At 33.7% G+C, this 72,089-nt stretch overlaps 2 protein-coding genes across 5 annotated transcripts; both read right to left on the bottom strand.

Annotated features, from left to right (window-relative positions):
* Positions 1–30,739: 30,739 nt before the first annotated feature.
* LOC141683330 (methylcrotonoyl-CoA carboxylase subunit alpha, mitochondrial) lies at positions 30,740–47,644 on the bottom strand. Of its 4 annotated transcripts, none has more exons than XR_012560236.1 (17): positions 47,104–47,637; positions 45,252–45,373; positions 44,557–44,704; positions 43,918–44,055; positions 43,571–43,666; positions 43,421–43,480; positions 42,511–42,603; positions 42,296–42,407; positions 38,173–38,277; positions 37,882–38,018; positions 37,207–37,441; positions 36,963–37,120; positions 32,826–32,942; positions 32,331–32,573; positions 32,115–32,210; positions 31,162–31,258; positions 30,740–31,053 (listed from the first exon to the last, which is right to left on the bottom strand). XR_012560236.1 is itself a non-coding variant. In XM_074488026.1 (17 exons), exons 3-17 carry the CDS (start codon positions 45,299–45,301, stop codon positions 31,250–31,252), a joined length of 1,797 nt encoding a protein of 598 aa, XP_074344127.1. In that variant the 5' UTR covers positions 45,302–45,373; positions 45,954–46,039; positions 47,104–47,241; the 3' UTR covers positions 30,740–31,249. The 4 variants fall into 4 exon arrangements, 3 of the variants coding, with proteins under 3 accessions (XP_074344127.1, XP_074344125.1, XP_074344126.1); XM_074488026.1 differs by adding an exon at positions 45,954–46,039 and having other exon boundaries at positions 30,740–31,258; positions 47,104–47,241; XM_074488024.1 differs by having other exon boundaries at positions 30,740–31,258.
* Positions 47,645–52,826: 5,182 nt separating this feature from the next.
* On the bottom strand, positions 52,827–58,169 carry LOC141683069 (sulfate transporter 3.1-like). Its single transcript, XM_074487769.1, has 12 exons — positions 57,734–58,169; positions 57,385–57,592; positions 57,028–57,199; positions 56,746–56,811; positions 55,908–56,021; positions 55,248–55,364; positions 54,480–54,606; positions 54,107–54,393; positions 53,820–54,010; positions 53,632–53,717; positions 53,442–53,518; positions 52,827–53,317 (listed from the first exon to the last, which is right to left on the bottom strand). Exons 1-12 carry the CDS (start codon positions 58,068–58,070, stop codon positions 53,120–53,122), a joined length of 1,980 nt encoding a protein of 659 aa, XP_074343870.1. The 5' UTR covers positions 58,071–58,169; the 3' UTR covers positions 52,827–53,119.
* Between the last annotated feature and the right edge of the window lie 13,920 nt (positions 58,170–72,089).

The raw sequence follows: 72,089 nt of genomic DNA, 5'->3' as shown, positions 1-72,089 counted from the left end.
TTCATGTACACGTCATTGTTTGGATTAGAAATTTCCAGCCTGTCGAGAAGATGTGGAAACTCCCTATCGTTGTTTGTACTCAGCTGAGGTATATCAATAACTCTTCTTGCTTCATCCCATTTTACACCAATCTTTAGATTAACATCTCTTCTTCTTGCTTCAGCTTTAATGTCATGAAGACGTTGCTTTTCAAGAGTTTCTATTCTTTGGATTTCTTTCTTCATATCAATGATCTGAGATATCTTTTTAAGTTCAGCTTCTTTTTTCTTCAACTCTGACTGCTGCTGGAACTCTTTCTCAAAAATAGGATCCACTTGAGCTTCCTCTTCCCATTCTTCAAAATTACTTTCCTCCTCAGCTTCAAAGATACCAGCTTTATCTTCCAAGACTGGTTCAGTGGGAACATCAAGAATATCAAAGTCATCTTGTTCTCCACTATAGTAGACATCATCAGCCTTCCTTGTCTCTCCAGCAGAAGAATCTTTTTCTTTTCCTTTTACACTTCTCCCCTGCTTCTCCCCCTTAGTTGAGGAATCCTCTACAGATTTCCCTGTAGACCCTTTATGACCTCCATTACCTCCAGAGCCCGAGCCTCCACCAGACGGCCCTTCAAAGAAGGTCATTTGCTCTTCATTAGGGCAGTGAGAATTTTTAATCATAAAATACAAGTGCTTCATCCCTTCATTGAGATGTTCCATGCCCTTTTTCTATCTTTAGGAATCTGGAAGAGTCCAGTGAATGGTTCATTTCAACCAGGTCTTCAAGAGAATTCATTCTAGTATGGAGAGATCATAAGTTTGCAATATCTTCGGCTGATAAAGTTGGAGATTCCTGAATGGAGTTAAGCTTTGGTATCACAGTGGTCTTCAAATCTGAGATATCATTCCTGATGAATGCCATCTGATTGTTGACAGAGGTGGAAGAAGAAGACCGTTCAACCACTTGTGCTTTGAATGTTTGAGCCTCAGCCTGGCTTTTAGCAAGTTGTTCTTTCAGAATAGCAATCTGAGCTAACAGGTTTCCAGTGTTTGTGTATGTGTGTGCGCTCACCTGAATATCTCTCGTTCCTAGTTCACTCATCTCACGTGCTTGTGTTTCTCTCAATATAATTGCTCGTGAGGAGCCATCATGTTGCTGGTCTTCTGTATCTGTAATTGAAATCACCCTAGCCTCTTCAAGAGAGGTCAGTGGTGGTGCAATGGGAATTCGCGAGTCCTGATCCTCATCCAAGTGTATCTTTTCATGGGAAATAGATGTCCGAATTGCTTCAGGCATAGACTGACTGAGTTGCCCTCCACCTTCTCCAGATAAATCTGCGAGTGGAGAATCCCGTGAGGGAGCCAGAGTTGTTGGATCCGGGAGGGGAGAAAATGACTCTATTAGAGGTGGCTGAGAGTCAGATTTTCCCTCTGAAGCATGTGACTGCTCTTCTGCCGTAACTATGACAGGCACTGTAACCGACTCAATGTGCACTCCTCTCTCTGTGTCCTGAGTGTTATCTATTGGTATGTATGCTTCTATTGTGAGTAATGGAAGTGTGCTTGACTCAGTACAAGATGCCATGGCCCTATGGCGAATTTCAATATATTCATCATGTTGAGAGAATGTCTCTAGTAACTGTTCAGTGGCCATTTCAAAGTCCATGTCCTGTTGGGAGGACAAGGATAGGCTTTCAGATGCCTCAGTAAATGTTCTTCTCTTCTTCGGAGGAGGCAGAGCTGAGGGTTCATTCACTTCTAAAAACACACTACTTCCTACTAACCTTCTCAGTAACATTTTTGACAGTGGGGGAGAGTTTGAGATAGGTTGTGACTTTGTGTTTGGCTCTATGACCTGGGATTGAAGCTGTGGTTCTACAACTTCATGGTCAGCCCTATCAACCACTGGGAGTCTTACATCAGAAGTAGGAATAGGTTGATAGTGAGGAATTATTACCTGCAGTGGAAGAGCATCTGATGTTTGTGCCTGGGTGGCTTAAACCACTGGAGGTTGAGTTTGCTGTTCATGACCGGGAAGATTAAAAATTGGTAAAGGAATGAAGGTGGCCATGAAAGCAGATACAAGTACTGGAACTTGCATAAATTTAAAGGTTGTGTCTTGGCGTGTGTAGATCTTTTTGCTTACCGGAGGGGGTTCAGCTACTGATGAGTTAGCAAAAAGAGCCTTATGCTCAGGTGTAAGAAGATGTTCTGCTATAAGCATGAAAAATCGAGCGTAGTAGCAAGAAACCCTATGATTCATAGAATGATCACGCATAGCTGCAGTGAGACGTCTTAGAAGAATGGGTAAAAGTAATTTGCCAAAATTGACCCTTTGATTGAAAACAACCGCAAGACCAATATACTACAGAGTGGAAGTGATGTTGTGAAAATTGGATTTAGTGCAGTTGGCAAACACTTTGGAAAGTGTATCGAAGAAAATATCCCATTCAGAAACCAAATTTGATTTAGACAGCTTAGTCAAATTAATCACCCCCTGATAGTTAATAGCATGAAAGAAATTTGAAATCTCATTGTCAGAGGGTAAATTACAGAAATTGTCCATTAGAAAATTTAAAGCTCTATTGATGACTGTATCATCAACTACATACTGTGTGTTTGCCATGGTGAATGAAAAAGAGGTAGAATCAGCGGCCACAGTAGAAGTTGTGCAAATCAGTCTAAGCAAGTCGAAATTTAATAGTACATTTGATTTAATAGCAGATCTAACAATCGAATGATCATTTAGAAATCTAATCCACGGCTTAAATTTTTCAACACTACAATCTTTCGGATTAAAATAACCAACATGATTATGCGAGACAATTTGGAAATTGAGAGCCATTAAAAAGTTCAATAAAACACACACTTTCAGAATTTTAAAAATTAAATTAAAAAAATTTGAATTAAAAAATAACTAATAATTCAAATTAATTCAATTATATCCAAAAAATAAAAAAAATCGTGTCTTGTTGATTTTTTTCCCACAAAATCAGATACGCAAACAGAATTCAGCAAACCCACTACACAAAACCAAATTGAAGTACAAAAACACAAGACGTAAAACACAATCAGATTCGTTTTTGAAAAGAAAAAAATGGGCAGCACTCCACTTCTGTATGTATACAAGTGTATGTATATATCAGAAGTAAACGATTAGAGTGCTGAGTAAAAACTCGAGCAATAAGAGAAATGGCGATTGATTGTTTGAACAGAAGAGAGAGAGACAGCGGTTTGAAAAAAATAAAAGAGAGAGAGAGAGAGAGAAATATAAAATAACAAAACAAAACAAAAAAAATGATTAAGTAGTATAACTGGTATGACAATCCGGGATTGTCTTACCGATTGTCATACCGATAGTTATACTAGGCAAAACTAGGAAAAATAATAATAAAAAAAATGAATAAACTGGAAAGACAATCGATAGTCATACCGATTGTCATTCTAGTACCAAATGAAAATAGACAAATATATAATACAAGTTTTATAACTGGCATGACAATTGATTGTCATACCGATTATCATGCCAGTATAAAACTATACTGAATAATTAAAATAAACACAGTTAACCTGGAATGACTTTCAGCAAGACAATTGTAATAGTCTTGCCGATTATCATTGCAGTTACAAAAAAACATAAAAACATAGAATACAGAAAATATTAACAATTACAGAAACTGAAATTAAGACTAATATAAATATGACAGAAAATATTTACAAAATTAAAATATTTCAGAAATAATTATATTTTTTAGTCCAAAAATAGATTTCTTTTGAATTTTAGCAAATAAAATTCATAGAAAAATATTTTTAGAGAAAATAAAATATTATGAGATATTAAAATTAACAAGTTGAATAAATAAAGAAGATAAGATAATAAAAATTACATAGAAATAAGCAAGAAATACGGTAAACATGATAAAATAAATTTGCAAATGAATTTTTCATTAATGAAAAATTCATTTGTAAATTCATTCAAGAACAGATCTCAGATATTAACTAGTTTAATCGCTAAATGTGGATTCATCAAATGGTTTAGTGAAAATATCTGCTATTTGTTCTTCTGTTGGAACAAAAAATAGTTCAACAGTACCATTCATGACGTGCTCTCTAATAAAATGATACCTGATGTCAATGTGCTTGGTCCTTGTGTGCAGCACAGGGTTGTTGGTGACGGCTATTGCACTTGTATTGTCACATAGAATAGGACTTTTGTTCAATACAGAGCCATAGTCCCGTAGCTGGTTCCTAATCCACAAGATCTGAGCACAGCAGCGTCTAGCAGCAATATATTTAGCCTCGACCGTTGAGTTGGAAACTGTTTGCTGTTTCTTGCTATACCATGAGAGTAGCCTGCTACCTAGGAATTGACAACTCCCTGAGGTGCTTTTCCTATCAATAACACTTCATGCGTAATCTGAATCTGTATATCCAACAAGGTTAAAACCCGATTCTTTAGGGTACCAAATACCTATATTTGGTGTTCCCTTAAGATATCTCAAAATTCGTTTAACAGCAACGAGATGAATATCTCTAGGATCCGCTTGGAACCTTTCACATAAGCATGTAGCATACATAATATCTGGTCTACTTGCAGTAAGATAGAGTAATGAGCCAATCATACCTCTGTAGTTTATGACATCTACCTTAATGGAGTTTTCACATGGTCCAAGCTTGACAGCTGTAGATGACGGAGTCCTTGCTGGTGCAGAATCCTCTAGATTGTACTTTTTGAGGAGTTTCTTGAGATACTTGGATTGACAAATAAATATTCCATCTAACCTTTCATTTACTTGTAATCCGAGAAAGAACTTTAGCTCTCCCATCATGCTCATTTCAAATTTGTTGTGCATTAACTTAGCAAATCTCTTACAGAGACTATCATTAGTAGACCCAAATATTATATCATCCACATAGACTTGGACTAATATAGTATCATTCTTATGCTTTTTAGAAAAGAGAGTTTTGTCTATGACATCTCTAGTAAAGCCATTTTCAATAAGAAATTCAGAAAGAGTGTCATACCATTTTCTCGGAGACTGTTTGAGACCATAGATAGCCTTGAAAAGAAAGTAGACAAAATCCAAATGATCTGGATCTTCAAAACCAGGAGGTTGCTCTACATATACCTCTTCATCCAACCTTCCATTCAGAAAGGCACTCTTGACATCCATTTGATAAACTTTAAAGTTCGAGAATGCTGTGAATGCCAGAAATATCCTGATGGCCTCAAGTCTAGCCACTGGAGCATAGGTTTCATCATAATCAATGCCTTCAGCTTGAGAATAACCTTTAGCTACCAGTCTTGCTTTTTTTCTTGTAACTACACCATCTTCATCTAGTTTATTCCTGAATACCCACCGAGTACCAACAACTTTCTTGTGTGTAGGTCTAGGTACCAGTTTCCAGACTTGTTGATGTTCAAACTGATTGAGTTCATCTTGCATAGCAATCACCCAATCTGGATCAGTCAGTGCTTCCTCAATCTTCTTAGGTTCCATCTCAGAAAGAAATCCTGAGAACAGACATTCATTTTGAGTAGCACATCTAGTTCTGACTCCAACATCTGGATCACCAATAACCAACTCAAAAGGATGAGCTTTATTCCAGACAGTCTGTCTTGGAAGATTTGATCTTGATGATCACCTTGAAATACATTGGGATGTCGTGTCCTATTAGTTGATCCTTCAGCATCTCCCCCTGAGTTGTTGCCAGGTTGACTTGATGATTCTCCGTCAGTAGCAGTGGTATCTCCATTGTTGCCAATGTTTCCATCACCATTACCTTGAGTATCATCATGATTAACAGGTTCTTCACCAGAAGCAACCTCAGGTTCTTGATCATTTTCTGATTCTGAATCTGACATATCATCAAACTTCAGTTTCTCAGAAGGATCTTCAGTTTGGATACTAGGGAGTTTAGTGTCATCAAATGTAACATTGACACTTTCAGTTACTTTGTGTTGATCAATGATATACACCATGTATGATCTTCTTCCATAACCAACAAAAATACCCTCTTATGCCTTTGCCTCGAATTTACCACGACGATCATCACCATCCTTGAGCACGAAGCATCTGGCACCAAATACATCAAAGTATTTGATAGAAGGTTTCTGTTCATTCATAATCTCATAAGGAGTCTTCATGAGGTCCTTGTTGATTAGAGTTCGATTCTGAGTATAACATGCAGTATTGACAGCTTCAGCCCAAAAGTACATTGGAAGACCTGATTCACTTAACATAGTTCTTGTAGCTTCAATTAATGTACGATTCTTCCTTTCTACCACTCCATTCTGCTGAGGGGTTCTAGGAGCTGAAAATTTTCTGGTAATCCCTTTGTCTGTACAAAATCCATTGAGAAGTGAATTCTTGAATTCTGTTCCATTATCTGACCTTATTGCTCTAACAGGGACATTATAATCTAACTCGATCAACTTGATATGATCAATCACAACTTGTGGTGTTTCATCCTTAGAGTGAAGGAATAAAACCCACGTATACTTGGAATAGTCATCAACTATCAGAAGACAGTAACACTTCTTTGACAACGAAAGAACATTAACTGGTCCAAATAAATCCATGTGCAATAATTGAAGAATACCAGTTATGGAGGATGTGTCAGTACCTTTGTGACTTGCTTTTTTGACTTTCCTTTCTGGAATGCCTCACACAGTCCTTCTGGGGAGAATTCCAGTTGAGGCAGACCTCTGACCAATTCTCTCTTAACAAGAGAATTCATTGCTTTGAAATTGAGATGGGAAAGTCTCTTGTGCGATAGTCAACTCTCATTTGACGATGCCTTTGCATAGAAACAATTGACTTCAGGATTGCTGCCAGAGTTTATGTTAGCTACGAACAGATTTCCTTTCCGGATTCCTATCAAGGAGGGTTTTTCACTTTTCTTGTGCAGGATCTGACACTTTAGCTTGTCGAATAAAACATAGTAGCCCTTGTCACAGAACTGACTGATACTAAGTAGATTATGTTCAAGTCCTTGAACAATATACACATTTTCAATGATAACATTTCCAACTTGCAAGCAACCATATCCCTCAGTTAAACCTTTGCTGTTATCTCCAAAGGTAACCACTGGGCCAGCTTTCTCAACCACATTTGATAGCAGGGCTCTATCTCCGATCATATGCCTTGACGATCCGCTGTCAAGAATCCACACTACCGGTTCCACCTATTTAATGCCCTGCAATACAAATGGATTAGACCTTCTTCGGAACCCAAACTTGGTTGGGTCCGACATACTTGTAGAATTGGCCTTTATCAGGCAAAACAACATTCTTAACTTTTATGTTCTCAACTTTCTCAATGACTGGACATTTGACCTTGTAAACAGCCTTCACAAATTTCTGTTTAGGCTTAGGCACAAATGTTTCCTTTCTAGCCTTAGGAGGACTAGCAGTCTTAGACCTATTATGCTTCCTATTATTCACATGCTGACAAGGAGTAGTCTTATCACTAGAAACATGCATACCATTAAAATAAGCATACATCAAATTAAAAGCACAAGACATGCAATTAGGAACACCACATACTTTATGAGAGGAATTAACAACAGGCAAATTATGCATGGTAGACATGGCATTTTTGTTATCCAACTCATGTGTGTCTGAGTTAGTCTTAGTTGCTTTCACAACTTTGACTGTAACTTTTGATACACTTGGCTTGGAAACAACCTTCTCATTAGCAAGATCTTCAGCACGTATTTCTTCTTGAATAATAAAGGAGGTCTCATCAAATGGTTCAGCAATTGATTCTTTATAGAGGGGTTTATCAACACCCTTAAGCACATGTGGTACTTCCCTACCTTTAGCACAGACATGAGGAGGGGAGTTTATGCCTAATTCTCTAATAGCAATATTGTAATCATAACCTACTCCAGATGTTTGATTAATAGCTTACTTATTGTAGAACTCTTTAGCCTTCGAGCAAGAATTAAAGTAAGCTTTAACCTTAGTCTCAAGACTGGTGATCTTGTCTTTGAGAATAGTTTCGAGTTATCTATAACAGTCAACTCTATTCTCTAGAAAAGATACCTGTTCTTTTAATTTGTCTTGATTAATGTGCACAAGTCTTAATTCATTGACCTCTTTCTCAAGGTCTTTGATTTGTTGAATTAACATTTCATTATCATGACGAGCACAATCTAAGGAGCCTCCTAGATGATAAACTAATTCAGCATCAGTAAATTTTACCTCTTTTCTTGACGATGAAGTGTTTCCATCAATAGCCATAAGAGCAAGATTCCCAACTTCTTCATCTTCACTATCAGTATCATCCCAGCTTCTTCCCTTTGCTAGGTAAGCCCTTTCAGATTTACTCTTCTGATTAGAATCATAAGAGTTCTTCCTTACTTGCTTTGGCTTCCTGTATTATGTGGCAAAGTATCCCAACTCATTGCAGTTAAAGCATCGAATGGTGCTCCGATCAACCATCCCTGTTTTGTATCCACCACTGCTGGTGTTAGAGGATGAAGATCCACCTTTCTGGAATCTGTTGTAGTTGGACTTGTACTTGAACTTGGGATTCCTCTTGAATCTGACATTGGAGAATCTCTTGACAATCAGGGCCATTGACTCATCTTCCAATTGCTCTAGCTCTTCCAAGGAGTAAATATCATCACCGGATTGATTTGTAGTAGGAGGATCAAATTCTGCTACTATCATATTTTCTTCAGCCTTGGAAGACTGTACCATTCTCTCTGACTGTTGAGATTGTTGTTGTTGTTGTTGTTTTTGTTGTTGTTGTTATTATTATTGTTGTTGTTGTTGTTGTTGTTGTTGTTGTTGTTGTTCAGCTACTAGAGCAGTAGACGTGCTGACCACTCTACCTTTCCCGTAGACTTCCTTCTGCTGAATCTGCTCCAACTCATAGGTTTTTAACACACCATAGAGCCTTTCCAAAGAAATCTCACTCAGATCTCTCGCTTCTCTTATGGCAGTGTTCCTATGTTCAAGATGAGTTGGCAGTATTAAAAGAAACTTTTTGTTGACCTCCCTGATTGAATAGTATTTTCCATTTATGTTCAGGTTGTTGATCAAAGCATTGTACCTCTCGAACACTTCAGTAATTCTTTCTCCTGGATTGGATTTAAAATATTCATATTCAGAGGTTAGGATCTCTAACTTGTTCTCCCTAACTTCCTCTGTGCCTTCATTAATCACCTCAATAGTTTCCCAGATGTGTTTAGAATTTTTACAATTCATCACATGTCTATTCATCAAGGAATCAAGGGAATCAACTAAAATTAATTGAAGGCTGGCATCCAAGGAGGCTTCTTCCTTTTCAGCAGGAGTAAAATCTTCAGGCTCTTTTGCATAGGTTCTAGCTTTGGTAATTACAACATCATTTTCTATAACCTCTGGTTCAATAACCATCGGAATTTTTGGACCCTTTTTTAACACATCCAGATATTTGGGATTTGTAACTTGTAAGAACAAGAGCATCTTCTTCTTCCACATAATATAATTTTCTTTATCGAACAGTGGAATTTTAACGGTTCCAACTTTTTGTGAAGTCGTTATGAATTTTTAAATAAATAAAAATTCAAGGAGTGGGAGAATCACAAAAGTCTAGGATCTTGATTTATTCGTTAATCAGAAGGCTCTGATACCAATTGTTAGGTCCCAATATGTTTGTAGAAGGGGGGGTTGAATACAAACTATACCGTTTAATCGAATTTAATGCGGAATAAAAAGGTGAAACAAAATTCAAGTTAAATAAAACTATTATTAAACTTGAAAGGTGTTACAACAACAGTATCGTTTATAAGGGATTAATCTTAAATAAATTATCCAAATCTAGAATAAATTCGACATAAACTTTTTCTATTTTTGCAATAAAAAGATCAAATGCTAAAAGCAATTTGAGATTAAGTTCTAGGGATTTTGATCCGCTAGATAGTTACACAAGAACAAGAGAATGATTTGTAGTGGTTTAGATTTAACTATAAATGCAAGAAATTAATGTTCTTGAATTTAATAGTTGAAGACGAAAAGTTTCTGCTGCTCTGTTCTGCATGTTCTTGAGTAGTAGAGTGTATTCAATATGTTCCTTGATTGTCTGCTGTTGTTGACATTTATAATTCAATCAATAGAATTTGAATTGTATTGGCAAGACAATTGGTGAGACTATTGAATGAACTGGTATGACTTTCAGCAAGACTATTGAATGAACTGGCAAGACTATCAAATTGAACTAGAAAGACAATTCTCCTTCATGCTAGAACATTCGGTGAGACAATTAGAAATGACCTGGCATGACAATCGGTATGACAATCTGGATTGTCATGCCAGTTCAAGTTTAATTGTCTTATTAAAATAAAACTGATTTTAATTCAAATACACTTCTAAAAATCAATAATATTAATTCAAAATTAATTAATCAATTAATTCAATTGATCAATAAATTAATCTTTGTAGATATAATTTATTTTCTTAATTAAATTATATGACTTAATTAATTAATAGAGAATTAATACTACTCATGAACTGCAACTATTCTTCTGAAAATCTTCTGAAAATTATGAATCAATTCCACCACTTCAATGTTGACACTCGATGTACTGTCTGGTTCATGAGTGACTAACTTCTATGACATTTCTTCATATCTTGACTTTAATAACTTGATTTTCTTTAGATTAAATCCCTGTAATTGTTTGATATCATGACAAGATCTTTGTCACTTGATTAAATCAACAATCTTGATTTATATCACTGAGGCTTGATCAATTTCTTGAACTTCTTCCAGTGAAGTAATTCCTCAAGTCTGTAGATGAACATTATTTCTGAATCCTTTAACAGATATTACTTTGAGAGATCTTTTTGGCGGTAGATCTACTATTTACTTGTTACATTCTTATTGGAGTTGAGTTAAATCCTCGAATAAACAAATAGGCTATGACATATGCCTTTCAAAGTGCATTGCTGGTATTAAGTAACATGCATTAGAAAAGCAAAATAAAATTTTCTTGGTGACTTTTCACATTCTCTTATTACTAAAGAAATACTCTGATAATAGTATAAATTCTGATAAGCAGTTGTGACTCACTTACACTGAGAAGCCACTGTAAAAAGAATTTTCAAAAGATGCATAAAATGAGCACAAAACAGTTGAGGTGGACTCATGCATGAACTCATTCTATAGTAGACTTCAGAGTAATGACAGATTTTAAGCAAAGTTCTTAGTTATGCCTTATTTCTAAGATGTACTGAAGTGAATCAGACTTTACTCTTTGTCTTATATTTCGCTTAATGCACACACATACACTCCATATGAATGATGAAAATTATTGTGCTGATAAATATTGTTTTGGATGAACAGTTTAAGTGTTAGTTGCATAAATTCTGAGGACAAGTACTGATGGAATTAAGTTCTGATGTACCCATATCAGTATTTGTGTGAAGAATAACAGGAATAAACATCACTTTTCGAGTTAAGGAGCCATATTCTGATGACTTTTAAATCCTGATATTAATCAAGTTCTGATGCTGACGTGGCAGTATTTATTTACTTAGTTTATTTTTGGTCATTACTTGAATGGTCATATTTTCTCAGAATATTGATTTATGTGAGATAAAGCAGTAATAATCATTTGTTTAGTGGGAACAGTTTTTTTTTAAAAACTGAACGTGCAATGTAATTATTACTTATTTACCGTGCCCATTAACTTTTGCCTTAACTGCTGCATGCATGGCAGGTGTAAAGGTCTGTTCCACTTCTTATTAACTGCTGTCACGTGGGGTGTCTAAGTAAAAGAGATAAAAGATTTTCAAATCTTTTATTTTCATTTATATTCTACTCTCTCTCTCTTTTCTTATTCTCTCTCACATTTTTTGACGGTTTTCTTTACAGACATTTTCTCAAACACCTTACAGGCACTCTAACTTCTCACTTATTTCTGATGGCGCCCAAGGATTTAATTATTGATGGAGCCAAGTTTATCCCAAATAATTATGCTGCAATCCTGACCAAGGCTGAAGCTCCATCAGATCTGCACTTTGTGCAAGATTTATTAGCTCATAGTGAGATTGGGTATGCTTTGACCCAACCTCAAACTATTTCAAGCCAACAAGTGCTGACATTTTGGAGAACTGGGCTTTTTGATGATGGTGGTGCTACTGGTACTCCAAGCATTATTTTAACATCAGGAGATGTTGAGCATGTGGTTACTCCTGGAGCAGTTCGTAAAGCTCTCCCTTTACCTGAAGGTTGCACATTCTCAACAGTGGAGGATCCTGTCTTACAGCAGCTTATGGCCAGTCTGGGCTATAAGAAAAGTTTGGGAAAGCTGGGTCAACTAAAAAGAGCAAATATCAGAAAGGAATGGAGCTTTTTATTTGATTGTATCACTAAGAAATTCGCTAATAAATGCTCAAACTTTGATGTTATTCCCATCATGAGTCTGCAAATCGGGTATGCCCTTATTCATCAAACTCATTTTGATTTTGCAAGTGTTGTGCTAGGTTTCATAGGGGATAGGATGATAGAGGATAGGAATGTAGTATACTTTGCTAGATTCTGTCAGCTTATATATACTTTTTGTTGTGTTGATAAACCCCAACCTACCAGTAATTTAATTCCACCCTTTAAGCTTGTAAAAAGGACTTTTAATGATTTGTTAAATGCTGACATTAAGAAACAAGTATAGAAACCCTTATAGATTCCTCAATTAGTAAAACAGATCCTGGTAAATGCTGATCCACAAACATACACATCTGTTTACCCTGATGTCCAACCCACCACCACATCACAGCCAACACAACAGCCATCAGAACATACCACACCTACACAAACACCTCAAACTTCTCAACCTCAACCAACTCAACCCTCCATCAAGACATATTTCAAACCATCACAGTCATCTCAACCTCAACCTTCAGCACATCCAGTGAAGCCTTCATCTTCCAAACCCAAGAGGACTAAGATAGTACCTCAGTCTCAACAGAAGAGAAGGAGAATTGTTCTGAGAGATGAGTCAGACAATGAGGAACAGGTTCCAATATCAGAACCTGTTGTTGTAGAAGCTGAGAAGATCTCTTCTCAGAAAGATGCTGAAACTGGGAGTTATAGGCCCCTCAAAAGGCTTAGAAAGCTAAATTCTGATGATGAAGCTCCCAAAGTCTCTAATTCTGCAAAGAGACTTAAAAAGCAAAGAGCCAGGAGGGCTGTAAGTGTATCATCACACTCTGAAACAACTCTGGAAGAAGCAGATAAGGAAGGGGGTCAGGAATCTCTGATCCCAACAGAACCTATAGTCATTGAATTACTTCCTACTGCTGAATCAGCTCACAAGTCTCCTATTCAAGAAAAAAAGGATATTCCAGACCAAGTGCCTATTCCTCCTGTGTCTCCTGTAATTGATCCAGTACATACTGAAGACCCAGGTACAAGTGTTGAAATTGATATTCATAACTTGATTGTGCCTGAGGTTCTGTACTTGGAAGCTCCACCAACTCAACTCACTCCACCACCAACACCAATTCTAGATGCTGATTTCAATGAAGATATTCCAACCACACCAATTTTGAATCTGGATGATGAAAATCAGATTTTAGGTGGGCATCAAGATTTGGCTATTGATCAGAACTTAATTGCAGATCAGAACTTAGAGGATGATGTTGAAGCTTTTATAGCCTCACATACTGTTATTTTATCAGAGGATGCCGATGCTGCAGGCTCTGTAAGTTCTGATGCTGATAATGTTGAACTTACTGATGAAGCTGCTGCAAATCTAGATGCTGATGCAGCTGGTCCATCAGGACATGCACCTCAACAAGCTCCATGCAAAGCTGATTTGATCAAGAAGTTTGTTAGAGAGGATGCACCAGTACCTTGGAGTGAAACTCCTAGAGAAAATGAGTGGACTAAGGAATGGAACTCAGTTAGTTTTGTTCCTACTGAAAAAATTCTTACTGAGCACCTTGCCAAAGCTGATGAAATGCTGATAAATGATGATTTCAAGGCACAACTGAGAGTTACTACAATGAGTACTAGGCACCTTCAAGGTCAACACTCAATAACTCATGACAAGGTGAATAAAATTCAAGAATCTTTGATCCAGCAAGATATGAATATAAAATTGGAAAAGAACAGATTTTTCAAGCCAGCCTTTGACAGAATTGGGTATATTGAAAAAACTCAGGAGAAGCAACAAGCTCAGATTGATGAAATTCTAAAGAATCAAGCTTCTCATCAAACTCAACTCAATGAGATCCAATCCTCAGTGGAATTGCTTGTCTCTCTTCTTTTACCTGCTGATGCCAAAAAGGGGGAGAAAGTAATTAAGTCCAAATGCAAATCTACTATCACTGAAGGGTAAGGATGATGGAAATGATGACCAGGGAAACTCTGGAATGGGTAGAGGTCATGGTCAAGGCAAAGGTTTTTTATCAAGTAAAGCTGGAACTACAAGTTAAAGAATAAGTTCTGATACTGGAGGAAGAATAAGTTCTGATACTGGTAAAAGGATAAGGTCTACTGAACATCTGGAACTTGATGAAGAGATTTCAAAGAGATTATTTCTTAAAGAAAATCCTGGAATGGACTTTAAAAGTCTAAAGGAAGAAGAAGCTATACTTAAAGTAGAAAAAGTCAACTCCAAATTTAAAGCTTCTGTTGTTGAAAAGTAACTTCCAAAACCTAAGGGTATTGTGATTAAGGAAAGAACAGATACTGAGGCATCTAAGGCCAAAGCTAAATCACAAGTGGAGGTAGATCCAAGGTCCAAGGGCAAAGAAAAAATTGATGAACCTGTAAAGGTATATATGCCAGTCATGGATGAAGAAATAATTGATGAAGAAGATGCTAGTCTTACTCTGATGAAAAGGAAGATTTCTCAACCAACCTCTGACATGGCTCAAGTTGTTCAGAGTTAAGATGTAGTAAGTTCTGATATGACAGTGAAGCAAGCAACCTCTGACATAGCTCAAGTTGGCTTAATATCAGAAGATAAGGAAAAGGAAACATCTGACATTGCTCATGTTAAACCTTTAAAGATGCTACTACCAGGATTGACCAAAGCTCAACAGACTCAACCTTTAAAGACTGTATCAAGTGGTTTTGAAGCAAGAGTTGTTACAGGAAAGGAAGCAAGAGACAAATCTAGATTGGGTAGTTCAAAAGAGAAGAGAGTGCACAATACTACCAATGATCCAGCTTCCTTAACTGAACCAAGTGTAGGAGCAACTCCTGAGAGATTGAATTAACTTGAATCTGTACAAATGGTTTACCATTCTGTTTTGAAAGAGCACGTCATGTTATATTTTATGACAGATGGGAGGGTATTCCAGATCAGGAAGAATGCTATTCCACTGAAGTATTTTGAAGAACTGGAACATGTTTTATTTCTACTTCAAGTGAAAAATAGATCAACAGATGGTGCTGCAGATTATTTAAGATCAAATATTCAAAGACAGAAGAAGCTTTACTCTGTAAAGTCTGACAGTCCATACTGTCCTAAGTACAGATCTCACAGTGGTGAGTTAGTTGAAATATAGCCTAATACTGCAAAAATCATCACTACATTTTCTGGTATTAAGGGACTTGAATTCAATCTAGAGTCTGATAAAGCCTACATCATCAGACTAGATCAGGATATAAGGAAAGCTAAAATCAATGATCTCAGGGCTGCTATCTTTCAAACTGGTGAAGATACAGTTGAATTGAAGAATGTTCAAAGGAGGATGGTCAATGAACTTGAATATGTTGAGAGATGTTTGTCGAAGAACTATCTCAGAACAACTCCTGATATCAAAGAAATCAGAAATTGAAGCCAAGTCAAAGATCTACAACTACTTAAATTCTGAAGTGTATACAGACTAAAGCTGTTATCAGACCTTGAGGATGGTAAAGCTACAAGGACTATAAGTTGTAGTTATCTAGTCAAATTCTCATGCATTTGTACTTAATATTTTGACATCATCAAATATTTGTTAAACTTGTATATTATGCTAATTTACAAGTTGGGGGAGATTGTTAGATATATTTGTGATGTCATGTTTTATATGATTTGTGTTTAGTTTTCAGATCTTACTTAGCATGACAAATCAGTACTTAACTAGAAATCAGTACTTATACTGAAGTCAGGACTTAAGATATCAGAACTTAAGTTGTCAGAACTTAAGTTATCAGGAGATTTTTATCAGGAGATAATATCAGGACTTAAGGAGACGTTCAGATAAGGAAGGCGGCTGATTGAAAGGAAAGAAGATCAAGACAAACATAAGAAGAGGTATGCATGGAGAAGAATTCTATGAGGAATAGAATACTTGGAAGAAAAGATAACTGATTGATACATATTAGGAAGCAGAATTATATTCGATATCAATTAGAAGATTTTCTTGTAACTGTGTAGTATATAAACACATGCATAAGGTTTATACTATATGTGTTGTTAGGTCACACACACTGTAGAAGGGGGTTGAATACAGTGTTTACTACAATCAAATCGAATTAAAGAACACAAGTAACAGAACATAGATTTTATTCAACACAATAAACTCTGTTACAATATGGAACTGTCCTCTCTCAGTGATGAACAAATTATTACGAGAGCTGCTAGGGTTACAAAGAATAATAATCTCGATTTTGATAACACACATATAGTGTAAACTCTATGTCTGTGTTTATATACTACACAGTTACAAGATAATCTTCTAATTGATATCGAATATAATTCTGCTTCCTAAAATATATCAATCAGTTATCTTTTCTTCCAATTATTCTATTCATCATAGAATTCCTTCTTCATGCATATCTCTTCTTGCGTATGTCTTGATCTTCTTTCCTTTCTATCAGCCGCCTTCCTTATCTGAAAGTCTCCTTAAGTCCTGATATTATCTCCTGATAAATATCTCCTGATAACTTAAGTTCTGATATCTTAAGTTCTGACTTCAGTATAAGTACTGATTTCCAGTTAAGTACTGATTTGTCATGTTAAGTAAGATCTGAAAACTAAACACAAATCATCATTAGACATGACATCACAAATATATCTAACAATCTCCCCCAACTTGTAAATTAGCATAATATACAAGTTTAACAGATATTTGATGATGTCAAAAACATTAAGTACAAATGCATGAGAATTTGACTAGATAACTACAACTTACAGTCCTTTCAGCTTTACCATCCTTAAGATCTGATATCAGCTTCAGTCTGTATACACTTCAGAATTTTAGCAGTTGTAGATCTTTGACTTGCCTTCAATTTCTGATCTCTATGATGTCAAGAGTTGTTCTGAGATAATTCTTCAAAAGACATCTCTCAGCATATTCAAGTTCATTAACCATCCTCCTTTTAGCATTTTTCAATTCAGTTGAATCTTCACCGGTTTGAAAAATAGCAGCCCTGAGATCATTTATTTTAGCTTTCCTTATGTCCCGATCAAGTCTGATCAGATATGCTTTGTCAGACTCTAGATTGAATTCCATAGCCTTATAACCCAGAAAAGTAATTATGATCTTAGCAGTGTTAGGCTTCATTTCAACAATATCACCTTTGTGATCTCTGTACTTGGGAAAATATGGGCTGTCAAACTTTACATTCTTCTGTCTTTAAATATTTGATTTTAAATAATCTGCAGCACCATTTTTAGATCTATTTTTCACTTGAAGTAAAAATAGAACATGTTCCAGTTCTTCAAAATACTTCAGTGGAATAGCATTCTTCCTGATCTGGAATACCCTACCATCTGTCATAAAATATAACATGATGTGCTCTTTCAAAACAGAATGGTAAACCATTTGTACAGATTCAAGTTGATTCAATCTTTCAGGAGTTGCTCTTACTCCTGGGTCACTTAAGGAAGTTGGATCATTGATAGTGTTGTGTATTCTCCTTTTATCAGAACTACCCAATCCAGATTTATCTTTTGCTTCCTTTCCTGTAACAACTCTTGCTTCAAAACCACTTGTTGCAGTCTTCAAAGGTTGAGTCTGTTTAGCTTTGGTGAATCCTGGTAGGAGTATCTTTGAAGGTTTAACATGAGCAATGTCAGAGGTTTCATTTTCCTTAACTTCTGATATCAAGTCAACTTGAGCTATGTTAGAAGTTGCTTGCTTCACTGTCATATCAGAACTTACTACATCTTGACTCTGAACAACATGAGCCATGTCAGAGGTTGTTTGAGAAATCTTCTTTTTCATCAGAGTAAGACTAGAATCTTCTTCATCAGTTATTTCTTTATCCATGACTGGCATATAAACTCTTACAGGTTCATCAACTTTTTCTTTGCCCTTGGACCTTGGATCCACTTCCACTTGTGATTTAGCTTTGGTTGCCTCAGAATTTGTTCTTTCCTTTATCAAAATACCCTTAAGCTTTGGAAGTTTCTTTTCAACAACAGAAGCTTTAGATTTTGTCTTGACACTTTCTACTTTGAGTCTAGCTTCTTCTTCCTTTAGACTCTCAAAGTCCATTCCTGGATTTTCTTTAAGAAATAATTTCTTTGAAATTTCTTCATCAAGTTCCAGATGTTCACCAGAACTTATCCTTTTACCAGTATCAGAACTTATTCTTCTCCCAGTATCAGAACTTGTTCCTTGACTTGTAATTCTAGCTTTACTTGATGAAAATCCTTTGCCTTGACCATGACCTCTACCCTTATTAGAGTTTCCCTGGTCATCATTTCCATCATCATTTCCCTTCAGTGTCTGAATATATTTGCATTTGGACTTAATCACTTTCTCCCCCTTTTTGACATCAGCAGGTAAAAGAAGAGAGACAAGCAATTCCACTGAGGATTGGATCTCATTGAGTTGAGTTTGATGAGAATCTTGATTCTTTAGAATTTCAGCTATCTGAGTTTGTTGCTTCTCCTGAGTTTTCGCAATGTAGGCAATTCTGTCAAAGGCAGGCTTAAAAAATCTGTTCTTTTCAAGTTTCACATTTATATCTTGCTGGATCAAGGTTTCTTGAATTTTATTCACCTTGGCATGAGTTGTTGAGTGTTGACCTTGAAGGTGCCTAGTACTCAATGCAGTAACTCTCATTTGTGCCTTAAAATCATCATTTATCAGCATTTCATCAGCTTTTGCCAGATGCTCAGCAAGAATCTTTTCAGAAGGAACAAAACTAACTGTGTTCCATTCCTTAGTCCACTCCTTTCCTCTAGGAGTTTCACTCCAAGGTACTGGTGATTCCCCTCTAACAAACTTCTTGACTAAATCAGCTTTATTAACTGTTTGTTGAGGTGCATGTCCTGATGGACCAGCTGCATCAGCATCTAGATTAGTAGCAGCTTCACCAGTAGTTTCAGCATTATCAGCATCAGAACTTATAGATCCAGCAGTATCAGCATCCTCTGATAAAATGACAGTATGTGAGGCTATAGAGGCTTCAACATCATCCTCTAAATTCTGATCTGCATCCAAGTTCTGATCAACAGCCAAATCTTGATGCTCACCTAAAATCTGATCTTCCGCATCTAGATCCAGAATTGGTGTTGATAGAATATTGGCATTGAAATCAACATCCAAAATTGGTGTTGTTGGTGGAGTTAGTTGATTTGGTGGAGCTTCCAAGTATAGAATCTCAAGCACATTCAAGTTGTGAATGTCAATTTCATCACTTGTACCTGGATCTGTAGTGTGTACTTTTTCAATTATAGGTGACACAGGAGGTGTAGACACTCTGTCTTGAGCTGTTTCTGGTTGTGCGGAAGGAAGTGATTCAATAACAATTGGTTTTGTTGTTCTTAGATTCCTGACCCCCTTCCTTAGATGCTTCCTCATCTTCTGAATCTGACTCAACTGTGTCCCTGTGAGCTCTTTGCTTTTTCATTTTCTTCAAAGGTGGAGACACTGTAGGAGCTTTATCATCAGGATTTAGCTTTCTAAGCCTTTTGAGAGGCCTAGAACTCCCAGTTACAGTATCTTTCTGAGAAGAGACCTTCTCAGCTTCTACAATAACATGTTCTGAAATAGGAACCTGTTCCTCCAATGTTTTCTCAAATCATATAAAAGAATAAGAGGTTTGTGTGAACCTCTTGTGGAACTGAGTTCCAGATCTCTTCAGGAATGATAGTTACATGCCACTCCTGTCGCCAATCATCACAACTCAACTCGATATTAAAAGTATCATAGTTCAGGAGCAAGTTGAAATGAACCATGTTTTTTATGAGTTTGAAAAAAAAATGAGTTTTTGAGAAAATGAAAGATGTATTGGCTGGAATGAGTAGTTTGTTTAAATAACCAATAGAATACCAAGAGACGCAAGAAATATTTAATAGTTACAGTTAAAAGTAATGATACCTCGTCTCCCTAAACCAATGTGAAATAATAACTGTCATTAAGCGATCTAAAGCCAGAGTTAATGAGCACGGGAAATAATAACAATTACCGTGCACATGTAGGTTTTCAAGACATACACGCTAATCACTAACCCATAATGATTATGACTGATTTATCTCACATAAACCAATATTCTGTAAAAATATGATCGTTCAAGTAATGACAAAAAATAAACCAAGTAAATAAATACTGCCACGTCAGCATCAGAACTTGATTATTAAAAGAATTTAAAAGTCATCAGAATATGGCTCCTTTACTCGAAAAGTGAATGTTTATTCCTGTAATTCTTCACATAGATACTGATATGGTTTCAACAGAACCTAGTCATCATAACTTCCATCAGAACTTGTCCTCAGAATTTATGCAACTGACACTTAAACTGTTCATCTAAAACAACATTTATCACCACAGTAATTTCCATCACTCATATGAAGTGTATGTGTGTGCAATAAGCTAAATATCAAACATAGAGTAAAGTTTGATTCACTTCAGTACATCTTAGAAATAAGGCATAACTAAGAACTTTGCTCAAAATCTGTCATTATTCTGAAGTCTACTATAGAATGAGTTCATGCATGAGTCCACCTCAACTGTTTTGTGCTCATTGTATGCATCTTTTGAAATTCCTTTTTACAGTGGCTTCTCAGTGTAAGTGAGTCACAACTGCTTATCAGAATTTATGCTATTATTAGAGTATTTCTCCAGTAATCAGAGAATGTGAAAAGTCACCAAGAAAATTTTATTTTTCTTTTCTAATGCATATTACTTAATACCAGCAATGCACTTGGGTCTTCCCTTCCACATTTTTACTCTAGATCTCAAAGGAGTACCTGATATTTATTTCTTTTCTTTTCTTTTTCTTTTGATAAGTGAGGCTTATCAGCACTTAGTATATCCATCAGATGTACTAACATCAGAACTTAACAGATAAGAAGCACTATTCTAGTTTTTGACTTAGTAATAAGATACACAAAATAAACTTTAACTAAGCTCAATATCAGAATTTGCTTGTGTCAAAAGATTTCCACATAAACAATTACTTCAAACATGGGATCTTTAGTATGTTAAAGACTACTAGGTCAGCATCTAGCACAGTTATCCTCATTGGATTGAATAGTCACAGAAACATTCATATCACTATCAGAGTTTAGAAATTCACATCAGACAACAATCAACACTTAGAAAATTTCAATTTAAGCACAGAATACACAAAGATAGTAATATATGTAAATACTGATCATAAATTCTGATGTATCAGAACATAAACTAAGCAGATTTAGAGAAAGAACCTGAAACCATTCCAAGTTCATTTACCAATCTTGTAAAAGTAGCTTCACACAGTGGTTTTGTGAAGATATCTGCTAGTTGTTGATCTGTTGGAATAAAATGCAATTCCACTGTACCTTCATCCACATGTTCCCTTATGAAGTGGTACCTAATGCTGATGTGCTTTGTCATTGAGTGTTGAACTGGATTACCTGTAATAGCAATAGCACTTTGATTATCACAGTAAATAGGGATTTTAGAAAATTCTAACCCATAATCCAGTAATTGATTCTTCATCCAAAGAATCTGTGCACAACAGCTTCCTGCAGCAATGTATTCTACTTCTGCAGTTGATGTGGAAATTGACTTCTGTTTCTTGCTAAACCAAGAAACCAATCTGCCTCCAAGAAATTGGCAGCTTCCACTTGTGCGTTTCCTGTCAATTTTCCATCCTGCAAAATCTGCATCTGAGTAACCTATTAGCTTAAAGTCTGATTCTCTAGGATACCACAATCCCAGATCAGCTGTACCCTTAAGGTACTTAAAAATTCTTTTCACAGCTGTTAAGTGAGGTTCTCTTGGATCTGCTTAAAATCTGGCACAAAGACAGGTAGCATACATGATATTAGGTCTACTTGCAGTTAGATAGAGTAGCGAGCCAATCATACCTCTGTAATCAGTAATATCTACTGATGTACCAGTATCCTTATCCAATTTTGTTGCAGTGGCCATAGGAGTGGATGCACTTGAACAATCTTGCAATCCAAATTTCTTCAACAAATTTCTGATGTACTTAGATTGACAAATAAAAGTTCATTCTTCATTCTGCTTGACTTGAAGGCCCAGAAAATAGCTAAGTTCTCCCATCATACTCATTTGATATCTTGACTGCATTAGCTTGGCAAACTTCTTACAAAATCTGTCATTTATAAAAATGATATCATCAACATATATTTGCACCAAAAGTAAGTCTTTTCCATGGTTGAGATAGAACAATATTTTGTCAATAGTCCCTCTGTTAAATCCACTTTCCAGAAGAAACTGAGATAATGTCTTATACCATGCTCTTGGAGCTTACTTAAGGCCATAAAGTGCTTTATCAAGTCTGTAGATATGATGAGGTAATTTTGAATCTACAAAACCTGAAGGTTGTTCAACATATACTTCTTCTTCCAATTCTCCATTAAGAAAAGCACTTTTCACATCCATTTGAAAGACTTTAAACTTCTTGTGAGCAGCATAAGCCAAAAATATCCTTATGGCTTCCAATCTAGCAACTGGTGCAAATGTTTCATCATAATCAATTCCCTCATGTTGAGAGTATCCTTTTGCAACCAGCCTTGCTTTATTCCTTATAATTATGCCATCACTATCAGTTTTGTTTTTGAACACCCACTTTGTACCAACAACAGATCTGTTATTTGGTCTTGGCACTAGGGTCCAGACTTTATTTCTTTCAAATTCATTTAACTCTTCCTGCATTGCTTGCACCCAATCACCATCTTGAAGAGCTTCTTCCACTTTCTTTGGTTCAGTCTGAGAAAGAAAAGAATGATAGAGACATTCATTTAATGTAGTTGTTCTAGTTCTGACACCTGCATCGGGATTTCCAATAATTAAGTCAGGTGTATGTGCTTTAGTCCACTTTCTTGCAGATGGAAGGTTATCTCTAGAACTGGATGCTCCCCCATGATCCATGCTGTCTCCATCGACATTTTCTGATGCTCCCCCTGAAATTATGCTCTCTGAGTTGGATCCTTCAGAATTTGAGTTTCCAGAAATATCAGAACATGAGTTTCCAGAATTATCAGAACTTGGCCCATCAGAACTTGATGAATCAGAACTTGAAGAGCCTGTTGTAGATTCTGATGCTTCTTGAGATGTGGTTGGATCTTCAATATGCTCCCCCTGCACAGGTGCATCTTGATTTGGTGTAGTCACCACAGTTTCAATAACATCAGAGTTTAATCCATTAGAATTTGCAGTATCAGGATTTAGACTGTCAGGATTTACAGAATCAGAATTTAAAACTTCATTTTCAAATCTCAGATGATCATGATCATTGAAATCTTCAAGTCCAGTAATCTTCTTATCATCAAAAGAGACATTGATAGATTCCATGACAACCCTTGTTCTTAAATTGTAGACTCTGAAGGCTTTTCTGGAAAGTGGATATCCAACAAAAATTCTTTCATCAGCTTTTAGATCAAATTTGGATAGCTCTTCAGGATGAGTCTTAAGAACAAAACACTGGCATCCAAATACATGAAAATACTTCAGATTTGGCTTCTTTTTCTTCACCATTTCATATGGGTCTTTCCATGCTTATTGATAAGTGTTGCATTCTGAGTAAAACAAGCAGTCTGCACAGCTTCAGCCCAAAAATAGGTTGGTAACTTTGCTTCATCAAGCATAGTTCGTGCAGCTTCAATAAGAGTTCTATTCTTTCTTTCAACAACTCTATTTTGTTGTGGAGTTCCAGGAGCAGAGAATTCCTGCTTTATTACATGGTCTTTGCAGAACTCTTCCATAATCAAATTTTTCAACTCAGTACCATTATCTCTTCTTATGATTTTCACAGAGTCTTTGACCAATTTATCCAGTTGTTTGACATGATCAATCAAGATAGATGCAGTTTCACTTTTTGTGTGCAAGAAATACACCCATGTGTATCTGGTAAACTCATCTCTTATGACCATAGCATATTTCTTCTTTGCAATAGACATGACATTCACTGGACCAAATAGATCAACATGTAGTAGGTGATAAGGCTCAAGAATTGATGATTCAGTCTTGCTCTTGAATGAAGATTTTCTTTGTTTTGCCTTCTAACAAGAATCACAAAGGCCATCAGGAGCAAATACTGATTTTAGCAGTCCTCTCACAAGATCTTTCTTGACTATTTCATTTATATTGTTGAAATTTAAATGAGGGAGTTTCTTGTGCCAATTCCAGCTTTCTTCAATTGATGCTCTACTTAACAGATAGATTGCAGAACCATCAGTACTTGTTGAAAGCTTGGCTTCATAAATGTTACCATGCATGTATCCTTTCAGAACAACTTTGCCTTTAGATTTGCTAACAACTTCACAGTGTTCTTCAAAGAAATCCAAATGATAACCTCTGTCACAGATTTGACTAACACTCAGAAAATTGTGTTTAAGTCCTGAGACTAGAGCTACTTTTTCAATGATGACATTCACAAGATTGATATTGCCATATCCCAGAGTTTTTCCCATGTTGCAATCTCCATAAGAAAGACCTGGGCCAGCTTTCTCCACAAAGTCTGATAGCAGGGCTTTATTTCCAGTCATATGTCCTGAACATCCACTAGAAGACCTGGGTCAGCTTTTTGTCCCAGGTCATAAGAAAGACCTGGGCCAGCTTTTTGTCCTAATTTTTTTCCAATTTTTTCCAGTTTTCTTAATTAAGCTTCTTTATTTCACCTAAATAAGCTCTCATTTTTTTTGGGTTTTCTCTAGTTCTACTTATGAGAGTTTGGTTTATTTTGATATTATTCATGTTCAGTAATATATATGGAGAATTCTCATGATTTTAGTTCAGTGATAAAAAAAATTTATAACGTCATATTTACGGTTTATTGCTCAAAACATTTTGGTCACATTAAATACATATATTTATATCATTCTCAAAAAATCGTTTCTTTACCTCTCCAAAAAGGAATGATTCAAAACTGATATATTTAAACGTTTGTTTAATTTTGATGATATTGAGATGTCGTTTCACTTTCCATAATTAAATTGATTTTCATTTTTAAAAGAAAAAAAAACTTTACGACAATTTTTAATCGCACTGGAGAGTTGAACATCGTTAAAATATAATATATGATTTCATTAATGCGTCTCTCTAAATTAATGTTTTAGTTATGTTGATTAATTAATATGGTATCAGAATTTTGACTAGCAAAATACTCAAATTCGACTTACTACCATACTCAATATTTTTACAATTTATAAGAGTATCTCCAACAGTATTGTTAAAACTGTTAGTTAAAATAATTTAAAATAGAAATTATCTAAAAAATTATTGAATCTGTAAGGTTATTTACTTCGATTGAGTTAGTTATAATAATTAGCTATATTTTAAAAGTTGTTTGTTGTTATTATTTCAGGTTATTATAAATAAAATGTATTATTTGAATGTGGTAACATATTGTGTGTAATTTAACTACATATTGTTAGATGTTCGAAAAATAAAGCAAACATAAAAAAATTGACTAAATTTTTAGTTAGGGGAAATGCAGCATTGGAGCGAATAATCTTTTACATAATATCTAAAAAAAATAAATTTATGATATGTTGTTTGAAACATTTTTAGCTAAGAGTTCATCCCAATTAAAGATACACATGGGTGATTATAATTTATTCTTGACTGATAATTGAACATTTAAATAAAGGAAAATATTAGAACGTAAAATACGATATTACTAAGACGATCCTCTAAATCTTGAGATTTCTAAGGTAACTAATTTCTTAGAAACTGTCTCATATCTCGCCTAAATTATGATAAATTTATACTCCGATAAGTTCCTTGACAAACTTCCTCACATTTCATCTGCCTAAAATTTGGAATATGGTAAATTTATGGTCCAACAACTTTAATGGAGTATCGTCTGAAAAACTGGATTTTCTAGCGTGTCACATGCATACATCAGTATTTTTGTGATTAAACTTTTTTATTTATTTCTACTCGTGAATAATGAAGAATTTTCTTGCACGCACATAAATTACAATAATTAAAATAAGTTAATATATATCGAATGATCCTGTTTAATAATTAGCGGCGTTAGCCGTAATAATTTGAATTAGTTATTTTAACAATATAAATGAGTAAACTATTTTCGCTAATTAATTGAATTTAGTTGTTTCAAAATAAAAATGTTTAATAAATAAATATATAATTAACTTTTTATACTATTTACATGAAAAAACTCCTCTAAGCAATTTTTTCAAAATTATTTTTTTGGGAACAAAAGTTATTTCAACCCAGTATTTTCAATAAAGATTATTAAGGGTGGCCAAATCTTTCGTGAAATGGTAACCTTGTTGCCACTTGCCAACCTATTGAAAATTTGTAGTTGTATAATTGCCCAAAAGTTGTCTCCCAATATAAGTTTAAAAAGTTTATACCAATAATTTTTATTTTATTTTATAAATTATTTATAATTAAATTTATATAAACCACATAAGCAACTTTAAATGTTGGTGATTATTAGAATAAAATATTATCAATTTGATATAAGATTGAGTGAAAATAAAATATTAATATATATATATATATGATGATTTGATAATATTGATAATTATTTTAATAACCTTGAAAATGTCATAGATATCGAACACTATTATTAAAAATTTCTTTCAATCAAATCTTTAATTTGATTTAAAAATCTATTTTTTTTTGTCACCGTATTTATAAATCAAGAAACAAGATACCAAATGATGATAATGATAGCGACGAGGAAGCTTTACAGAAATGAACAAATGACATTACCTATAAATTGCTCTTTCATGAGAAGCTACCAACATAATACAATCCGACCCCCCACCTGAGTGAAAGGGCGCCTAGTTTCAATTTTTTATTTTATTCATACGGCTAAATTTGTTAATATATGTATGTTCATAATTTTTATGTAACTTAATACTTATTTAAATAATGCATAATTCATTTATAATCTAATATTAATATTTTTAGATTTGAAAATACCCAAGGTTGATACAATATTTTTCTTTTTAAGATTTTCCCTCGATCACGAAATCTGAAATTTCCATTCTCGCGAGTTTCAAAGAATGTAGCTCTCATTTTGGATGTGAATGGGGCTATTAGTTTAAATCTACTCTCAAAAGCTGAATAATATATTCATTCAATTTAAATAAAGTCTAATTAGATTATCAAGAAGACCATACGACTGATTTAGGTTTCTGTTAAAAGAAAAACTAAGGGGGCGTTTGTCGATGGTTGATATGTTCGGTTAACGGAAATCGGAATCTTAAACTTAAATGATAGTGTTCGGATTACCAATTTAGTGGTGGGGAATGAGAACTTCATTCCCTCCCTCTTGGTGGGTAAATCAAACCCATCATAGCTTTTGGATTTCCATTTCATTCTCAGTTACATTAACCACCATTCACATACCCTTCAATCCCATTCCCGATTTTCATTCTCATGGTGCATTCAAACGCCTCCTAAGTAAACACGTAGAAACGAACACGATACTACTTTCAAGAGTGATATTGATAATGCTTCTTACTTTATTCTACTGAAACTACTCTCTTTTGTTGATATTTTGACGGAGATACGATGTAGCTGTTGGTGAGAAATCTGCAAAACAATACCAACAGGGAATGATGGCCGTCAAGCACCTCCGACGTAAGAGTAAACAACTGGTGGTGGAGAATTATAAAAAACAATAATGAAAAAAATAAATATTTTGTGTCCGAGAATTTTAATGTCAGAGTAATATGAATGCGAAATTGGTGAGAGTAAATGTGAGAATCCGTATTTATGTATGAATTTGAGGCCCTACATTTATGTAACTTACATTCATATTTATATTTTTTCATATTACCTCTCATTACCTTCTAATCCATAGGTTTGCTCTTTTTCTAGTGACTGTCATGACCTGTGACATGTTTCTTTTTACAACTTGCGGTCATATTCACTATTTCCATGAAAACTTTCTCCTATCGTAAGTATTAAAGAATGAAATTATTTTAGTCTAAGAAATAAGAGTTTATTATTGGTATGAGCGGTAAAACGTTACCTCAATATATATTTATGAAGAGTAAAAAGTTGGACTTAGCTCGGGTATTATTACATATCAAACTATTCGATCTTAAATTTAATGTGTAATTATTATTATATTACATTTAGTAAATGAAAATAAGACCATACGATAGAGCAGCATAAAATGGTAAAAGGAAAAACCCAATAAACACGTGGACAATAGCATACAATTGCTTCCACGAACATTAGAGCACAAGGGCAATACTGGTTTGCTTTGTCAACAATACTAGAAGAAGCCAAGAGGAACCAGCGATAGCCTTGGTGTTATCGGATCAGCCAATGAATCACTCTTAGTTTTACCTTTGTATTATTAGTCTCCCGTATGTGATCGGTGAGTAAAGTTCCATGTATCTCACATATGTTATGTCTCCTTTTACTTGTATTTGCCGCCTCACATTGCTAGGATCCTCTTCTCAACAAAGATGTTGCTGTCACTTTTCTACCAGACACCACTAATAAAACACACTCCAAAGTTTCACCATTTCAACTTTTCAAATATAATTAACATTCACATTTTTTAACATAAGATGAAGTTGTACGTAACTCTTTTTTTTGTCTGTCTACAGAGTTTAAGTCAAATACCTAAAATGGCTATCGAAAATCTAGTTGGTCAGGAGTGCTTCCTGAAATTACTTAATTACAATTATTTAATTATTTAATTCTAATTATCGGATTGATCAATTCTAATTTTAATTGATATTTAAGTGAAGTTTCTCTATGGTCCGTGTGGAAAAATAAATTTCATTTGATATTCTGAATTTCATCAAATAAGTTGTTTGAGAATTTGGATTTGAATTTCATTTGAAATTCAAAACATTCAAATATTAGTATAAATATAAGAATTTGAAATTACAACTCAAATTCTGACATTTGAAATGAAATCCAAGTTTCCAAATGTCCTCCTATTACTTTACCAATTTTAATTCTATTTCATATCGAACTCTATATCATTATTATTTATATTAAATTCAACATTTTCTAATAATTTAAATTTTAATTCATATCGAATTTTATATTATTCTAATTTATTAATTCGGGCTAAATTAAATTTAAACAGACTAAATATAATTTTTAAGATTTAATTGATATATAATGTGACTCGGGTTAAGATAAAATAATAATACTATCAATCCCTCTAAAAAAATTATACTAATGAACTTAAATATATATATATATATATATATATATATATATATATTTTTACGTATACAGGATAAAAAAATACATTATACAATTGATTCAGACTAACACAAAACTAAAATAAAAATATAATTCGAACAACAAAAATAAAATCATATATCCTCATTATTCAATCCAAAATAAAATTATCTTATTGATCCAGACTTTAAAAAAATTAAAAATAAACTAAAAATAATTAGTTTGATTTGGTCGGTGTTTTGGGCATTTGGCTAAAATAAAATAATGTAAACCACTGATCCGAGATAAATCAAATTAATATTACACTAAGTATAATTCGTATCCTATTGACTTGAACTAAAAAATCAAATTTTAAACATAAATATTTTTTAAAATACACATAGAATTATAAATAAAACTATATCGTTCAATCAGTAATATTGTCTTTTTCAAATATCTATTACAAAGCTATAGTTAATCGATTAAGTAATCACCGTGCTTTTTTTTAAGGTCTCAACATAATGGAGACATTTTTTTTACCCTCAAAAAAATAATAATTTTGTTATAATAATATTTCCCCCTTACCAATGCTATCACCTTAAATAAGTTTAAATGTTCTAAAAAAATTAAGAACATATGCGTCTACAATGAAGCCATATCATTTAAATTTTTAAATGAACAAAATTGAATTCAATATATTTTTTAAAACAATATATAATATTAAAAAAAATCTGTGCGATCCGTGAGTCGTACGGGTTTTAAGCTAGTAATTTTTAAAACTGAGGAATATGAAAATAGAGTTTCATATGTTTCATGTAAGTCTATATATTGTAAATTATATATACCAAAAAAATTCAATACGTCCAAATTTTTTTACTAATTAAAATTTTAAAATAATAAATAAATCAGAACATTTACTAATTGTTAGACGCCGATTACTTATAGAGATCAGGTTCGTTTCTTGGTTTGATTTTCGGGTTCAATTCTATAATAACAAAAAAAGAACCCGACCCCAAATCTATTAGGAATTTATGAAGAAAACTGTTATTTTCAGGACAGGGACAGTTTTTTTCAAAGAGTTATTTATGTGTGCATAAATGGGGGGATTTTATCTTTTCGCCATTTTTTCTCTGAAAATTAAAAAGTATGGAAATAACATTTCCCTTTATAAATTAAAACTATACTCGAACCATGATTCAGAACTTCAGCTTAGGTAAGACTAGTTCGGGTCAGAACTGATCTGATCGATACAAATGGTCATTCATATATACACAATTAAATCTTTACTAAGATTCAATTTACACAAGATCAGTAAAACTGCAGATGCTAAGCCAAATCCCGATAACAGTACAGTACAACGAAAGATGTTATATACCATTACTTATATTCCAATAGATTAGTAGGAATCATAGGGGCAGGAAGTGGGAGTCTTCCATATCCACAGAAACGTAACACCGGGACAAGGCACTTGGCTATGTTATTGTCATACTTTACCTTCCCTGTAGAAATAATGTAGGGAGCAATGTTGTATCCACTTCTTTGTCGAGAAAAACCATTGAACTGGACAGACAATGAACCCAAAGCCAAAATGAGACTAACTTTCGTCAGAACCAATTCTGGGGAATGCTAAACCTGCTAGCAAAGACATTTAACTGATACTCTTCATACCATTACCACAGCATTTACATAAGGCTGGAGCCCACCGAGGTAAGAATTAAGGTTTGTTGTAAGACAGGATGATGTCAGTGTCACCATCTTAATCGTCCTGCATATGCAGATCAGTTTCATAACCACTTCAACAAAAAATAGTTGATGCAGTCTAGTTGTCAAGTTATAAAATTCAAAGTTGACATAAATCTGATCATGAAAAAGTTGTCTAAAACTAATAGAATCTAGCAACGTGCAAAGTTGTTTTAGATATTAATTAAGTAAATGACACACATGTAACTTAAGTACTAGGATTCACAATCACATGATTTAACAAAATTAATTGGGATTCTCGGTGTGAAATAAACAATGGCATTTAAACCCAAAATATCTAGGGAATTTACCAAAAATACCAATTTTTAGCAAAATATTTGTAAAAATACGGACGCGGGTTGCATGTAAGGTTGCAACGGTTGCATATCAGGTTGATCCGTATTTTTGCAAATATTTTCTGCAACTTGGGTATTTATGAAAAAAATCCCAAATATCTACTTAAAATAACTCTATTAACATATACAACTTTTAAGGCATGCTCCATGGAGATTGCCTCAAATTCTTGATTTGAATTTCTTAACTGCAACAAATTCAACACCAACTAACAATGTAAAAATAGGCTCTCAAATTTCTATCACGAAACTTCTATCTGAAAATGTTCTCAAATTTGAGAGTTGTAAATTGACTACAAATTCTGTTTGTTTATTCCAGCGCGGCACATAGCGAAACGTATATACAAGGACAGGTAGAACGCAGACATCTTACTCATATGGTATTCTCACATTTCCACATGAAATATTCTGTTCAGCCAATCGATGCAATACATGTAATTAAAGTTTAACCATCTAAATGTATAAAAACATATAACTAACAGGTAAATTTTAGTAAAAGTCCCTAGCATCACAACTGAAATGACTAACCTTGACACCGAAGAGAACAAAACCATCAGAAACCTGTTGACCGACGGTGACTTGAAGCCCAGTGACAATCCCAGCAGTCTGGGCCTTCACTATATGCTATTACAAAAATGGAAAAAATATAAATGTTTTCTGTAGTTAGAGCAGAAAGTTTAACCTCTACGATTACAGCATTATATAACAGAAAACAGATGCAGGATCAGTAGATTAGATACATACCTCCATCTTCATTGCTTCTAATACTAATATAGGCTGCCCTTCCTCCACCTTCATCCCATTGTTGACCAGTACTTTAACTACTAAACCAGCCATGGGGGCCACAACAGCTCCTACTTCATTGGATACTGGGCCAGATGTGGGCTTCCATTGGGTTGTGTCATCATCCAATAGCACACGATGAACTTTCCGTCTAAAATGATGATGATGTGAACCATGCCAAATATGAACGTGTTCACTTTGATCCTGCAAGGACAAAATTAAAAATAATAATAATAATAATAAATAAATATATACAGGGAGGGATTTGGGGGGGGGGGGGAATTTAAAGGAATGGATTGATAAATTGACATGGTATGTCTTATCGTCTGATGAGAAATAACATTGGTCGATCATTGCAGCAGTTGAACAAACCATATACCTCGGTCATAAAAATAAGATATGCATCCCTTCTCAGTCATATATAGTAAATACTTGTATGGTTGCATACTTCATTACCTTGAAATAAGTGCCTAAGCTGATGTTAGTGCAAGCGCCACCAATTTCAGTTCTATAATCATCATTACCTAAGTGCACCACTTGGACCTCCTGAGCAGGGCAGCCGCTGTCTCCAGTCTGCACATAAAAGCATTAAGAGAGAAGAGGTTCTTAATTGGCAACTCAAACAAGGCGTGTTAGTTGACGACCCCATATTTACTGTTTCGATGGGTTTTATTCCCCCATAAATGCCTCCAATCTAATCAGTATAACTCACCCGTCTTCCCTCTCCCACCTATTTTAAATAAAAGAATTTACCCTCCATACTTTAAATATATATTGGCTTATACCCCCTTGCAATGCACAGAAGACTTTTAAACACGAATAATTTTTAATAATATGTTTTATCTTAATATTATATATATTTTCTTAATAGTTGGAAAATAAATAATAGAAGATATTAAGTTATTAATAATATATGTTTTTTGGCATTTTGAGTCGTGATCTTGTATAAAATTGTATGTTGAAAATAGATAATACAAACTCTAAAACAATATGTTGTTGACGGGACTCGAACCTGGAACCCAAGAAATAGTTTAGAAAATAAAGAATATAAATGTTTGACTATAAAATGATGATGGAGAGATTCAAACCCTGAACTACTGGAGTAGTTTAGATATTAATATAAAATTTATTTATTAATATTTGCATCCAACGGTTCTCATCTATCTGAACTCGGATCTAACGGTTGTTATTACTAAACCGTACCAAACAACTAACCAACAACCACCAAATAAATGGTATTTTGCTTATAATAGTATAGTCTTCAAATATATATAACCCTGCATAATCATCCCTCCCGAGTTTTAATATATACAATTTCCTCCAAATAGTATAAATAATTTCTCGAAAAGTTTTAATTTAGATAAATATCTATATTTTTAATAGAGTAAATCGGTGGACAAATTAACATGACCTAAGCATTTTGCTTGAAAAACGATAAACGACACATAACCCGAGAAACAAACAAGAAAACGACATCCGCTTGCGTGCTTATTTTGTTATATTAGTAATAAATACATATACCATGATAAACATTTAATATCAACTAGCTTAAAACTTGTGCGGTGCACAGATTTTTTCTAAGATTATATAATTTTTTTAGATAAAAATTGAATTAGAATGTTTGAGATGCGGAATTTGTTCATTCAAAATTTTTAAATAATATGATTTGATAATAATTATACATATACACATATAAATAGTTTTGATATCTTTATTTAGAGGTATTTAAGTTTGAAAAATAACAATATTACTAATAGAAAGATATAGTATTATTGATATATCTATTTGTATTTACTAAAGATAATTATTTCTTAATTTTAAAGAAAAATTTGGGCCCGGGTCAATAGTAAATGAATCATCTTTAATTTGATTTTAATTTTTCATTTATTCCGAGACCTATTATACTCACCAAATCCAACTAGTTATATTAATTTTGATTTTAATTTTGTTTAAAGCCGGATTAATGGTATACTTTTGTTTAACTCAAATAAATAGTAAATATTATATTTGATTTTAATTTTATTTTCCCATGGATCAATTTATAAATTCTTACCCGGATAAATAGTATATATTATTTTGTTTAAGCCCGACGCTACTATACCGATCGACAAATTACAGGTTCAATAATATAATTTTTTTAGCCGAATCAATAACATTTACTATTTTGTTTTAGCCCGAAATTCATTATACCAACAAAATCCAACAAATAATAGTTAGTTTTCTTTAGGTTCACCCAGTGCGTACCCGAAGCGTAGCGGCTGCGGGTTACCTAGGATAATAAAAAAAAATTATTTTAACCTTGGCCAATAGTATAATTTGTTTTAGCCGGGATGAATAGTGTATATTATGTTGTCTTATTTTAAGGCCATTAAACCGACGAACGAACTATCTCTATTGAGATTTTGAAAAAAGTAGCATGAATAACATAGATACAAAAGTAATTCGTGTATTATATAAAACCAAGTACGTACCTGATCGAATGACTACCAAATTTTTAATTTTCGACGTGTAATGCAAGAATTTTTTGTTCAACAAATGTTTATTAATTTGAAATAGTTAAAAAAGAATCAAATTAAAGTTTAAACAAATAAAAAAAATTACCGAGTTTTGTTTAATTTTACTTTGGCTCTATCTTGAATTTTATAAATCAGATTTTCACGATTTTACAGCTCACGCGAAACTCATGAAGTAATGTTTAATTCAGTGATGATTTAAGAATTTTGTCCAACAAATATTATCCAGAAAATGAAGACAAAAATTGTTATGAATTTTGCATTATTATTCTATTCAATTTAGGATATCTACCGCTTTTTGATTTTTTTGTCAGGTCTACATACACGTAGATGAATTGTATTGAGATACAATAAGCGCTTTAGGGAATTCTTTCTTTCAAGAAAGTTTATTATCTAACCGAGAGACATATAAATATATCTTCAGACATTTAGACAATATATCTATTCTCTTTCAATCATTACTACTTTTTGATCATTGAAAATGTATAATATTTTTTGGAGAGAGAGATAAAAGGCATGATATTATATTCAATTTAGAATACATATTTATCGTTGGTTATAGAATATTCATTTGTTTTAGATCCAACGGCTATAATCTATTTGTTTAAAGATCTAACTGTACTTATCACATTGGTCATCATGGACCATGACTACCAAAAATTTGGATGAGATCCTCCTTGTGCATATTATGTGCATATTATATAACAAGGATATAATTTTGTACATGGGAATATGATGAAGAAAGTTTAGTTTCGTTTTTTTGGAAACAATTAATAATTCGATATCGTAACTTCGACGGCTACAATTTTATGTTAGAATTTATTAAATTAATATATTTATTATTGTAGTAATTATAGTATAAATGTAGTTTAGTTTTAATAGGATATTTATTATTATACCGATTTATGTAATAAGAAAAAAATAATCTTTCAAAAGAATTTAACATTTAAATGAGAATTTAACTTGTGAGATAATGGTAAATATATATAAAGTAATCAAGATTAATATAAAAATAATATTACGGAAACCCAAAAATTTTAAAGTTAATTCAATCCAGTTCTGAATCGATATGTAAAGAGCGAAATGCGAAGTGCTATTCTCATGACATGACTTGTAAACTAAAGTTAATTGACTTCTAGTATTTGTTAATAAAAGTTGAAGTGTCATTTAACATGACACAAGTTTAATGTTTAGATCAGATTGATTGATTAATCTCAGCTCTTTTCTTCTCTTTCTTATATACTCATTACTAAAGGTGCAAACCCATTTAGCAAAATAAAAGCAAAAAGCGCAAACCCTTTGTGCACCCCAAAATTTGTTTCACCTACATAATCATAATTTATAAACTAAAACATTAATAAAAACGTGATTTAACTAAATTTTATTAAAGTTTAAATCCATTATGATACATTCACTTAATCTTATTAATATTATATACCTAATCTAACTTTATATTTCAATATTTATCCCTTTTATTCATTAATATTTTCTAGGAGTAAAAAACAAAACTCTTTTTGGTGGTTGATAAAATGAGGTCGTACCAATCTTTGAATAATACACATTTAGTTATAATTTTATTATTTAAAATATACAACTTAACTAATTAGAATTTTAATCCCATTACAACAAAAATCATAATTCCCAAAACCATTGTTAACCTAAACAAATGTAAAATTCTTATGATTAGGTAGAACACCGCATAACAAATTTCAATTATCACCTATATATTTATAATTTAACAAATAATTTTACTATATTAGTAAAATTTCTAAAACCATAAAAACTAAATCACAACCCATATAATCAAGGTAAATCTGATAATTTATAATTTAATATAAAATTATAATACATTCAAAGAATTATTTTATATAAAAATAAAATATGTCTCCACCTTGTTTCGCACATGTTATTTTTCAAGTTTTTTCACGGAAGGATAAGGGAGAAAGCGGGTGGCAGCAAAGGTCCTCGGCCTCGAGCATAATAACTAAATGTTACAACCAAGAAAACATATATACACAAAATGTGAAATGCATATTTATATCAAATTAATAGATATATACTTCCATTTAATACTACATACCTTAATAAGATACTTTCCATTTTGCTGATAATTGATAGAAAGTGTCAAAACCTTTAAATCACTGTCAAATATTTCATTCTCCCACTCAAGTTCAAATGTACGTGTAGCATTATGATGAACTCTGAAAGGAGGATAAGAATACCACATGGAGAGGCCACCTGTGAATGGTTATGAATAAAAATTAACAAAACTGTGCCATGCAGTAGTTACATATCTTGAAAGAGACCGGGTTCCTAGTCTTTACCAGGAGAACTTTTCCTTAAAGATACATGTTCCTTTTCACAAAAGCAAGCAGCTACCAGAATTGCACTGGTTTTTGCAGCATCATATGCCTCTTTGGCTAATTCCAGATGACTTGGATCGACAAACAAGTCATCCCTAAAATGCTCAATAAAATGTGTTTCAACATCCCCGTTTTTGAATGCCTCGTGATTAGCAAGTTTCAATATAAAATCTATGTTGGTGGGCAAGCCAGCAACCTGCAAAATTAATGAAATCTACGTTGGCAAAACCCTGCTTAGATAATATAAGTAAAACCACATGGTCACTAAAGCTTGGAAATGGTCAGCAGTCAGCTGCTACTAATGCATGTTTACCACTACAACCTTAATCCAAGACTTATATCATATACAATAGCAGATTGATATCCGCATAATATCACAAAAAGAAACATAACATGTAATAAATTAGAACCCCAGTAACCTACAACATATTGCACTTTTGATTCTTTGTGGCTATAACCTAAGTTCATGACACAAACCTCTGAAGATCAAAGCACAAGAAAAGATGTGTGCAAAAATATCGATGAAGAGATTTACCAAACAAATGATCATGACACCTTGGGTATAAGTGAAACATTTAGCAAAGACCCAAAGACTGTTGCAATAAATTGTAAATTTATTCTTAGTTCACGTCATACCTGAAACTTAAATAAGCAATCTTTCAGTTTAACTAATGCTGCAGAACGATTTTCTGCCCAAACAACAAGCTTAGCAATCATGGGATCATAATGCATGCTCACATCATCTCCTTGTTCAACCCCAGTCTCAACCCTAACTGCAAAATAGATTGTCAAGAAAGTCTAACGACCTAACACAAACTAATAACACACCGAATTATGAAATTAAGAAACATACTATCCTTGTTATTATCAAATAAAGTATTAACCCCTACATTTACTACAGTAACTGTCAAGTATGAAGTAACACACCTGTTGATGACTCAGGAACAGGACGATAATGGTGGAGAACACCAGTTGCTGGAAGAAATCCTTTTGGAACATTTTCAGCATATATTCGGGCTTCAAAAGCATGACCTGATCAAATTAAAAAAAAAATTATACTCTGTTGACAAGGATTGTAAACTAACAGAGTAATAGTAGAAGCATAATGCTCACCTTAAAAATACATATGCCACTTTTATATGTCAAAAGTTTAAACAATTTAGACATCTGTAAAATTACAAGCGTAGAAGTGCTTCAACAAATGTGTGTGCATCACGTAGAGTACATGGAGCTACGTGGAAATATAATATGAGCTTAAAAAAAAGATCTCGAAACAACAAATTGATTAATTACATGAAATAAGCAACAATAAGGATTGAATACAATTGACCTAAAAAAGACGGAAACAAAAAAATTCATTACATACTAATCTTGCACCTCACAATTTGTAGCCTTATTTTCTGCAAAAATTTCAAACCCAGAGACCGACTCTTAGAATTTATCTAATATTCTCATTAAACTTGACCCAACAAACATAATTGGTTCAAGTGAAGTGCATATTAGGCTTATATTTCTTCCCAAATTTCTACGATATCTTATCCATAACTTTCTAAAAGAGCTAAGTATGTTATGACTTCATGCTACTTTCGTCCTTGGACATGGTTTGAAAAATCAATATTGAAAAAGAACACCGTCTAGGTATAATGGTAAATAATGATTTCAAAAAGTGAAGGTTCTATATCCTGCACATTCTTGTGGTGGACTCCGATCTAAAGACAGCTTAGTATGTGACAATTGAGAAGGGTTCGGTTTTGTTAAACTGGTGATGTGCAGGGTCAAATTTGGAGCTAGATGGGGTGGTTGCTTTATTGTAACTTCTTATTCAGGCCGGGTCCTCTACAAGAAAAAAGGCATTTAGTCCCAAAGGAGCAATTACATAGTTGTGGTATGTAATGAATATTTCATCATGGTAATCTAATGAATACTATACCAGGAAAGGAAAGAGCAGGCAGGTACTTAATTTCAGCACATAAGGGTAAAGAAGGAAGTTCACAGAAAAAGTAAGGGACAAAAATGACAAAGTCTACAAGGAACGAATAAGAAGAGGAAGAGGGAAAAAATTAGGGTTATGGATTTTGATAATTGAGTAGTCTTATCTTAGGTTGGGAGAGAGAGGATCTCTCGAAAGTCCATCACTGTAATTTACATTCACAAACCGTTGTGTTCTTCTTCAATTAGTAGTATTCTGAGTTCAAGTATTTTAATAGACTTGAGTTATTCTATATAGTCTATACCTAGTTGATTACAAGTGGTATCAGAGCATAGATCGGAGATGGGGCCGCAGACGGCGACTCAAAGGGTGGAACAGTTTGAAGGGAAGTTCATAAATCTGGAGAGGGAAATTTCGGAGATGGTGTCTAAGGCGGTAGATATAGCAGTGAAAGCGATGCATCATTCGCTTTCGGAAATGGTTAAGAAGGCTTATAAAGCTAGTGAAGAGGATTCTCAGCCCTCAAATCAGGTAAGTCAATATTCGGATACTCCTACTCATGCTTTAGTTGTTGATAAACTGGGTAGAGTTGAGAAAATAGTTGATGATGATAGAGAGGATTTAGAACAATTACAAGTGTTAACACCTGCAAAATATGCCCCTGAAGTTTTTGATTTAAGTTCCCAAACTGATTTTATTATTTTCACTGTTGAGTCAAGTGAAAAAAGTATCAATAGAGATTTTGTATATCCTTTTACCGGGTATAAATCGATTCCAGTTTAGAGGTTTCATGAGAATGAATATGGTAAGTATCATTTGGAAGGAAGATATAAGGAAATGAGTAACTGGAGTGAAAGTAAGTGGCCTGATAACATTAAAATTTCTGAATCGGAGTTTTTTCAGCTTAAAAGAGGAATGGTGTATGAAGCAACGAAAATTGATGAATTACAGGTTAAGAATAAGGTCGACTCAACTTGGGCTAGTAATTACACTTGGTACTAAGAGAGGATGCGAGCTGTTTGACAACAAGTTTCATAGGAATCTAGTAGGTTGTGATGGTGCAGGTAAAATGATGTATTATAAGCTACCGAAAGAAAAAGGACCAGAGTTGGACTTAGCGACTAGAACTAAGCTTGAGAGGCATGTTAATCTTCAAACAGTTGAACTAATTAAGTGGAAGGGACTACTATTTTTTGAGGCAACGTGGGAGGACGCCATGTCTATTGCAGCACAATTCCCAGACTTTTACCTTAAGGATTTAACCCAATTACAAGTGCCACAACTAATGCCCAACTACCTATATCTTCCTGGTTTATAGTATGAATACACTGGAACAGAGAAAGCCAGTAACCTATGCCCAAAGAAGACAGTTAAAAACAGGGAGAAATACCCAAGTGTGCAGTCTTATGATATGAGGTTTGGCAAATCTGTAAAATATTTTAGTTGGGGTTATGCAGAACCCTTATTCATAGGAAATAGACCGTATGCTCATTCTCATGTGTACACGTCGAGCTCAAGATGAGGAGGTTATGGAGGTATCGTAGAATTAGAAGTTGAGTTTGAAGATTCTGTTTTAAATAATATTCCAGTGAATGTCAGTTACAATTTAAGTTTTTACTCAATGAGTGATTTCAAACTAGGAGCTGGCTATTCATCACCGAATGCATCATTAAATTTGAATGGCAGGTTGGATATCTCTCTTGAAGGAGTTTATGATCCTAAAACAGGATGTCTTTACATGGTTGGCTTTATAAGTATAGGGTTTAATCATTCGCGTGTTTGTGATATTGTACTGAATTTGCATTTCAATGGGACAAAGTGTTCTAATGGAGGTTTTATCAAGGGTAGCATGAAGAGAATAAGGAAACAACGTTCCATATGGAGGATTGATTTAGAGGTCACAATGTTCACGTCAAAGCAAAATATAGAAAAAATAATGTTAAGTAGTTCCGGATGGCTTGAAGTGAATGAGGTGATTCTAAGAGTTATTCCAATGGCAGCCTTTCTTTTGCAATTTCGTCTCCTTCAAATAGTCTGGAATGCACGACAGTCAGGTGAGAGTAATAAGCAAGGCATTTCGGTTGCAGAGAAAAAGACTTTGTTTGTTTCTTTGCCAATATACATAATTGGTGGGTTGATTGCCTTTCTTGTGAACGGGAAGAAGAGTTATTATGGAAATGCATCACCTACATTTGACTACTATCTGGCACAGTATCAACAACTTACACATCTCTCACCTAAGGGATCATTTTCAGTCAGCATGGGAGGAATTCCATGGGTTATAATGTCAGAGATATTTCTAATGAACATTAATAATTTAGCTGGTAGTCTTGTGACTGTAGTCAACTGATTTGGAACCTGGATTAACAATTGTTTTTGTGGCGAAGTTGGTTCTGGATATCAAGGGCCGGACACCGAAAGAAATACAAGGTTTCCGGACTTCCACCTCGAGGACAAGGTGAAACTTGGGGCCAATCTCTTAATAGAAAGATGGCCCCTGGTAATGTAATGAATATTTCATCATGGTAATCTAATGAATACTATACCAGGAAAGGAAAAAGCAGGCAGGTACTTAATTTCAGCACATAAGGGTAAAGAAGGAAGTTCACAGAAAAAGTAAGGGACAAAAATGACAAAGTCTACAAGGAACGGATAAGAAGAGGAAGAGGGAAAAAATTAGGGTTATGGATTATGATGATTGAGTAGTCTTATCCTCGGTTGGGAGAGAGGACCTCTCGAAAGTCCATCAGTGTAATTTACATTCACAAACCGTTGTGTTCTTCAATTAGTAGTATTCTGAGTTCAAGTATTTTAATAGACTTGAGTTATATTATATAGTCTATACCTAGTTCATTACAAAGTCTATACCTACATTACATGGTAGCTTACCAAGTACAGATTCATCAATTTACTTTCAATATGCACTATGCAGCATTCTAGTAGTAAATAGAAAAGCTAACTTACTAATACATGAATCTATTTCGACCATATACCATAAACAATTTCGTCTTTTTACTAACCAACAATCAACAGGAAAATAAATTTGTTCCAATTGAAGCAATGAGAAGAAAATTGTAAAAAGAAGCACACGTGTAAAAAGTCAGCACAGCGAAACTATACCTAACAAGGGCACCTGAGACTGACTCATAGGAAGATGTTCTCCATTTGCAATACGAATCTGCCACTCTACGAGATCTTGACCAACAATCATCTCAGTAACAGGATGCTCAACCTTCGACGGTACAGAAAAAAATAATTATTACATGTGAACTTACTTTCTAAAAGAAAATCGATCACCTGAAATAAATGAGGAGATTTAAGGGTGATTGTTGCACCTGAAGCCTTGTATTCATTTCCATGAAATAAAACTTTCCTGTGACAGTATCAACAATGAACTCAACAGTCCCAGCATTATAATAACCAACTGCCTATTGGAAAACAAGAAGAGCAGTCCCTTTGGTCAAAAATTTGAAACCGTCTTTGAGAAACTATCAATATAAGGTATATATGACAGAAACAAGTTAGAGCGGCATCTAGATATGAAACCACAAATAGTGCATATTCTATACAAATATAATAGCAATATTTATTATGTAATTTAATGATCTGAATTTGGTAACAACACTTCAATATTGTGATTTTGCTCGAGTACATAAAGACACGGAAGCATATATTCTTGGATCGTAACTGTTTTTTTATCGAAGGCATATGTTCAACAATGTTACATATATAATTCTACTACTTGCTATTATTTTACTTTATAACAAAAAGCTCATTGAGGTCTGACAGCGCATTACAAATTCACAAGGGAGACAAGCTCAAATCTTTATAATAACTGGTTTGTTGATTAAAAGGCTAAATCTTAAGCAGATTTTGCAACTTTAATAAAGACAACTACATTGAAAGTTTTAGAGCTGATACTGTTGCCTTAAAATAATATTAACTAATGTTTATCTTCTGTTTTATTTTTAAGGGAAGCGACCAATATATTGACGATGATGATTGTGGCAAATCGAAGCATCGCTGCTATTATTATCAAAAAAAATCTCATCTTATAGGATAATAGAGTTTCCAGATAATGATGTCCATTATCATTTATCTTTTGACAGTGTAATTTTTTCATTAAAAGTTAAATATTAGCTATATTAGATAAATAATACCAAGCATTTAGATTCCATAAAAATTAACTTGGTCATTGATACATTGAATATCACAGCCATATCTCATAAGCTTTTAATGCATCACCTTGGCTGCAGACACCGCAGCTTCCCCGAGTTCAGAGCGGAAGTCACTGATGATATTTGGCTGCATCAGTATTTATTTGAGTTTGTTACAAATTAAAAATCTGTATCAAAAAATAAAAAAAAATTGAGAGATAATATTATAAAGCATTACAGCTGGGGCTTCTTCAATTATCTTCTGGTGTCTTCTCTGCACGCTACAGTCCCTCTCATTCAAGTGCACAACGTTACCGTGTTTGTCCCCAAACACCTAATATGTAAAAGCACAGCCACAGATATTTATTCTTGCACCACAATATTGGTAAAAAAACATGTATCAATTTTTAACATGCTTCCGGATTAAGTAAAACTGGTGAGTAGATTTTGGATTTTATCAGTCAAGCAGACCAATTGAAGTTCCAAAAAAATTGATTTTCCAGGATAAGATGAAACTTGCAGATCCATTGATTAAGAATAAGTATGCAGTTACAAGGACAAGGAGAAAAGAATTAAACAGGAAACCTGGACTTCAATATGCCTTGGTTTTGTAATGTATTTCTCCAGCAAGATTGTATTAACACCAAATGAAGCAGCAGCCTCGCGTTGTGCACCTAAGAATGAGTCGACAAACTCAGTTGGACTTGCAACAATCCTCATACCCTGAGAGTGAGAGCAAAAACACGTGGCCCATGTCTTAAGAACTTTTCCAAACTCAAGGAGTCTTGAAAATTTAACAAACAGGCTACCACTTAAGTTTTTGTGAAATAACTTGTTTTAATCTCACACACGGGATAATTTTATTTTTTTTCATATTGGGAAAAAATTCCTACATAAAATTTATAACATATAAAAGTAAATTAGACACTTAATGCTGAACTAATCCTGATTCGAATTTTAAAATGGAATTTCGAAGTTAGAACAAACTTATTTGCTTATTCGAAAATGAGTACAAGATTACGAAAGTTCAAATGTTTGATGAAGTGATATCCCAGATTTTTTTTATTCTTTAATCTTTTTTGTTTTTGCTATATATGACCAAGCCATCCACCATTGAGAGACAAGGAGAGTACAAGTGAATCATTTAAGATCAAAAAGGAATCGAGTACTGAAGAATCAAGAAACAATTCAAGAAGATGTCAATTAATAATTTAAATTACACACCTTGCCTCCTCCACCATGTGTTGGCTTTATCAAAATAGGGTAGCCAATCTTGTCTGCTTCTGATTTCATAAGTTCAATATCTTGTTCCTCCCCGTGATATCCAGGCACAAGTGGTACCCCTGCTGCACCCATTATTCTCTTTGAAGCACTGTTGGAGAAAAAAAACAATATAAGTGTGGGAAACATATTTCATTCAGCGGTAATCTCCAGTTTCTGCAACAATAATGGAAGAAGAAACACAGAAAAGCCTGCAACTACCATCTACCTCCGCTTCTCATGCTTGAAAAAGGATATATAAGCATATACAAGTGATTGTATGTCTAAACGTTATGCTTTATACGGAAGAGTATCATCCATACACAAATACTGAACAAAGAGAACACTGCATGGTTGTTTGGCCAAAAGACTTTTAAGGTTCGTACTTTCATCTAATGCAGAGTAAGATCTATTTGCTCAAGATATATAAGATCATGTTCTCCAGGTCATATTAGGGCAAACTGTTATAATTATAAAGTGTTTGTGTTTGTGACCCTTTTTCCAAAATAAAGTCCAAACAAACCATGTATACTTTCATGTTCTCCAGAAGTAGGGGATCACTTGCCGATCTAGTTATTCACGCAAAATATAATTTTGATGACCTTGATACATAGACATGACCATAAACCATCGAATTGATGGCTCACATAGATTTGTACCTTTTATCACCCATGTCTCTTATTGCAGAAGCAGGAGGTCCAATAAACATGAAACCTTCGTCTTCACAAAGTTGAGCAAACGCAGAACTTTCTGATAAGAAGCCATAGCCTGGATGTATAGCCTAATTACCAAAAGAGAGTCCGTTCTAAAGCAAATTAGTAAAAGTGCAAATTAGTAAAAGTGCAACATTACGAACTCTATAAGCTTCCAGCAATGTTCCCACATATAATATGCATTAATATGATGATACACTTTGTCAGAGTACAAAATTAATCACATTCCAGAACCTCAATCTTGCCTTTCAGGTAACAAATACAGTATTTAAATGATCATCTGACATGACACTCAGTGTCTTCTAAAAATGCATCTTTTTACAAAGTATCCTGATGCTGGCATGACTTGACTGATAGCTCAAGTAACAACTAATGAGCCCATCTTTTATATTGTTTAAAATTAGTTTTCAAACTAATATGTTTAGAAAAAATTATAACTTTGACCAATCGAAGGTAAAATGTGTGCTCGGAAAAGCTATACCTTTGTACTTATACTTCGGATACAAGATTCTTTTAAATTTTTGGAGATGGTTTTAAGCAATTTCATACTAGATTTTGACTTCTCTACCTGTACAAATTATGTCATTGTTGAAAAACAAATCAAAACACAATAAGCTTCTGACTGTTTGCTATAAAAGAGATAGGAACCTTGTCCACAAGTCTCCTGGTTATGCGTCAGCCATCAGTGGGAGGTCCTGTTGTACGCAATCTTAACCTTATTTTTCAGATAGAGGCTGTTAAAATTTAAAACTGTAAGCTGGAAAGTAACAAGTAGGCACTTGCACATTGTGCCAGGCACGACCTACAACCCTCATTATTATTGATCAACATAAATAGTTTTGTGCTACTTGCATAAGACAGTTAGAATTAACAAAAAATGCTTATAGCGTTACACATACTTCTAAAATTCCCTTGGTAAAGAATACAAACCACAGCACTCCTTTGAAAAAAAGAAAAATATATTGGTGCAGTAAGCCAGTAACTGAACAGCGGCCAAGTCAAAAATAAATGAAACAGAACCAATATCCCTAACATAAAATTCAAGGATGCCTTTACATAACAACCAACCTTGTAACAGTGCTTACTGTAAGCTTAAGGATCAAACTATTTGTTTAGGAAAGTCAGCAGTTAAACTCTAAGTTTAGCAAACCCAATAACTAACTACTTCCAATTTTTGAATCTAAATTAATTTAATTCCATTTATAAACCAGCATATTCTATATCAAATCTTATAATCTTAATTAAACATATAGCAATTATAATACTCTATATAAGATGCATATAAAAAGTAACCGCAGATGCATACAAAAGGTAGATAGTTGACACTAGTACACCAAGCTTCAATTAACACTTAACAACCAGGATATTAACTTCTATTAACAAAACAGACATTCTTAAACTACTTCATTTAAAAATTTAATTAGTTTCATTAGAAAACCAGTATATTCTACATCACATCTTAATTAAACATAAAATATAACAAGCATACTATATAGAAGCATGTGCTAAAACGACAGCCGCTTAATAATAAATTAAGCAAACTCGGAGATTTTCATAGCCAAAACTCCTGATTCACTGCCTAATCACGAATCAGGTAAACTTTGAGATTTTTATAGTCAAAACTCGTGATTCAATTACCAATTCTTAATTCTCATTTTAAGCTCGTAACCGCAAAAACTATGCATACAAGTTACGTGACATAACAATCAACAACTAGTGCAACTTCAATTAACAATAAACACAGACACACACACACACAGAGAGAGAGAGAGAGAGAGAGAGAGAGAGAGGAAACTACCTGAGCGCCAGTACGGCGAGCAGCGTCAATAATAGAATCAGCTTTAAGATAACTCAACCGAGCTGCAGCAGGACCGATACGAATCGCTTCATCAGCCGATTTAACATGTAAACTATCTCTATCAGCGTCGCTATAAACAGCGACAGTTCGAATCCCTAATCTCTTCGCCGTTCTCATGATTCTACATGCGATTTCGCCTCGATTAGCGATCAATATCTTCTCTATCTTTTCATTTTGCGTGTTTTTAGTAGAGTAAAGTCTCGCCGGAAAATTGTAATGGTTAGCGCTCCAGTTGAGTTTCCGGCGTATAATTGCCACGAGTAGTGACATAATTAGTTTTTATGTATTCAGATAATTTTTTTTTTATTTTGCCAGCAATGTATTCAGATAATTTGAATGCGTAGAAATATAGAATTATAGATACAAAGAAAAGTTGCCGCGGATGTTTACCAAAGTGTAGGAAGTGTTTCTGTTTTGTGGGTGCTGATAGTTTGCAAGTGTTTGCTGGGTTTTAAATGTTTTATTATTTTGAAATGTACAAACATAGATTCAGTTGAAATGAATACTAACCAGCTTTGTATTTATTTATATTTATATTAAGAAAATAATGTCCTCACCTTCACCTAAATTTTCTAAGATAAAAAATTCTCAAATATAAATGGGAGGATATTATTATAATTATAGAAAGTTACGTACATTTACAAAACTGGTCTGTCGTTAATATTTTATACTAAAAATTATATGTATCTATTTTGAGATAGTCTCATCTGAGAAACATTAATCTCTTATATTAATTTTTTTTTAATTATTTTGTAATAGAAATTTGTTCATTAGGATTATGTTGTAAAAAACTATAATGCATATAAAAAATTTGATCTTTAGAGAAATAAATATCTTTTTTCACTTTGTAGTTTACTTTGTGCAATATATTATATCATTTAAAAAACTGTGACTAGAAAATTAGATTGATTAACATATTTAAATGAAAAAGTGAAATATTAATTTGAGATGAAGATAAATTTAATGAATTCTAAATTAAAAAAAGATTAAATTCGAATTTTGTCAAGTAAGAATAAATTAGACATGGATTTGAATGAAGATGATGCATATTATGTGGCACCAAGATTACGTGAATTAATGTAAGACTATTACTATATATTTTTTTAGATAGATGTTATTAGTGATCACACGTTTTTGAGTTATCTCATTTGAAATACATGAAATGCGTGTAAAGTACTCACACGAAAGCACGACACAAATACACGACTTGTATTATTTTTTTGTTATTTTTAGAATATTTTTATGATGTACAATCAAAATTGGATGGAAAATGAGTTAATGGACACGTGAAATAGGGTTAAAAAATTTTAGCAAAAGAAAAGGAAATTGAACTAAAATTGTTTTCTATAATAATTGATGAAAAATAGGTGCTAGTCTTTTCGGTTAAAAATTGAATTAATCATTTAAAAACCGTACTAATAAAAGTTAATAATATATGTAATAAAAATATAGTTTTCAATTAAGAATGCCGCATCATATTTTTTTTTAAAAAAAATAATTGAAACAATGTATATCTTAAATGAAAAAGAGAACTTGTACGGGTGCAATGTATTAAGGGTTCGGTCCGTCAAATAAGATAGATTTTCAGATTTTTTATTGAGATATATTCTAATAAAAATAATAACAATTTTTACCAGAAAAATAATAATAATTTTGTTTACATAAAAATTTATTAATAACAATTTACTTAATAATCCTTAGACTAAAAAATGGGTAATAATCAATTGTACAAACTGTAGTTAAATTTCAGTCTTTATTTTAAAGTATATCTAATCCACATATGGGGATAAACATGGGGATGGCATGGGCATGGCAGTTGGCTGGCACCTATCCGAAAAATTGAAGTATCCAAAATGACTAAGCATTGAGCAACATATCTCATCCATTTTTCTAGCCAAATCTCATTCATTTTCTATTACAAAAACTGTAACAAAAACTGTAGTAAGAAACTTCTCTACTGCATGTAAGAATTTCTCTTTAAGCAGTTGATGCTATTAGGATTAAGCATAAAATGTGTACTAAATCATATACAACGATTTTATTATTTTTTTTAAACATGATTGCTAATGTAATATTCAATCACCAACTTGCGAGTTGTGACTTGCGGCTTGTTTTGCAAAATTTTAAACAGTGTAAACCTCAAATGATCGATTATAAGTTGCTTCTGATCGGCTCAGCCTATTTGGTCAGGCCCAAATTCACCAAAAAGCCTAAGAAAAACAGGTCCAATCCAACTCAGAAATCGAATGCGGCGCTTGGACACTCCGTGCTAGGGCTGTATTCGAGTCGGGCAGCTGCGAGCTTGCCCGGCTCGAACTCGTTTAAGTGGACTCGACTCGGCTCGATTAACTCTCGGCTCGTTTAGTTAATCGAGCCGAGTTCTGGCAGAGGTTCCGACTCGTTTAATTACTCGAGTCGGCTCGGCTAAACTCGTGAAATTCAACGACCCGAGTTCAGGTAGAGGTTTAAGCTCGATTAAGTGTAAAATTAAACGAGTCGGCTCGCCCGACTCATTAAAACCGGCTCATTTAGATAATCAAGCCGGCTGGGCTCGACTCGACTCGTTTAATAGTTTAAGTTTTAACCAGGGTAGTGATATGTACGCACCCGATGTTGCATATCCTAAATTAATTACTTAACCATAATATCCTTATTTATCCTCCTTCCATTCAAACTGTTTGTCAATTAATTTGCTGCTTTGCTTCAGTCTGGTGTCTGCTACACAAATCGAATAAATCTTAGAGTAAGTGACGAACTATTAGTACTTTAATTACTATTATATTATTTTTAGAGTTAGAGAGGTGAAAATATTTAAACTTATTATTCATATGAATATCTAGAGCTATTATTTTTTAGAAATTAATATTTTGTGTCCAAATCAATATAATTGATAAAGACAATTCAAGAACAAATGTTGATTTAAATAAATTAAAATTATTGATTTCTTATATAAACATTATATTTAGAGTAAATACAAATTGTATATATAATGTCATTGTATTAATAAAATGAAATCTTTCGAGAATAAGAATATTTCACTGTTCATGACTTGTAAATAAATAAAAATATTATTTCAGTTTAATTCTAAAAAAATATTATGAAATCATCATTAATAAGGTTGGGCCATACAAAAATTCAAAAAACCCGAATTCGTTAAAAAAAATTGCATTTGTATCCGGAAAAAAACGGATATTATATATCTCCGAAATAAAGTAGATATTATCTGTATCTGAATTCGACAATTACGAATACGGACATGGACATTGGCATATATTCGTATCTGAATTATTTGTTTGACAACCTTGACGTTTGTATGATTACATTAGTATAGTACTTCCTCCGTATCTCTCATTTTTTTACATTCCGGATAATGTGTCCGGTACATATTTTAAGACACTTATAATGTGTAGTTGCATAACATTTTTTAAAAAAATATTTTTTTTGAATAAAATTTGAAACATTCAATTCTTATTTAAAATCATAAAATCGTAAAAAAAAGTTTTAAATTGTATTTTATATGTACTTTAAAACGCGTGTCAGATACCCCCTCCATAAAGAAACGAGTAGAACGGAGAGAGTAACTTTTTTACGTATAATATAACATGAAATAAAAGGTATATTTAAGAGAACTAATATAAATTAGAAAATTAAAAATTAAAAATTAAACATAAAAAATTTGTATAACAAAAGGCATAAAGATATACCGGAAAGACATAAGTGAATAAAGCAGCAAATAAAAACATCAAAGTATTCATTGAATGTTTGAGATTAATTTTGTAATATTAAAAATTAGGATGTCAAACAATTAATTTAGGGCGTGCATATCACCCTTTAACTATGCAATGGATCTTGGAAAGTAGGATAACAGATTATACACCTTAGAGATTCTGTTTGCGAGGTGATTCACAAACACCACCTCCGACACATTTTCGAGCACTGATGATCTCTAGAAAGAAACTTCACTGATTCAGGACTATGGCTCTCTCATTATTATGCTAACAAGAATAATGGAGAATCTTCGGAAAAGCCTTATACTCTGATATTTGTAACAAGTATAAATACTCGAATAACTTATTGCTTTATTTAGGTCCTTAGAAGTTAGAACCAGCAAAATCTGGAAAAAAGTAGGGTGAGAGAGGGTCTAAGATTTGATGATGTTGTAGTGTATGAGAAGAATAGATCTGAGAAAGAAAAACTAGTAAAGTTTGCCAAACTAGAGGCTGAATTAGAAGATGGCTTAAATCAGTATCAGCAGAGTCTGGATTCAGTAGCTAAGCTAAAGGCTGCACTAATTCGTGCTGAAGAGGGATTCTTCTGAACACAGTGAGCAGGCAAGCAAGAGTGAAGCTGAATTCAAGCCGGAAGAAAGGTCTCTCCAATTTGCAACACCAGTGGTTTTGGGAGAAGATATTTGACTCCTGCTCAGAGTAATGCTTCGGATCTTTATGGACAAAGTAGTAAAGCTGAAGCTGATGCTCACACTTCACAGTAGAATTAGACCTGAATAAGAAGTTACTGCTTACAGAAGAGAGGGCCAAAAAGTGCAGTGGACGTGCTGAAGTAGCTGAAGGTGAAATTTGAACTTCAAATCTAGCTAATGCAAAATCGATTGGAGAGAAGGAAGCTGCGGGTATTCAGTATGTGAAGAAATTGTCAATCATTTTTTTTACAAAATTGAAATCTCTGGTGCACGTGAAGAGGAAGATCTAAGATCCTTGGCTTCAGAGCTACAGAGGGGTTTTAAGAACTCAGAGGGGGTATGAAATGGAGTTGGGAAGATATTCGGAGTAACACAAGGACAATAATTTAGAACAAATGGGAAGATGGTCTGAAAAAATGGCCAGTTGCAGTTGAAGATGCAGAGAACAGAGCTTGATTTTGGAAAATATGAATGAAAATTTAGAGTTACTCGCACCATTCGACACATCCTACTAAAGGTTTATCTATAAAATGGGTAAGAACTAAGAAGAAGCTTAGCTGAAAGAAGGCTACAGTTTTTGCATGCATGAAGCCCGCAACAAAAGGTTACTGATCGAGGTGATCCATTAATTCAAGTCCACAGCATGTAGAGTTTATAATTTTATCTCTAGCTAATGGTCTTTATAACTTCTGTTACTAGACTTGATACAGGATTTTATAGTATTTACCTGTGAAGAACTTGTAGTCTTTAATTAATTAGTTAAAAGAAACTCATGCAAAATTCAGATTGATAGTGAGCCAATTGCTCTTTAGCACATTTGTGCTATGTAGAATGTACAGCTTTGATCTGGAATAATGTCGTTGTGATGTGCCAATTGTTTTTATTAACGAAGAAAAGAGTTATGCTATTATCATTCTTACTATACAATGCTTGATGTAAAATGCTAATATGTTTCTGTCAACCAGGATCCACAGATTAGCCCTTAGTACTTTGGTTTGCTATGTAACTATTTGAAGCCCTCGCCTACTTGAGAAGTTTCTGTTTTGGCAGACCTGAAATGCTCTTCTGGCCTTTTTATCATGTGATTATAAAGATCAACTTAACATGATTTTGTCTTTCCTTAAAGCATGAATGTCAATTTCTGCGTTCATCTCTAATTTTTGAAAATAAATCCTGATGCAGTCCTGGGTAACGATAGCATAATATATTTTGCCCCTCAGAATTTTTTGATTTATACTAGGGATTAATCTCTCAACGTCCTCGTTATCTCTCATTTCCAGAAAAACAAGATTGTAGATTCTACAAATTACATAAAATGTTGGAAGATAAAAAAGATCTCCAACTTCATTACTAGTGTGAGACTTGCGGAGGGATACTCCACACACTTGCTGTCTATCCAATGCAGAACCATATATATTGCTATATTATGGTGCTTGACTAAAACAATTAAATACATCAAAATTAGTAGCAGCATGTATATTTATATGCTAGCTAATTTTGCTTATGTTTTCATTAATGGGTCTTGCTAACCAAGTTTTAGACATTACTGCTGTCATTGCTCCATGGCTCTGATTGATCAGTAGTAGACTTTGGTTTGTACGTATGAAGCATGAAGTTACATGCCCCAACAGCTTCCCCCACTGTCAGGTAGATCCATTCTTGACCTAGTGCTTCGATGAACTTGGCCTTGTCAAGCTTCTTGATTACCTCTCCTCCTGGATTGGCGAGGACAAGCTACATTTTCCAGAAAGAGTAAATTAATCACGGGTCGACAGATAAATGCATATACTTCTTTCATCTTCCAATATCAAACATTATGATATCTTAGTTCAAGAATAATGTTGAAGTTCAGGTGTACCTTAAGCCCTCTTCTGTCCAAGGTCTTTTTGGTCTCTTCAAACATGCTAATTCCACTGGTGTCAATGTTACCCACAGCTGATATCATAGATATAAACAGTTAAATATGTCAATTAAGGCTCATTTGCTTTCATTTTGTGCTATCTACTGAAGCTTATAACAGACTGTACTTTTATGGTCTAATTACTTACCACCCATATCCAAGATAACATATTGTAAGGTAGATTCTCCGGAGGATTTTATCCTGTCTTCCTCCTCATCAATCCACCTGGTGATTCTGAAAAGCATAAGACAAATACATTAGTATCATCCAGATTTTCAGGTGCCTAAATTAGGTGATTTATGTATATAAACTTGATATTATAAGATATCTCAATACCTTTCTCTTAGGTAGTTAGAATTAGTAAAGTAGATTGGAGCATCAATCTCAAGAATGAGAATTCCGGGAACATTGTTTGCATTGGGGTATTGATCTACACTTCTATAGATCCTCGAATCTGGGATGTTTCCCAGAACAACTGTCTTTGGTCTTGTTACGAACAATAGCACTCTTAGGACAGACAACATGACCTGCATAATAAGACATGTTTACGGAGATGAGTCTTCGAATCAAATTGTATACTTCATCAAACATAACAATCAAGCTTAGATATGTCAGAAGCATACTGCGATGACTAGGCCAATTTCAACACTACCAAAAACAACACCAAGATATGCACCCATGCATACTACAAAATCGTATTTGTCAACGTTCCAAAGATGGATGGCTGCATTGTAGTCAATTAGCCCCAGCATTGCTGAAATGATAATGGCTGATAGCACAACAATAGGAGTGTAATGGAACACTGGTGTTAGAAACAACAGAGTTAGCATCACTGCAAATGCCATTACAATGTTTGATACTGCTGTCTTGCATCCTGCATTGAAGTTAACAGCCGAACGCGAGAATGGCCCTGTTTTTAAATGGTAATTAGAACTATATACCAAATTTTAATCAACAAAAAAAATATTATTATGCACAAGTTAATTATTAAATTACCAGTTGTGAGGTAGCAAGAAGTGAAAGAACCAGCAATATTCATCATCCCAAAAGCAATCATCTCTTTGTTACCATCAATATGGTAATTCTTAAACATGGAAAAGCTTCTACCTACAGCAATCCCTTCCTGTTCAATGTTATCACCTCACATTAGCATTATTATAAACTAGTTATTTAGTAATTAAGCTAAAAATAAGCAAATTAACCTTCATTCACAACCTCTAGTACAATTAGCCAATTAGGGGAACAGTGCAGTCATACTCGTACTCAGATTTCATAATTGTAGTGATTAGTGTAAACCGGGACCATGATCACAGCACATTAATGCCAAGTACTGAGCCGTTGCCGATGCAGGAGACGAATACACTAGGTGGAGACAGGTACACTAGGTGTCATCTAGACAAATTAATTAAAAGAATTTGAAGAATACCCAAGTATCTAGTGGACCTTAAAAGACAATGCTATAGTGCTAAAACAGGACACTGATTATACAACAGCAAGTTGGTAAAAATGGGATAAGTTGTTGAAATATTTGAAACCCGTGAACCAAACAAGCAACTAGTTGTAACTAGCTAGTCTAAATTTGTCAATGAAACAAGTACAGTAAGTTGTCATCATATCTTGCAAGTTGGTACTGAGATAAAACAGCAAATGCATGCATGTCCTGTATTTTGCAAGTGGTAGTGAGATAAATAGCAAATTCATGCATGTACAAATAAACGACCGGAGGATATGATTAAAATTTATGCTATGAAAAGAAATGCATACCGCAAGTGCAATAACTCCCGTGACAATGCCAGTTTTAAGAGCTGTTGACATGTACTCTCCTCCAAATGCCAGATGAGTGATTGAAACAGGATTTAGCCCTTTCTTCAGATGTCCTATCTGTTTACATGTCAAATATAAACTGACTGGACAAATTTACAAATTATTGAAATGAACAGTGTACTCGAGATAATAAATGAAATGACACACACATCTCAACAGAATTCTTCTCAATTATTTTATATGTGACATAATATTTCCAAAAAGATAAAATATTAAATTTCCTGGAACCCACTATAACAATAATGTAGATCAGCCACAAAATGAATTTTTTATTTGGTCCACACCATTATTTTGGTGAGATGTTCCTTTTCCATAGTACAAACCTACCCCCTTTTAATTTATGGTTCCCTAATTTAGCATTTTATACTCTATTTAATTTGCTATTTTCATTTATAAATGTATACAGTTTTAAAGAATATGTAACTTTGCTACTCTCTCCATCCTAAGAAAAACAAAGTTTCATTAAAATAAAATAAAGTTAGTTGAATATACAAATTTATATTTACTTTGCAACAAAAAAAATTAAAACTTTTGATATGACACACATTACATAACATACATATACATGTAGATCAAGTAGATGAACAGAAATATGCTTACCACTTGAACACCATGTTTCTCAGCATGGGTAAAGTAAACAAGAATACTTCCTAGAATGACAGAGGTCAAAGGAGCCATAGCAGATATCCAAAACAGTTTTGGTCTTTTTGTGCTCTGCATTAAAATATACACCTCAATTATCAAAATTGTAATTGTCCAACAAGCAAGCAAAGTTATAATAACAATAATAATACTATAATTACTAAAGCAGTGTAGACATTGAGATTCATTTCTTTATGTAAAATCTTGACTTGTAGATTTCACAGAGCTAGAGTGGGAGCAGGTTGGTGTTGAAAGACGTGATCAGAAAAAGATTGATTTTTTAAATTTGGCAGGAAATTTGCCTCATAATACATTGCTCATTAGCTTAAGGAATGTATATCAGAATAAGTCTAGTAAAAATTAATTCAAACTCTTCATTAATAAGTAAGTACTTGAGATTCTAGATTTTTCAAAATCAGCATTCCAAATCAATTATAAAGGGGAGGGGTTGTGGTATACAGTAAGGGTCATTTGCTACCCGGTCATGTATATTCTAATGCAGTATCATTATTATTTTTTATTTCTTATAGAACATTAACTATTCATGATAACTTAAATATTTTAAATAGATATTCTATTTACAGAATCTTCTTTCGTTTATTAATTAATACTATCACATCAGCAGGGGAATAAATTAGGGAGATCAGGTCAATATCTAATTTTTTTTTTCTATGTAAAATTGTTTTACATATTCTCATAGTAGTTTTAAGCATTTTAAATACTAGAATATTTGTTTTAATAACAGTATAATCTACAAGCTGCAGGTATATGTCAAAAAGAGGGAGTATATACTTACACAGTGTCTAGCCACAATTAGGTAGAAAAGAAAAACGCATCCCAATACTGCACTTTCCCATCTCCACTGCAATTGCCATCGCCCCAACAAACATTATAAATATAAGATATTAATTTCTTTTAATAGAGTGCGTGGCTAATTAATTGGAACATTAAATATGTATACGTTTCATGTGTATTTAACAAGGAGCCACACCTATGTAACACGAAACAGAAATTGTTGGCGGTGTCATGTTGCGTGTCTTTGTGTGTGACAGGATTAAATAAAAATAATTGTACGTACCTCATGAGTCTGTGAGAAAATAGAACGCATGACCGAAACAAGATCAGTTGATTTAGTGAAATGTTCCAAGCCAAGTATTCCTTTTAGCTGTTGCAAGCACACCACCGTGGCTGCTCCTGCCATGAATCCAACTATTGTTGCATGCGACAGGAAGTCCACGATAAACCCTAGCCTGCATTCACCAGTAATTAACAGTTTACCACAAATACTCAGGCACACATTTAACTCTATTGAAAAATCGAATCCTCGACCGTTGATAATTAAAGACGAGGTAAAGACAAGATATATCCGCTAGGCTAAGTCTCGCAGATAATTATCTAAGATTCTTGCATTATGTGTCGGTGTTATAGTACTGACCTGAATATGCCGAGAGATGCTTGTAAGACCCCGGCAAAGAAACAAGCAGTGAAAGCAAGGTGAAGATAAAGAGAAGGGTTCTCTGTTGCATCAACTTCTTTTCCCAACATTGAAGCTGTCAGTAGTGATGCCACTGCCACTGTCCCAACTGCTAAATCTCTTGAACTTCCCATCAACGCGTAAACCAATGGCGGTATAAAGCTCGAATCTGCAATTTTACCAAATTTATGTACATGTTAGTTACTCATCACTTGATACAACTTATCAGCTTGTGAATGAGACAGACTGATCACATGTAAATTGCCTAGTGTAACATTTTTTACAACATGGGCTAGTACATAAAACTCACATAGGCCGAGAATAGGTGGCAAGTTTGCTAGCTTGGCGTAGCTTATTCCCTGAGGAATAGCCAAACTAGCTATTGTGATTCCGGCTATGAGGTCTGATTTGAAGAAATTGAGGCTGTAACGCGGACCCCATTCGAAAATAGGAAACACGTACTGTACGCCTAGTTTGAGTTTTTTAGACAATGGTTGGTTTTTGAATTGGCGCAGAGGGTCATCAGGGAAGAAAGTTTCTTTGAGATTATTAGCAAACGATTTCGTAAATGGTTGCGGTGGTGGAATTGCTACACGATGAGAACACTCCACATTTTCCGACGAATAAGAGTAATCCGCGTTACCCATTTTTCGACTTATCTGCTAGACTCTGTTAAAATTTCTACTGAGTTGAAGAAATGGAGAAGGTATGATGAGTTGAGGTGCAGAGTATACAACATTGGAGGTGTGTTAGGAGCTTTATATAGTGGAAGTGAGGGAGAAAAATGTGAGTGGACTGTTGGGTCCCACACATGTTCAGGGGTGCCACGTGGCTCAGAGAGGTCTTCAAACTAATTCTGCTGCCAACCTTGGGCCGGGTTATGATTTAGATTTCCCTAACCAGATAAAGCAAAGTGTTAGTGGCTCACGTATATGTGCGTATAATGCCGTGTTAACTATAGACTCCCCCTTCTTAGCCGTCCCACACTAAGGTTTTTTGGACTTTGATTGTGTATGTTTTGTAGTTATGATTTCATAAACAGTAATCTAGAAAAATCTTGATTTTAGACTTGGCTGCGTGATGTTGGAATGCATTTCTGGGTACTAAATTGATTTCTCAACTTTCGTAATGCACATACCAAAATTTTTAAAAATAAACAAAGTAAATAGACGTTTCTCCGACTCTGGTTCCATCACCGCACTTAATTTACTGATCTATTTATTAATATAATTAACAGATATACTGAACTTAATAATTTTATACAATCAAGTGGTTCTTAAGCGTATTTTTTCAGATATGACTGTTGTGATACGATGACATGGAGTGATTAGTGAATATTTTGGTTAGGTTATTGTAAATTGGACACGTGTAATATGTAATTTATTCATTGTTAAAGAAGATTTGTGTGAATTAAGTCAGGTGCTTAAAGTTTAAAACAGTCTTCTAGGAGGGATCGTAACACGATACGTCGATACGGATATATACTCACTAAAAGCAGTCAATCAAGTTGTGTGTAATGTAATATCTGCACCTACTCGTGCCAACCAAGTTGATACCTCATACAAGCAAACAACTCACTTACTCAGAGGGCTTTTATTTACTTTCTCCATTTCATATTATGTATCTTGTTTTGATTAACATATGATTAAATTGATCAAATTTTAATTTATAATTATGATAATTTTTTATATTATTTTTAAAAAATAAAAACACTTTTGAAAGAGAATTAGATATATTTTCCAATGATACTAGTTTAAAAATTATTTAATTATATATTATGCATAATTTACGGTCAAAATTTAAATAATTTACCTGTTAACTAGTCAAAATAGGATACATAATATGAGATGGAGGAAATATATATTTTGCGATATCGGCACAACTTCAATAATTCACCTGTTGTCATCCACCAATTGTTTTTGCATAAACAGACTCTGCATCCGACCTGATTATCGAAAATTCCGATGCCGTCACTAAAAAACATATATATATTTCGAGTTTAAGATACTTTGTTAAAAACAAATTTAAGATGCCCTGTATCAAAGGCTAGTACTGATCGATGAGAAGGGAATGTGGGAGTGTCATAATAATAACTAGAACTGTATATGTGACAGGACCATAAGGTTGAACATGAGCTTGAGGTTTATGCTTTCTCAAAGTTTTTTAGTCGCACCACCAGTGGATGACCTGCCTCCAGGTTTCATGTTATCAATTTTAGAACCATTTTGACTATGACACGCGTCATTATCTGATTGTGATGACTTAACCTTTTCTTTTATTTGCTACCGAATGAGTGTTTTAAAAATCCCTCTTTTACCTATAGATGGGGCGGTAAACGAACCGTGCTGTTCATTAAACTCGTCAAGTTCGTTCGAGTTTGAACTCGATAAACTCGTCCGATAAATTTATCGAACTCGAATTCGAACAATATTTCTTATCCGATAATCTTAACGAACCGAACCGAACCGAACTTTTAAGATGTTCGATTCGAGTACGGTTCGTGTTCGGTTCGAGTTCGGTTCGTTCGTTAAGCTCGAGTCCGGTTCGAAAAAATAGTATATTTATAATATTATATGTATAAAAAATATATATTATGAATAATATATATTAATTATATTTTATAATTATTTCTAATAAATATTTTATTTGTGAAAAAATATATAATTAATAATTTGATACTATTTTTCACTTAAAATAATATTTAAAAGTATTTTTTTTAAAAAAAATACAAATGATGTTCACGAATAGTTCGTGTTCATTCGTGTTCGGTTTTGTTCGATATGTTCGCGAACAGTTTGTGTTCGGTTTGAATATTAACGAACTCGAGTTCGGACAAGAAATTTCATCCGATAAGCTTATCGAACAGTGTTCGGCTCGTTAATATTTTGTCCGAGTTCGTTAAAAATTCGTCCGAGTTCGGTTCGTGTTCGGTTAGAGTTCGGTTCGTTCGTTAAGCTCAAGTTCGGTTCGAAAAAAATAGTATATTTATAATATTATATGTATAAAAAATATATATTATGAATAATATATATTAATTATATTTTATAATTATTTCTAATAAATATTTTATTTGTGAACAAATATATAATTAATAGTTTGATACTATTTTTTACTTAAAATAATATTTAAAAGTATTTTTTTTTAAAAAAAATACAAATGATGTTCACGTATAGTTCGTATTCGTTCGTGTTCGGTTCTGTTCGATATGTTCGCGAACAGTTTGTGTTCGGTTTGAATATTACAGGACTCGAGTTTGGACAACAAATTTCGTCCGATAAGCTTATCGAACAGTGTTCGGTTCGTTAAGATTTTGTCCGAGTTCGTTAAAAGTTCGTCCGAGTTCGGTTCGTTTACAGCTCTACCTATAGGTCTTCATTAATCTTGTTCAAGGCACATAACTTTATTTTTTAAATCCAATTAATCTCTATAAATAAACTATCATTAAATATATAAAGGAAACTCCGGTACGGGAATTCTACATTCGCTTTGATCAAATTTATCCTTTTTTACAGTTCCTAAATTTTAATTCAAAAAAATTTAAACTTTCTTATTCAGGTCCTATAATTTAGTAAAATAAAATTCAAATTCATATAGAAGTAGATATAAATCCATGTTTTATATAAAATAGAAAACTCCTTATTTAGGTTCTATATTTTAGAAAATAAATTCCAACTTCATATGAAAGTTGAAATAAAATTCAAATTTTATATAGAAATAGAACTTTATTAAGATTCTATTGAATAATTAAAATTTATTTTAACTTATTCAAAATAGAAAATAGAAAATAAATTGCTTCTAACATATTCAAAATGGAAAAGACTTATAATAATTATAAGTCTCTCTCTCTGAACTCCGCTGACCATTTCAACTCCGCTTACATCTCTCTCAACTCAACTCATTATGCTCCGTTAAGCTTTGTAAATTGAGTTTATCTCTGTTAAGCTCTGTACTTTGATAAGTTATCTATGTACTCGAATAGAACTGGTCTTCTCTGCATGAAGGCCAGTTTTATAAATGGAGGGTTTTTAAAATCAAAACCCTAATTTTGTAAATCGGGGTTTTTTTTAATTCGAAACCCTATTTTTTTAATAATTCAATGTCTTTTGAAGTTCCTAATACTTTTTAATTTGTTGTATACATGACCTAATTTGAGAAAAAGATTTAAAGTTTTAGGTAATTTGGGTGTTTTTGTCTATACTTTTGAACTTTTGTTTGATTTTTTTATTTTTGTAAATTAGGTTTTCATTTATTTGTACTTTTGTAATTTTTGACTTATTTTTGCAGGACTATAGGGATGTTTGATTTTCCGATCATCGGTGAGTTTCCTTTTCTAACTCTGTTTAATTTATGTGTTAGTTTACATAAGTTTGTTGTAGTTTGTGATTTTAAAGTTAAGACAGAACGTGAAAAGTTACCGTACTAATCTTGTTTTTTCATGTGGATTGTTACAAATATTTCTTACTTAAATTAAGTCCTTTTGTGTTCTTGACTGATCATCTCTTCAGGTACGCTTATAATGCTCTACGAATGTGAATGAATGGGTTTTTTCTTATGCTAAATTTCAGTTCTTTACTTTAGATTTTTGCATAAAATAATAGTTTGTATGAGAATGTGAACAGTTTGATTATAATCTTTTGTGTTCGATCTAGAAAGCATTTGATTTGTTTTGATAATGTTTTGTTAGTTTTGATAATGTTTTTTTGTCTATGTGCTCTATAGTTGGTTCTTCTTACTACAGTAATTTATCGAGTTTATGTTGATCTATCGTTAGTTGTTCTTTAGTACGGTAATGTCTTTTTAGAGCACATGTGTTTTTCGTAATTTTTTTTAAATAATCAGCCTGTGTATCTGCACAATAGATGATCTTAAAAATAGAGAATTAAGCATTTTTCTAATAATATAGGAGCACATCTTTTACTTTTGAAAAAAGATTGCATAACAATAGGACATTAGTCTTCTCCGCGGTTTCCATGCAAGTTTTTGCTACTTGTAAATGTGATTATACATTTGTAAATGAAATGTATAACACGTATGTGCTTATACATTTGTAAATGTGCATCTGTAATGTGATCTGATTCTATTATACTCAGTTTGATTAAATATGATTAAATATAGTTAATTTTATATTGATTATACATTACGTATTGTATGACTAGTTAATTTTATAATACTAGTACTATAATCAAATGTATAATATGAATTATATAATGTATTACAAATTAATTTATATTATAATCAAATGTATTATATGCATTATGTATAAGATTGCATTACGTATTGAATGACTAGTTAATTTTATAGTGATTAAATATGAATTCTTAGTTTTCTTATGTCATGTATAGTATGCCCTATGTGTGGTTGTCATACTTAAAATAAAACTAGACTTATAAAATAAATATAAGCCATCATACATAAAACTTAATCACTATAATTATATTGAATTTTTTAGTGACATACCGGGTGGTTTTAAATGGATAAGTCTTGGATAACAGCCGATAGGGATTCTCTACAATATAAAATTGGTGTTGAGAACTTCTTGATATTTGCCGAGGAAAATGCTAAAAACCCCAAGAAAATTCCTTGTCCTTGTGCATATTGCGCTAACTTCAAAAAGTTTTCTGTGAATATAATCAGAGGTCATATTTATGAATCAGATTTTAGTTTAGTATATTCTGAATGTTTTTTTCATGGAAAAAAACATGTTAATAGTACTAGATCATCTGTTGGTGGTACTTGTCCTCCCTCGAAGCCTATACCAATTTCAGAAATATTTAACATGTGTGAAGCAGCCTATAATAGAAAATATTGCGATAAAGAATCAGATAACTTTAAGAGGTTTGTTGCTGATGTGGAACAACCTTTATTTAAGGGAAATAAGTGTACTAAACTAGAGTCAGTCTTAATATTACATAATTGGAAGGCTAGGTTTAGAGTAAGCGATAAAGCTTTTACTGATTTTCTTCAATCAATTGGATCAATTCTTTCTAATGATAATCTGCTTCCGTCTAATATGTATATAGCCAAGAAAATCTTGACTGATTTAGGACTTGAGTATATTAAATTCCACGATTTCCCAAATGACTGCGTATTATACAGGGGTCCATGTTGCCCTGTAAAGTAATTGTTTAAGGAGGTTGGATACGATTACTAAACAAATCGATATATTATGAAAGTAAAGTAAGAACAGAAGAATCATGTAATAACCCCAAATTTTGGAAATTTTTGAAACCCTGATGAATGGTAACTTTTGCTGATTTTGCTGATTGAATAAAATTATCAGACCACACTATATAGGAGCACTGTTATGGAAATTTTGAGATCATATTAGTATTCCATAAAGTATATAAGTGTATGTAAAGGTCATCAGAATTCGCATTCGGACACTTTGATTTTTCCCGAAAAAATTCACCAGATACCGAAGGGATTAAGTACAAGGTAACATGATTAAAAAGATTTACATTCAAGGATTATAATAGAGGATCATTAAAGGAATATAAGATATTAAGAGAGGTTCAAGGAAGCCCAAGTAATAAGGTCCCAGATATAATCCCTCAAACGATCAACGAGAACAAGGGTTAAGCGAACCGAAAAATAAATAAGCGGCCAAGGGACAAGCACATGCAAGTAGCATGCGAAGGAAGTTTCCAAGAGAAGCTAAAACATGTGGTTAAAAGACAAGGTGACATCATCACACCATGAGGATTGGACAAGTGGCAAGATGATGCAAGCAATTTGCAAGATATTTAGCCAACGATTGATATCAACCAAGCATTTTTATGCACAAAGATCAATAAAACAAAGCAAGCTTCTCCCCCTCCCATTTTCTCTTCTTCACTTTGAGTTTTTCATAAAAATGGTGAATTAAAAATTAAAAACACAAGCTATACTCCATGGAAAATTACAAGGTTTGTTTCTTTAGATCCTATATTTCATAACTAAGAAGAGCAAGTAGTTTGAGTGCTTGAATCCAAGCTTTGCTAGCTCAAACAATTATTTTAGTGGAGGGTGAATAGTAACCAAGTTAGTTGTGTTTTGGTTTTCTTAGGTTCCATTGAAGATCCAAGCTTCCTAAGGCCATATAAGCACTCCCTGAAGTTTCCAAGTGAATCCCCACTGTCCAAGAAAGGTATAAAGCTCTTGAACCCTTAGAAATCAGTAGGTTTAATAAGGTTTTAAGCTTGTATGGTTTTGATTGTTAATAATGTGTTGATGATTTAAACCTTGATTGATTAAATAGTTTAGTTAATTTTGAAGATATTATGATATTAAATTGGATTGAGATTCTTGGGCTTATTATGACTGAAATAAGTAGCATAGATGTGTATCTTGAGTTGTTGTTGATTGGTAATTGGATTAGTACGATTTGGAATGATAATATTTGGGAATCATGTAAACATAGTCGTCGTAATGCCCGTTTACACATAGACTGTTTGTGCTTAGCATTCGGATCAGAAACCTCACTTACCATGTTAGGTCACACAACACTATAGAAGGGGGTTGAATATAGTGTTTATACAATCAAATCAATTTAGAACACAAGTATGTAACATTAATCAAGTATATTCAATATAATAAACTCTGTTACAATAGAATAATTGTTCTCTCTCAGTGATACCAATATCACTAAGAGCTGCTAGGTTACAATGAATAATGTTCTCGTGAATGATAACACATATAGTGTAAACCCTAAGCTGTGTTTATATAGTACACAATTACAATATATCTTCTAATTGATATGGAATATAATTATGTCTCCTAAAATATATCAATCAGATATTATCTTCTACAACTCTTCTAGCTTTCCAACTCTCCATGCATATCTTCTATTGTTTTAGTCCAGATCCTCTCCTATAAATCAGCTGCATTCCTAATCTGAAGTACCCACACTTAAGTCCTGATATAAATCCTGATGGCCTTAAGTTCTGATATAAGTTCTGACTTCAGTAAGTTCTGATTTCCAGTAAGTCCTGATATTAAGTTCCGAAACTAAACACAACAGATTAGACATGACATCACAAATATATCTAACAATCTCCCCCAACTTATAAATTATGAAAAATATACAAGTTAATAGATTTGATGATGTCAAAAAAATTTAAGTACAAATGCAATGAGGGTTTATTTAGACAACTAACTATAACTTACAGTCCTTACAGCTTTTACCAATCTTACTGAATCAATCGAATCCAAAGTGATTCTTAACAAAGTTTGATATCAGCTTCTCTTCTGCATTTCTCAGGACTTGAGCTAATGTAGCCTTGACTTGCTTCATTACTTCATTTTGACTTCCAATCTGGTAGATTGTAGTCCTAAGTGCTGAGATGTGATTTCTACTAATCCATCACCAAGTCTAATTACTCTTGGATGAGATGAGTCTTCATTATAGCACATACATTTCTCTTTCAGAATAACCTCAAGTTTAGCAGAGTCCTTCTTCATGGGAATTTCACTTTCATCATATTCAACTATATTTGGAATAAATTCTGCAACCCTTGATCCAGAGATTCTGGCTTTATCCCTTATGGTCTTCATTATGAAATTTGACCATCTTTTGGTAATCTCAGACTTTATCTCCAAAAGATAATGAAAGAATTGAAGTTCTTTCAGAGATTTGTTCAGCATATCTGATTCTGACATTCTGTATGTTCTTCCATCTTCAAGAAACAGAATCAGCTTTTCCTTGACATTACTCTTATCATGAGCATCCAGTACCACTTGAACAGATAAAACCTTGTCAAGGTGTTTCTGTGTAACTTCCTCAACTGGTTTGTCAGTTAATAAAAATGGATCTCTGGTAATTACCTCAACTCCTCTTTTGATCTTGGCTTCTTTAGAACCTAATCCAACTTTGTCTCTTGCTTCTCTGGCTTTCAATCCAACAGTCATGAAATCAGATAGCAGTTGACTTTTCTTAGGATCTGATGGTTTAACATTTTTCCATAGGAGTTTCCTCTTATCAGCAATTTCTATCTTGTTCAAATCAACTTGAGCTCTGTCAGAGGTTGATCTCTTGATGACTTGATCAGGATTTGCTGTTTCATTTATACCTTGCTATTCTGAAATATCTTCACTCTGAGCAACTTGAGCTATGCGAGAGGTTGTCTTAGATTCTTCTGTTATCTTTCTTCTTTTCAGAGTTTCAACAGTTTCATCTTCAACAGCAGCATCATCAAAGACTTGAACCAACTTGCATACAGGTTTCATCAGGATTTGAGTAATCTTCATCTCATGTTTCTTTGTTGGTTCATCAATCTTTCCTTTCCCTTTTGCTTTGGGATCAATCTCAACTTGTGATCTTTTCTTGGGCTTTGAAGTCTCAGAAGTTGACATTTCCTTGATCACAATGCCTTTTACCTTAGGCCTTGGAGGTTTCTTTGGATTAGAAGCTTTAGATTTAAGATTTGTCTTCTCAGCTGTAAATCTAGCTTCTTCCTCCTTTAGAGCCTCTAAATCCATTCCAGGATTATCCTTGGGAAACAACCTTCTAGCAATCTCTTCATCAGGTGTCTGAATCTTGGGATCTTTATAGTAGACAGTAGTCTCCCTTCCCTTAAGCTTCAGAGTTTGTAAAAACTTCTGAGAGTCTTGACTTCCTCCTTGAATGAGAATATCAGAACTTGATATTAGACTTTGATCATCAGAACTTGCTTTCAGAACTTGAGCATTCACAGCTTTCAGAACTTGTATTCTTCTGTGCAGAAGATTTGCTAGAATTAGAAATTAGTTTCTTTGAAGAAACTTTGCTGTTTTGCTTTCCTTGACCTTGACCCTTGCTAGGGTTTCCCTGGTCATCTTCTTTATCATCCTTCTTCTTCAGTGTTTGAATAGTAGAAAATTTGGACTTAACTACCTTCTCCCCCTTTTTGGCATTATCTGGTAGGAGTAGAGAGAGAAGAAGTTCCACTGAAGATTGGATTTCATTCAGTTGAGTCTGTTGAGAGGCTTGATTCTGCAGGACCTCATTTAGTTGGGCATGTTTCTTTTCTTGAACTTTCTCAATAGCCTCTACTTTTTCATGAATAGGTCTGATAAACCTGTTCTTGTCTAGCTTGAGCATCAGGTCCAGCTTATGAGCATTCTCCTGTAGTTTATCAACCTTTGCATGAGTAATGGAGTGTTGACCTTGAAGACTTTTAGTACTGAGAGCTGTGACTTTAAGTTGAGCTTTAAAATCAGAATTTGTCAACAACTCATCAGCTTTTGCAATATGATCTGACATAACTTTTGAGCTAGGAATGAAGTTAGATTCATTCCACTTTTTGGTCCACTCAACCCCTCCGTGAGTTGCTTTCCATGGAACAGGAGCATCTTCTTCAACAAACTTTTTAAGCAGTGCCTTCTTTCCAAGAATTTGAGCTGGAGTGTTTACTGGAGCACTGTCTCCAGAACTTGAGTGAATCTCATCATCTTCTGACAACACTAAAGTGTGCGTCGCTGAAGGTGATTCTGGTACAACTTCATCTGTGTCCACATCCAGAATTGGAGTAGTTGGTATTTCAACATTTAATGGAGAAACATGTGGAGTTGTCACTTGTCCTTGTGGTGCTTTCAGAAACAAGACATGTGGAATGTTCAGCCTATGAATGTCAATTTCAGGACTTAATCTTGAATCTTCAACCGTAACTGTGTGTCTCTGAGTGGAGAGATAGGAGGTGTGATCACTGTATCTTGAACAGTGTCATCATCTTGAGGTGGAGGTGGCAAAGCTTCATTCACTATTGGTTCTGATGAGATCATAGATTCCTGATCCCCTTCCTCAGCTTCTTTAGCATCCTCAAATTGAGGTTGTGCCATATGCCTTCCTGCTCTCATCTTCTTTGATCTGGACTTTGGTTGTATCAACGGTTGTCAAGAAAGGGCTATATCGGTCTAAAAGAAGACGAGGTAAGAAAAGTTTGATTACATGGTAAAAAAATCATTGTTGTAATATATACTTTTGTTTATGTAGCATTGCTTTTACATAAATCTTCACTGGACACCCTTCACGTTTACATACTTTTGTTTACATAAAGAGTTGCATTATTTTTTATATATTGCTTTATTTTTAACAGATCAAAAAAGGAAGGTTGAATCCGGGAGACCCAGATAGAGCAATTTTTTGGCAAAAGGCTCGTAAGCGGAAAAATGGTCAAGAGGTCGATAAAGAATTGACTGTTGTATGCGATAAAATTATAAGTTTCAACTCCAATGAAAAATTATAATTTGTGAAAATTTTTATGAAAACTAGTTAACTACATCTTGGTTAAATTATTTTCTTGTTAACCGAACACATTGTTGGAAAAAAAGAGAAGGGTGAAATACTATTTTCTGGTGGTGAAGATGTTCTGACTACGGCTTTGGAGAGTCGTGAGCATTCTAGCAGGGTTCGGGCTGTTGGAGGGTACATCACTCCAAAACAATACTTTAAATTGCTGAGAGAGCAAAAAATTTGAATCACAAGGGCATAGTTGATGGCCCGTGATCAACAAAGGGATAAACTGGTTGATAAAAAGACGCAAGCTCTCGAGGCAGAGATTGCTCACTTAAAGTAATTGATGGAAAATTGAGGTACTTTTTACTCTCCAATGCGGTTTAAAAAGGCAGGTTATGATCCGGAAAATGATAAAGAAATGAAGTCAAAGCCACCATCTGTAAGAGGAGTTATGTGGGTATATGAAGATGATGAATGTGTTCTTACAAATGCCCCAGCTAGTGTTGGATTTTAATCGCAACGGAGGCATGGTAAAACACTTTTACACATATAAAATCCAAATAAAAGCATATAAATCATGGTAAAAACATAGGGATCGATTACTAACCTTTAATATGCGATCCAAGAGCAACGATCGGAGATCCTTAGCAGCTGCTCCTCAAACGTGAAGCACTCCACCGGTATCCACCAAGAAAACGACGATAAGGAGGAGGAGGAGGTGGAGAGAATTTGGTTTTCTAAAACTTTTGGGTTTTTGGGTTCGAATAAAAATAGGGTCTATAATAGTATATTTATAGGAAAAATTTTTAGCTGAAATTTTCCCATAAATATTATTATTATTATCCCATTTATTATTCTCGTTAATAATTAAAACACCTTTTAATTATTAATCCTTTTTCTAAACACTTTAGAAATAATTCTCTCTCTTGATTTGATTTCCAAAAATTAAATCCTTTAATTAATAATATTAAGAACTTTTCTTAATTAATTTATAATCAATTAAATCTCATTTAATCAATTATTAAATTTGTCAATTAATTATTTATTTCATAAATAAATAATTATTAGCCATTATTAATTAATTCCTTCACCATAAAATCATTCTCTTTTTATGGTGTGACCCTGTAGGTTCAATATTAAGCCGGTAGTAGAAATAAATAATAATAAAACTATTTTATCATTATTTATATAAATTCTCTAATTTATTAAATATGATTAATTAATTAATCACATTTATTCTATATCGTGAGGGATACTTCTCAGCATATCGCGACTATCCGGATAATATGAATTCACTGCTTAGAATACCAAGAACCTATTCAGTGAATAGTTACCGTACAATAAACTCCTTCTACCCTAAAATGTCCCGATTAAATACAAGGCATGGATCTCGTGTCAAGCCTATCTAATTCAATCACTTGCTTACCATTTACTATGCTTAGTTCTATGCATATTATAAACTCCTTTCTAATTTCATTTACTCTGGCCAGAGATTCCTGAACTAGCATAAGTGGATCAGCCTTGAACATTCGCTTCCTTCACTGGAAGGGGTAGATCCTTTATTGATCATACACTATTTTCGTGTACAAATTCCTATACCTAGTAGAGCCCTAATAATTGTCCCTGGAGACTAAGAACTAAACCAAAGCATAATTCAGTGTACACAAGATGACTATGATGACCTCAAGTCTAAGGATACTTGTACAACTATCACTATGTGAATAACTGCTGACACGTGAGTGAACTCCATCAGTTGTTCAGCTGTGCGAGTCATGTTCAGTGAACTTATTCTATAATAAGCACCTACACACTTGCTATAGTGTTACCACACAAATATCTATGAGAACAGACATCCTTCATAATGAAACAAGCATCGTATGTACCGATCTCTGCGGATTATTAATTACCAGTTAGTAATCCTACGACCAGGAACTATTTAAGTTTAGAGTTATCATCTTTTAGGTCTCACTATTATGATCCCATCACAATCCATAAAAAGCTTTACTCTAAACTATGGTATATCTTATTTAAATACTTAAATAGATAGAGCCCGTAATAAAAACAAAACAAGTCTTTTATTAATATCAATGAAATCAAAACAGATTACATAAAAAGTTATTCCTAAATCCTAATACATGATTGGAATTAGGACATATTCCTTTCAATCTCCCACCTGTACTAAAGCCAATCACTCTGGTATCTAATACCCATCTTGTCTTTATGACGATCAAAGTGACTTTCATAAAGTAGCTTTGTGAGTGGGTCTGCTATGTTGTTATGTGTGTCAACTCTAATTCAATATAATAGAAGAAATGTTACCGTGCTCCCACTAACCCTTTTGTAGACGCATGGTTCATCTACATTTTTGATAAAATCAAACTCTTTGATTGTCTCATCAAAACGAATGTTCCATCTTTCGAGAAGCTTGCTTTAAACCACATATGGTTCGCAGCAGCTTACACACTAGGTTTTCATTTCCCTTGGAAAGAAAATCATCTGGCCATTTTCCAGATTTCATAGTCGTAGTAAGCAGCAATCGCAAGTAAAATCCGAACTGATTTTAACAGGGCTACAGGTAAAAGGTTTCATCAAAGTCAATCCATTGCCTTTGTTTGAATCCTTTTGCCACAAGCCTGGCCTTATAGGTCTCCACCTGGCCATCTGCTATAATATATCTTTTGTATACCGTATACATAGATTCCATTCTGGATTTTATGGCACTATGCCATTTCTCTGAGTCAATACTACTCATAGCCTCATTATAGGTTACAGGGTCGTCATCATCAATGATCGACAACTCATTGTCATTCTTAATGACAAGGCCATATTACCTCTCAGGTTGGCGAGACACTCTCCCTGTTCTATGAATGGGCTGTTCCACAAAAGGTTGTTCAGTCAGAACAAGTGTTTCCACTTGATCCGTAGTAGTTTGTGCTTCTTGAACTTCATCAAGTTCAATTTTGCTCCCACTGTTTCCTTCAAGGATAAACTCCTTTTCCAAGAAGGTAGCATGTCTGGAGACAAACACCCGATGATCGGTGTAAAAGTAATACCCTAAAGTCTCTTTAGGATATCCCACAAAACTACATTTTATGGATCGATATTCCAGCTTATCTGGGTCAACTTACTTGACATAAGCTGGACATCCCCAAATCTTAACGTGTTTAAGACTCGGTTTCCTTTCTTTCCATATCTCATACGGAGTTTGAGGAACAGATTTGGAAGGCACCTTATTCAGTAAATATGCTGAGGTTTCCAATGCATAACCCCACAGGAATACTGGAAGATTTGCATAGCTCATCATGGACCGAACTATGTCTAACAAAGTTCGATTTCTCCTTTCAGATACCAATCTGGAGGCATCCACTGGGAGACTATACCATTTACTTTGAGATAATCCAGAAACTCTCCATTCAAGTATTCACCACCTCGATCTAATCGAAGAATTATAATACTATGTTTGGTTTGTTTCTCC

The sequence above is a fragment of the Apium graveolens genome, chromosome 9 (genome assembly GCF_009905375.1).
Source record: "Apium graveolens cultivar Ventura chromosome 9, ASM990537v1, whole genome shotgun sequence".
Lineage (NCBI taxonomy): Eukaryota > Viridiplantae > Streptophyta > Magnoliopsida > Apiales > Apiaceae > Apium > Apium graveolens.
This window is presented reverse-complemented; position numbering and strand designations above follow the sequence as displayed.

Coding starts and splice junctions, on each gene's coding strand:
- LOC141683330 (XM_074488024.1), bottom strand. CDS start 47,433: ATGTCACTACTCGTGGCAATTATACGCCGGAAACTCAACTGGAGCGCT. Junction 45,374..47,103: donor CTCGCCGTACTGGCGCTCAG/GTAGTTTCCTCT, acceptor TTTGGTAATTAG/GCTATACATCCAGGCTATGG. Junction 42,604..43,420: donor CTGCGGTGTCTGCAGCCAAG/GTGATGCATTAA, acceptor GTTTTCCAATAG/GCAGTTGGTTATTATAATGC.
- LOC141683069 (XM_074487769.1), bottom strand. CDS start 58,070: ATGGGTAACGCGGATTACTCTTATTCGTCGGAAAATGTGGAGTGTTCT. Junction 57,593..57,733: donor GCCACCTATTCTCGGCCTAT/GTGAGTTTTATG, acceptor GTAAAATTGCAG/ATTCGAGCTTTATACCGCCA. Junction 55,365..55,907: donor AGAAACATGGTGTTCAAGTG/GTAAGCATATTT, acceptor ACATGTAAACAG/ATAGGACATCTGAAGAAAGG.